The 71621-nt window shown below is 44.9% G+C and overlaps 2 protein-coding genes across 2 annotated transcripts; one reads left to right on the top strand and one right to left on the bottom strand.

The window, feature by feature from the left end:
• Nucleotides 1–23335: 23335 nt before the first annotated feature.
• On the bottom strand, nucleotides 23336–56377 carry RCL1 (RNA terminal phosphate cyclase like 1). The gene is made up of 9 exons (XM_059833731.1): nucleotides 56242–56377; nucleotides 53494–53565; nucleotides 52494–52669; nucleotides 42714–42788; nucleotides 41313–41437; nucleotides 39011–39136; nucleotides 36136–36292; nucleotides 29700–29803; nucleotides 23336–24826 (listed from the first exon to the last, which is right to left on the bottom strand). The coding sequence occupies exons 1-9, from the start codon at nucleotides 56375–56377 to the stop codon at nucleotides 24676–24678; spliced, it is 1122 nt and encodes a 373-aa protein (XP_059689714.1). The 3' UTR covers nucleotides 23336–24675.
• Nucleotides 56378–61644: 5267 nt separating this feature from the next.
• On the top strand, nucleotides 61645–66397 carry LOC132320708 (sperm-associated antigen 4 protein-like). The gene is made up of 11 exons (XM_059833562.1): nucleotides 61645–61762; nucleotides 62164–62245; nucleotides 62450–62520; nucleotides 62895–62956; nucleotides 63133–63173; nucleotides 63449–63545; nucleotides 63750–63819; nucleotides 64371–64471; nucleotides 65049–65216; nucleotides 65580–65669; nucleotides 66229–66397. Exons 1-11 carry the CDS (start codon nucleotides 61645–61647, stop codon nucleotides 66382–66384), a joined length of 1056 nt encoding a protein of 351 aa, XP_059689545.1. The 3' UTR covers nucleotides 66385–66397.
• The last annotated feature ends 5224 nt before the right edge of the window (nucleotides 66398–71621 follow it).

Raw genomic sequence — 71621 nt, 5'->3', positions numbered from 1 at the left:
TTTTTACACCCACCTTGCACAGTGCCTGTAACTCCTAACAGTTTTGCATTCTCATTATCACAAATTTAAGTCTAACACACTTCTGCCCAACTTCTGCAAGCGTGTTTCCAAAATACTCACTGGAATTCAGTGGAACTCCATCATCCTTTCAATGCCCAAACCACCATTTTAGTGTGCTAGGATCCAATTTTAGGCATCAAAAGACTCATAGGAATAGCATGTCCTAATGTTAGCCAGCTACCTTGAAATCACCTTTAACTGAAGCCAGGTTAAGACAAAAGCAACCAGAAGTATTTATTCACAAAACGCCTGATAGACAGCATAGTTACAAAGGTTTATGAAGACCCAGGTATACAGCAATTAAAAGATAACCATGCACCTATTTACACAGTTGTTAGAGTAGTTCCAAAGTCTCAACCTCTTGGGAGCCAGCTGTTGGATTGACACATGCTTTATTGCCCACAGCTGAGGATCTGGGTCTTGTGCAATCCCATGTCCTCAGATTCCACCGGGACCCAAAATTTCTTTTGTAGCTGAGTCCGTCTTTGGGGTTATCCAGGATGTGGTTACACAACATTTTCTCTGGGACTGCAAGCCAGCTTAAGAAGTTATCCTATCCGTTCCCCTTCCCTCATGCCACTTGTTCCAAAAAAGAAAAAAAAAAATTATTTTAACTTAGGTCGCAGTTGTGATACAGTTTACAGCACAGCCCTACAAAGAGCTGTTGTGTTTACAAAACCGAGGGAGCAGCAAATTCCAGTGTTTGCGAGAGGCTGAAGAAAGAAACATATTGTGCGCCAGAGATGGTTTAAGAGGACACTTGACACACATCATGAAACTACAACCTCTACCTTACTCTTAGATCTCTGGGACTTCATGGTTTATAATTCCTGACAGAAAGGCCAAAACTCTTTCTCTGCTTGGATTTCCACCCGTTTTCCCCAGCCTTAGGAATTCTTCTGCTCCTTGGCCATCAGTTGCTAAGTAGGTAGAGTCTGCTTTCTACTGCTCTAAAGAGCAAAACCTCAAGGTATCGAAACTGTTTTACTCAGTGCAGAAATCTGAAAACTATGCATAGCAGACAATTTGTCAATATAATAAAAATAAATCTGTTGTTTGAAAACTGCATATTAACACTGATCTTAATACACAGAAGTGGGCATTCGAATCTCACACAACTAATCTGAAACTCTAAAGAGCACAATCTTGTAGAACTGACTTAAATCTGGTTTTAGAAGACAATAAAAACTGAAGATATTTCTACGTACATATTATTATATGACTATAGTATATTCCATATTAAAACAAAACTTCTAGTGGTTCAAAAAAGAATCCAAAGAGAGAACCTGTACTGCCAGTGCTGCTAAGTACGGCAAAACAGTGTCAGGAATAAGATCAGAAATGCCAGTTATAATCTCCAAAATCAGTTTGTATGAGAAGCAGTTCTCTCCATGTAATGTGGTACATTTCATAGCCTTTAGCAGTTTCATGATAAAGTTGAAAAACATGCAAGCTTTCAGGTTCATCAGTCCTCTTGGCAGTCTTCATGCAACCTATAAAATGGAAATAGTTTTGCTTTGTGTGCAATTTTGATTCCTGCAACTATAAGGAAAGGGTTTTAAAGGTTTCACTTAATTTGACTCCTTTTGCTCCCTCCATTTTCTGAGGATAACATTTTGCCTTCTTCACCTTTATAGACCATAGGACTGGAATAAGAATGTTTTTGATTCTCCTTGTCCCTGAGGGGATGCCCCCTCATATAGACCAGTTGCTGTTTGGCCCCAACTCCTGATTTCCGAGCACACAGGAGTACTCCTTCATATAGATGGGATGCAACAAACACGTAAGTGGTTTTACTGCCCCTCTGCATTTTGGCAACCTTTTGCTCCTTTGCTTCAGAGAGAAGCATAGAGACACCTAGGGATTGCTGTCCCTTGCAATTGTATTACAGTTAACTTACGAACAAATATAATACAGTATTGCTACATTTTGCAGAACCAGCACCAAACATTAAAGAGTGTCAGAATTCCCCACATCTGGGAAATGCTGCAAAAGAAAAGATTTTTGCTGGCTTATACTGCCTACTCTAGTATGCAGTACACCAACTATACCACACATAACAGACTTTTTTTTTTCCTGAATGTCATCCTCCAACATGAACCCTCACTTGAAAGCTGTATTTTTAAGAGGCTTTTGTCTCTATAACCTCAGAACTTCCTATGTTATTTGACTATCTTAACAGGTTTCCAAAGCACCTTTTTAACTCATAAAACTCCCTTTTTTATTAGGAATTAATTGTTGTTTTCCAGTAGCCTTTGTCCTTAAACGCTCTTATATTAGTCTCGCAGTCTAAGTTTTACCTAATATATTCTGTAAAACTCAGACACCACCTGCAGCCCCATCTCTAGAACTGAATCCATGCAAGCAACCCCATAATTTCACGCTGAAGTTAACAGGGCTCCTAATCTAAATGCACTTGAACAATTGAGGCCTCTAAAAATTTTTTGAGAAATAGGGGTACCGAATTTACTGTGTATTTATTTATACATAGCAAGATAAAAGTCAAAGTTTTTCTTACTTTAAAAATATCTCACAGTGCTGGAAACCGAGGCTACAACACAACACACTGAAGAATGATGAACATTTTGCTTGTAACTATGAAATCCTAGTAGTCAACCAAGACTAATGGAGAACAAAGACGGAAAATATTCATTTAAAGCATACTAGACATGTTCTTAAAGATCCGTTTTATATACGCAAAGTGTCAATGCTAGACTAAGAAATGTTAACACTATTCCTCTAAAATATTAAAAACCAAAAAATCTCAGTCAAAGTTCTTGTCCCCATACTCTGTTCTTTGGAAACAGGATGACTTAATTTGTGAAAAAAAAAAGTCTCAAACTGATTTCAACTGATTTGATAACCATTCTTATTACAGGCTACAAAAAAAAGAAATCACTAAGACCAATAAAGTCACATCAAGAAACATTTTTTAATTCTTAATTATACATGCAAATAACTTTAATCACATTATTTTGAACATATATAATATATGCATTTATTTAAAACACTTGTAAAAGACTTTCTTAAACCCTGAAATCTACTGCAACTGCTCAAGCACGTAAGGAAAATGATAACGGGAATATCAGCTAAGATGCTCCACTAGATCGTCAATAAAAAATTTTACATCACAAACAACACATAGTTCAAGAACCGAGGTAAATATCAGAGAAGTTTCTACATGGGGATGTACACAGAGCAAGAAATACCACACTATACATATTTATGCAAGCATATAGGCTGGCACTTTGAAAGTGCTTAAGTAATCAACCTTCAGTTTAGTAAGTCCATAAAATGATCCAGCTCTATTTCCTAGGCCTGGCATTGAATATATTTTTTATCTTTCTAGTAAGTATTGAACAGCAACCTATAACCAACTTTGGTGATAACCAGTTAACATGAGACTTGAGCATGATCAAAACTGAGAGCTAGTCAAGTAAGAAAACAGAAGACAGATAACATCTGATGTCAATGAACACAAAATAATAAACTCCTGAAAGAATAACTTGCAGCTATGCCTACATGGCATTGAATTTTAAGCCAAATGTAAGCAGATAAACAAAATAACCGTGCACAGGATGCGCAGCTCAATACAATCTCTGCTTAATACAGGTATATGTGAGACAAGAAACAAAGTGTTCCAACGAACAAAGAATCAAAAACATTCTCATTTCACCTGGAATATTGTCTTTTGTGACATCACAGAAAACCAGAATCAATTCATAGATTTATCTGAGCTATGGACAAATACTGAAGATACTAGGAAAAAAAAACCCAACAGAATAAAGCCCAGAACAAGGGACAGAGGTACAGAAAATCAAAACATCAAGACCTAATGCCTCCCTTCCTAATACAAGGAAATGTGTTCAACCATGATTAAAAAGCAATCTACTAACAACAAAAGGAACTGTGTAATAATACTGTGGAAGTCACTGTCAAAGACATAGATGCAGACACAACTCACATCATAAAAGGACAATGTTTGCTTTGATTTTAAATCAATATTTCACTGCACCACATTGGATATTTTTTTCCTACAAGTCAGATTTAAATATTCATGTTTGACTGTGTGATACAATGCCTGCACAACCAAAATTAGATGAACAACTATCTTCCAGGCAAGCCATTCTACTTCTCTACTCAAGAACTACTTAGATTTTCTTCCACAGAAAATTGCTTTCTAGTACAGGTCAACAGGACAGAAAGCAAGCTAGGAATTACTTTTAAAGATCAAATCAGCTGTACCTCAATACCCACAATAATACAAGGGGACTATCTCATTGTCCATGTGAATCAGATCTCTCTGCATTCAGTACTGCATAACCCAGAGAGCTTAACATTGGAGTGAGGCATCACTTTTTTTCATCCAGCATCTCACTGGTTGCAACTGATGACAAGATACCTTACACTTGTACCTTGTAGCTCTCGCTATATTGCGAGGCGTATAATCCATTTAAGTGAGAGATATAATGTACTCTCTAGATCAACACAGCAAGCAGCAAAAGTCACCTATTTGTACGTGGCGAATAAAACTGATTACAGTTCTTCCAGCAGAACTACTATAAAGAAGCTTCATTGTACATACATATTTTTGTTTTGTTTTTCAAGTCTCCATAAACAGAGATCTACCTTATGGAATGATCTGCAAAATCTCATATCCAGAAATTCAAGAAAGCTCCTCATTTACCTTCTGATAAAAAAAATCACAACTGAAACAAGTTAGAGAAATACAAATGCAAGCATGAGCTCAAATGTTGACTCAGATCTTGCTAGTCTTACTCATATTAGTCATCTTACCGGGCTCATGCTGAGAACCCTGTGGGTGGACATATGAATTCATATGGAACCCACTGAAATCAGTGCACAGCAAGGATCAGAGGCTTTGGAACAGCAGCTCTGTTAAAGTTAAATGGAAAAAATATAACTGTGTATTGCCTAATAACAGCGTTAATATTTGCACTCAAGCCTAGGGAAAAAGAAGAGGGGTGTTGTAACAGAAATCTTAGCCTATAATACCATGTAGCACTAGGATAGGATAATTTGGGTTGAAAGGCACCTCAGGAGGTCAGCTAGTTCAAACTCCTATTCAAAGCTCTGGTTATTTTTATAAAAAAGCCATGAGGTTTTGGTTGCCTTCTTCCACATCAGTTCTTTTTTCAAATCAACATTAAAACAAATATTTTTTTAATTATTGCATTTTTAATTATGTTAATCTGCTTTTTAATGACGGTTTTGTCACTTTGTATAGTAGTTCCCTTTTATCCATAACTAACACTATTTAATTCATGTATCAGTTTAATATTACTGTATTTCTGAATCTTGTTTCTTTCTCTCTCGAGGTTATTTCAGCCAAGATGCTAGATTATTTCCTGCAACTGCAAACATCATCACTTAGCTTTTTGTTTACATAAGGTCATACTGTAAAAATGCCCCACAGCAGAGATAGAGAGACCAATGGCAAAAATGACAAGCCCATGCAGTAGCTCCTTTTCTTACAACTTCAGCAAAAAGATGCCATCGCTAGTACAAGATGGCAGTGACGTTCACTTTAGTAGTATTCTGTGCTCACGCATAACATTAACTTCACATACTTTGGAAATGGTCATTCTACAGAAATTTAAACTTTGTTTTTTATTAGCCCAATCACCACTCTTAACAGCTACACGTGAGAAGGGGCAGCAGTCTCCTTTCATTTTCCATTCTGCAGTTCCAGTCAATCTGATCTGATCAACAAGAACGTTGAAGCATTTTCTGCATTCTGTAAACTACTTGCTCATTAAAACTTCCCCTCGTAGCAGCAAACACTATTTCCCTATGTTGATGTCGTTGGCACTTACGAAAATGAAAACTCTGTAAATAGTTCAGACTGAAGGCTTCTCTGGAAAGTGCACCACTGCCTAAAATCCCTATCATTTCACACTATAATACTGAAGTTGCTTACTACAAAATTGTCTATTTCCACCACTGAAGTCACTTGGGACTCATTCTCATCAAGCAGAAGACAGCGATGACTACTGCGTTCCTACTGAATCCTCAAATTACTGTCACCAACCCTAAGCAGGGAAGATAAACGGGTATGCCCAAGGAACATCACTACAATATTACTCCCATATCAATTACTAGGAGGACTGGGTGGGGGGATGTTAATCCATATAACTGATCGAAACTACCCTTTTTAACAGAGCACATTATCTCCCTACAATCTCCTGTCACTATTGATCTTCCATAAAACACAAACTTTAGAAATATTTCTCTCTCACCTAAACTACATATTTATTAAATTTGACTAACAATAGAGAAGTAGATGATAAATTGGAAAGCTGTACAGGGCTAAGATGTCAGAAACACAGACCATTAAGCAACTAATCTCAAGTACAAAATCACATTTGAAACTACAAGCAGGCATCACAATTTTCCCAATTATGTTTCCCTCTGCCCAACAACCAAGAAGAATATAGTCTAGGTCTCTCCGGCAACAAATAATTTACAAATAACCAAAGCAAGGTGTTATTTTCTCACCTGTCACAGACTGCAGAGGTGAGATGGGAAAATTTGAAGAGCCAATCAGGTTCTAATTAGGCTTCAGTTGCACAAAAAAAAACCCTCTGAAGAAGTTTTATCTGCAATTCTAAAAAAAAAAAAAATCTTTTGTGAAAATAAGTGAAATTCATTAATTCATAACCGACATGTACGGGAACACTTCCCCATACAGAAGCAAATTCAACACAGACATGCAGAGAAAAACAGCAGATGCTTCTGCGACTGTCTGCCCTCCTTCTGCAACCAGACGATTTTTTTTTATTTCTTTTAAAGGCACAAGTAAGCGTTCTCGAGGAAGTTCTCCAGCAAAATACACCACCTTCACCGAGGCGCAGCAGCCATAAGAGGGACGGCGGACTTCCAGGTCCTCTACCGACCAGGTCAGACCTGCGCCCCGCCAGCCTCCTGGGAGCACTGTTTACGCGGGGGGAGCACACCAGCGACCTGTGCACACACCGCCAGACACAAAGGGCCTTCCGTGCCGGCCCAGAGCCCGTCTGCTCCTCTCCCTCCCCAGGTAGGGCCTACGGAGGGGCGGCTGTCCCGCCGAGCGCTGCCCGCCGCCCCTCGCAGGGCCCCACCGCCGCGTTGCCTAGCGCCAGCCCCGCCGCGCACCCCCGTCCTCTCGGTCCCCCGCACTCACACGCCGCGGGGTCCGGGCAGGGGCAGCCGCCACACACGGCTCTCGGGCCGGCCGGCGGAGCTCCCCATTAGCGGGACAGGACGCGAGACACGCCGAGGTGTACCCGCTACCCCGGCCACCCGTCTCCCCCGCCTGCCCACCCCCCCCGGCCCTTGCGGCCAGCGGGCAACGGCCACCGGGCGGCGCTGGCCCCACTCACCCCGGCGGCGGCTGAGGAGACCGGCGCGCGCAAGCAGCTTCCCCCTCAGCGCCCGCTCTCTCCATGTACGGCGCCTGGGAATGCGGCGGGGCGGCGTGCCGTGCCGTGCCGTGCCGTGCCCTGCCGTGCCGCGCCGCGCCCCACTCTGCCCGCTGCCTCCGCCCCGCCCTCCCGCGCAGGGGAGCAAAGGGAGAGGGGCGGGCAGCCGCCCTCTCGCTGGGCGGGACGCGAGCCGCGGAGCTCCCGCCGTCTGCGTCATCACGCAGGCGGCGTGCGGGGCGTAGCTCGGGCCGGGGCCTTGGCTCTGTGGAGGGCAGTGCTCCCCGTCCCCGCTCCGTGCCGGAAGGGCGCCGCCGCCCTGACGAGGGAGGCCCCTCCCTCCCTCCCTCTCTCCCCCGACCCAGCCGCCCCTCGGTGGGCCTCCGTGGCGGCCGCCGCTGCAACGGCATGTTACTCACCTCAGGAAAACCGTCCGGAGGGCCGGTTGTTAGCCCCGTCGGCTGCCGGCAGCACAGCGACCGCAGGGCAAGAGCGGAGCAGCTGGCCCATGGCGACGGCAGCCTCCCTCGTGGGCACTAGAGAGGGCACCGGGAGTGTGTAAATACGGGAAGGGGAACCTCTCCTGTGCGGGCGGTTGCTGCTTTCTGCTCCCCGCCCCGCCCCCCGGCCCCTGTGGGGAGCAAGGGCTGCTTGTTTCTCACAAGTTTCCGTCTGCCGTCAACCAGTGGGAGCCGCTGTGAGGTAAAAACTGAACCAAAGTTGAGGCAAAGGGCCTTGGACCAGCAAGCCCAAGTTCGAGGGACAGACCTTGACATGTTCAGCCACAGTAGACAAAAACAGTACATCTTTGCTGTGGTCTCACTTCACAGTAGTGCATGTGTTAGTTGGCCCAATGGAAAAATGCACGGATTCTTTTAAGCAGTGATGTGTGTGCTAGTTCTGTGCCAGCTCCCAGGATTTATTGTGCAGTTCTAACCTTGCAAATGCACACTTTTCTGTAACACCTTATGTGATGAGTTTGTTCCTTATTTTCTTGTCCATGCCAAGTAAACGTGCTTCATCTGAAAGCACTGGATCTAGGTTGTCTGTTACAGATGAGCAAAAAGAAAAAGAGCTTGACTACTGACCTGAAGAGATGGTGAGTTAAGGAAAGGACACCAGAACCAGAGGACTTGGTCTACAAATATGTATTGTGAAGTCTTCATCCAGGAGACGACAGAAGAACTGAAGTTGGGACAGGGAAGAACTAAAAAGCCATGTAAAAGTTTGATAGATGATGAGTCTCAAAACTACCAAGAGGCTCACGCTCATAACTTTCAGTGATTTCAAAGCAAGCTGTTAACTGTCAGCTAACAATTTGGTACTGTCAAGTAAAAGAACAAGCTGATCACTGTCATTTCTACAGTGTTACCTGTGGTATTTTACTCTTTGCGCAGAAGAAAAAGAGTATGCCCATGTCATATAGCATCATCTTGCAGAAAATAAAATCTAGGCCAATTCAGAACTGGAATTTAACTCAATGTGTATGTTGCTTTGCATATTTGGTTTCCTTGAACATGCAGTTTAAAGGATACCTGGTGATTTTGAAATAAAGTCAATTACAGCATGTTTTCTTCTAGTATATCTAGTCCCTGATTTCACTGAGAGTTTCTGTGGTATTACATCCTCTAATAATTTGCTTTTCGTTTTTAATGTTTCTCTCTTTCCAGGTTGCAGTGTGGAAATCTCACACAAGCATGTACTGCAGTGACGCTGAAGACTTCTCGCAAACAGGGAAAGGAAACAAACTGCAAAATAAAAATTTTCTGATGCCTCCCAAATATAATTGCCTAATATATCACCAGTATCCAGATCACTTAAAAGACTAGGAGAGTAGTGTACTATGTTGGTTGTGCTTAGTGCGTATCTAAGACTCTGGTCATCAAGATCTCTGTGGACAGAACACTGCAAATGCAAAGAATTATACTGAAATAGATGGGAAATCCTTATATTATTAAGTTTCAACATTTTGTCAGGGTCAGGTTTAGTTCGACCTGCAAAACTTGCCAGACTCTTGACTGATACGGCACACCATCAGTTGATGAGACTGTGAAAGTCCAATCTACGTTAGGACTCCAAACATTACAGCTTATCTAATGATACCAGGCGTTTTTACTTTTGCCTTTTATTATAACTATATTAAACACATTCTAGCATAGTATAGTGAGAAACACTATTGTCCTATGAAATACCCTTTTTCACTAGTCTGCTCAGGGTTGTTCATTACTTTTAACAGTGTTCCTGCTACTCTGTTAATTTTTAGCAAGTCCTTTCAAAGGCATCTGCACCCAGAAACTGTCAACATCTCAGATTTGCAACGTACTACCATTTAAGCATCCCCCTTTCCTTTTTCTTTGTTAAATGACCATACACAGTCTCCATTCATTTGCATGTTAATACACTTGGGGACAAGTGTCAGCCTGTGACATGTGGGAACTTGAAAGGATTGGAGTATCATTTATCTACATCCTGTTTACATATTTCATTTCACATTCACACCATGTCAAACACAAATATGTGTAGGGTGTATTAACACGGGCATAACCACAGAATCCTAAATTAAACAGGGATGTAAAACACTGAACTTAGTAAGCATACCCCCAAATAATGGGCAAAAATATCACTAATTATACACTAAACGTGATTTTGACAACTGTGGTAACACCTTCCCTTCAGGGTTAGTTTGCTTTTCAAAGCAAGTTACAAAACTTGCCATCTGTGCAAAAGGCTTAGTTTTACTTTCTTGATTACTTTTGTGTTCCAAATTCTGAGATTAGCATACAGACCAGGAAATAGATTTTGTTTCATTTTCATATTCAAACCTCTAAAAATTATAGAAGCAGTTTTGTTGTATTCACTTCAAAAATTCTCATAGTTGGACTTAGATTTACCATGTTCAGCTGAAATTAAAATCAAAGCACACTCTGTATTGAGGATGGGGGCATTATTTGGAAAACCTTCATGAATTAGAACAAGGCTAAGGAAGTTACTCATTTAAGTCAAACCTATGAAGTCAGAATGTCTGCTTGTATTTCACTTTTCCTTCTAATTTTGGAGTAGGATGTAAAATTCTTAATGTTTAAAGATAAGTACATATGTTGTAGTAGTTTTTCTCCTTCTCTTTGTGTAGGCCCAGCCTTAGAGAAAAACATGCTTGGGTTAAAAAAACATGCTTTTTCTTCAAATATATGGCACAAAGAACACTCTTGAAGGAAACTTTTTCATTTTTTATAGTCATTCTCTGAAACCTATTTCTTGAGTGATATGAGTGAATACCTCCTTCATGGAGGAGAAAAGAGGAACAAGCACCTGTAAATACAAGTTTGCATGTGATTCAGCTCCCAAAAAGACACACTTCTAATACATCCACTTCGGAAAATAAAACTAGGAAAAAAAGCCATCTCTTGGCTTTGAGGGCTCCAATGGTAAGTGTTCAGTATGTCCCCTGCTAGACATTCACTTGATAACTGTTCCTCTGAGAGACAGCAGAGAACACCTAAAAAAACGCCGTAATGCATTTCTGCAAAGACTGCTTTTGGAGCATATACCCAAGAATGCAAAATGTACTTCCCCCGACACTGAATTCTACCCTGAACACTGCTCCTGGTGGAGTATCACTTCTTTGACACTGCCTTCTCTAACAGCCCCCTGTGTTCTTGATCAGGTACAAAATGCTGCATCATACCACAATCCCAGAGGAAAAACTTAAAAAAACCCAACAAAACAAAACACAGGAAAAACCCTGCAAGAACAGGCATCAGTTCAATTGCTGAGCAACTGGAAAGCACTCAGACACTACAGTGACTAACACAGTACAAGGACTTCTATAAAACAGAGAGGAGTAAAATTAGATAATGCTCCCCCCTCCTCTGTAGCCGTAACTGCCTTATTTCCCTTCCATGGCATTCTCTAGGGGCTGTGTAAGCTGCCGCTTTCCAACAGCTCTCTGGGATTCCCTCCAAGCAGTACAAGGAGAAGACAGTGAAGAAGTCCGCTTTATAACCTACAGTGATCAGGAATAGTGCTCTACCTGACAGATTCTTGGTTTGTATGATGGGGGGGGTGTGTGCCAGATGTGCAGTGGCAATAAAACTCGGGTTAAAAAAAGGTGACATAGTGGTATTGCTGTATTGCTTGCCTATATTGGTAGTATATACACAACTCAACCAAATGTAGTGCACAAGATTTTCATCTATATCTCTCATATTGAGTTATTCTGGTCTTGTTGGTTACAGTGGTTTCTGATAGGTTTTCTGCAAATAGAGAAAGATTAAGTAATTTTTTAATTTACTCTTTAATGAAGCTGATTGCCTTATGTGAACAGCAATGCCTGCACCAATCTCCACACTCTCCGTGGCTCTATTAAATGTTCCAAGCCTTTGAACCCTCCAATCCCTGTGGCTCAGCACAGGTTGGTGTGGATCTCATCTGGAGATGGAGTAAATTCATTTCTTGCCAAGTTACTTGAGTCACGGCTGAGCAGCAGCGTGAGATTTCCTTTTAAGGAACATGTGCCTTTCTCCTATTACAGGATAAAACCTAGCACGCAGCCAACAGTTCTGTAGCTGGAAAAAGCAGGCAGGCAAGTAAGTGCAAGCAATTGTCTTAACTGTAGAACTTCTTGAAAATAAATTTTGAAATACAGTCCACTGATGGGAAATGGCTTGGTATAAATGGCATTACAGGGAACCACAAATTTACTGTCACTCTGTGACTTCCAGAGCGTCTTGCTTAGTGTTGGGGTAAACAGATATGTATGCTAGTACCATCCAGTGAGGAGAAGAATAAGTAAGACTAGTTTGAGGTTCTCCTTCCTTAACAAAATCGGCTAACAGAATGAAACAAAACTAAATTATCAAAACTGCCACCTGAGTTGAAGGAGAACCTTGAAGTGTGGATGCTGCAAACTTCAGCTTGTGGTGTTTGCCAGTGGCTCTGCAGTCAAAACTCCTAGTGATTGCAATACAGATGCTTCTGGAGTCCATTGGTATAGGTCTCCATTGAGTTACACTTTATTTCCTAATCAAATTTTGCTTGCACAGGTTTTGTTTTGTTGTGTTTCCCCCCAAGACTATTTCATCTTTAGAGCAGGGTATCCTCTGTGTTTAACTGGTGCGTAACTACAGTGATACGTGATTTCATATGGGTTTTGTTTATACTGTTACACAAATTGAATGTATTTACAGTCATAATAAGGAGTAGCTAAAGTTGTGCCTTTCTGGGTGTACTTGTCACTGGAAAAATAGATTACAACTCCCAAAAAATGTGTTTGAAAATCCCTTGCAAGTAGGGAAGTCTACTAACTTGAAATCCTCTTGTAACAGATTTTGGAGGGACCGGGGTTCATTTTTTTCTTTTGAAAAATCTGAGCAAGATCACCTCAGCCTTTCTTACGTTTCTCAAACATGGGAAACAGCCCACTTCCCTCATATACACAAACTAGTATTTCTGCTTTCAGCCTTGGAGTTTCCAAACATTCAGAGGGACTCAGAAATTGAGCAGAAGTATCTAATGCAAAATTACAAGTTTCCAGCCCAGGTTCATGTAAATACCTTCTTCAAGACTTCCTCCTGTGCAGTGTTCAGGACTGCGTAATGACTTGGGTGGACCTGCCATCAGTTTGTGGAAAGTGAGTTTGATATTTGAAATAGATATTTTCACATGTCTACATATATTAGAATTTTTTCTTATGTTTCAAGGTATCTGTGGACATTTAGATGGAAACCTCTGTTAAGGATTTTTCAAATTAAGGTGTATAGAACTTAAATATGTACTGACTGACAATATCTGATTTTAAATGCAGTGCACCGCAGCTCTGTCATGGTGATTTTGCTTTGCATCATTATGGAAAGTTAACCTTCCTGAACTTGTTTGGCAGCACTTATCTATCTGTGAAAGTCAGGAAGCTTCAAAAGTTAATGTTTATATAAATTTAAGTCAGTCATTTCTTATCCTGTTGGTTTTTTTAATCATTATTTAATCAGTTTGTGTAATTTAATCTGCCTTGGCTAGTGTGACAGGATGTGAGTATGATACAGCTAGAAACTGAAAGGACAAAAAACAACAGAACAGGGTAACTATATCCCTTTAAGGTCAACTGTTGAAATTTTGGAATTTCCTCACTGGAGAGCTCAACCTTAATGATTTTTTTTTTTTTTTTTTCATTTTTATGTATGATAAAGATACAATTACTAGGCTATTTGAATGCAATCTGGAAGTTAATGCCATAAAACTGAACCAAGTTTGTCTTGTACATTTTCCAAACTGCCTACTGTATTCACATCAATCACCAGAGACCTTGAAGAACAAGAAACTTTAATACACACAGAAATATATGAACAAGAACCTTTTATGAACTGTTTCTAAAACTCTTTAAATTGCTTACAGTAAATTAAAAGTGAAACATTTCATTTGTTTGTAGTTAATTTTTCCAGTTGATACTCTCATCTTAGTATTAGACAATGAAGCAAAGACACTGAGTTTCACTTTTGTTTCTACTCAGTTTTACTTCTGGCTGATAGTACAAAGTAATAGCAAGTTCTGTTTTGATTCACAGTCCTGTAAAAGCATGAGCGACTTTAATTTAAAACCAGAAACATATTTCAGTTTGAAATAAAATTATAAAAATATGCATTGTGCTGATTTTTCGAAATTGCTAAGTAATTATTGCTCAAATGAGAATCAGTATAAGACATTTTGCTTTATCAATATTTCTGAAAAAGTAAGTTACTTCAGGAAGCATCTAGATATCAATGTTGGTATCAAATGTGCACACTGGCAAAACTGTAACATCAAAACATTTTAGGTTAAAAATAAAATATTAAGTATCTTTAGCATAGCTGTTTTCACAGAATCACAGAGGTGCGGCCTCACCAGCGCAGAGTACAGAGGCACGATCACTTCCCTACTCCTGTTGGCCACACTATTTCTGATACAGGCCAGGATGCCATTGGCCTTCTTGGCCACCTGGGCACACTGCTGGCTCATATTCAGCCGGTATATTTGGCTCATATTTGGCTCATATCTGGCTCATATTTGCTTTTGATTCTTTTGGCCAATTTCAGTTAAAACTAGCAGAAGCACAGGGGTTTCACAAAGAAGTAGTTATTCCCCTGTCTGGATTCAAAAAGGGACCCTGCTAGGTAGCTGTGCAAACCAGTTAAGAAGCAGTTCTTATAAAGAGATAGGTCTGTCCCACAGGCCACCACTTGTGTAACACTGCTTTAATTAATTGTGGGGTCAGACTATACATAATTTTAATTAACTAGTAACTTTCACTTTTGCTCTGGAATTACATTACTACAAAGAATATCAAACCTGTGTCAGTCACTCTTCTTTTTCTTCTTTGTTTTTGAACTCCAGTCACATCGGTTAGGTCTTTTTTTTCTAATGAAAACAATAAATCAAATTCAGCTGTTTTCATTTCCTATTTCCAAAAAAAATGGCACCCAGCAACTATTACATTTAAAAACATTAGTTCCTCATTCCACTTTTTGTAGTGTAATGGAAATAAACCCCATATTTGAGCTCTCAGGGAGAGCATTTCAGGGTCTAGAAATAGCTTTTACAAACTCCTGTTCTCAGAGGAGGAAGATTTTTAGATAAGCAGTTCCAGCAAGTGTTCCCTCACACTGAGTAAACATGCAAAATAAAGCGTGAAAGTTCTCCCTTAGGCAAAGGGATATGTATCACTAGCTATCGCGCTTCCTAACCTGCCTTTTGTGGGATTATAAAAGATACCACTGAAGTAGTTGTGTCTGAGGCAGAAACAGTAGTTGTCTCAGTTTGATCCTCACAGGGAGTAGCTTCAAAATATGTCATTCCCAAGGTAAATTTCATGTGAAGGACCAAAGCAATTAGAAGTACTTACCTAATTGCTTGAAAGAGTGCAACTAGTTCTCATCCACCGAAATTAATCATAGAATCACAGAATGGTTTAGGTGCGAAGGGTCCTTAAAGATCATCTAGTTCCAACCCCCCTGACATGGGCAGGGACACCTTCCACTAGACCAGGTTGCTCAAAGCCCCATCCAACCTGGTCTTGAACACTGCCAGGGTTGGGGCACCCACAGCTTCTCTGGGCAGCCTGTTCCAGTGCCTCACCACCACCATGGTGAAGAATTTCATCCTAATAGCTAATCCAAATCTACCCTTATTCAGCTTAAAGCCATTACCTCTTGTCCTGTCACTACATGCCCTTGTAAAAAGTCCTTCTCCAGCTTTCCTGTAGGCCCCTTCAGGTACTGAAAGGTCGCAATAAGGTCTCCCTGGAGCCTTCTCTTCTCCAGGCTGAACAACCCCAACTCTCTCAGCCTGTCTTCCATAGGAGAGGTGCTCCCAGCCCTCTGATCATCTTCATGGCCTTCCTCTGGACTCGCTCCAACAGGTCCATGTCCTTCTTATGTTGGGGGCCCCAGAGCTGAATGCAGTACTCAAGGAAAGCTATTTTTCATTGTTTTTGCTAAATGCCCTATCCAGTGCTGAGCACTGTTGAATCTGACATTCCCGGGGCCAGAGAAGCCACAAGAATGCTCTGCAGCCCTGGTGCTGCCTTTGAAACAGCTAGACCTGGGGGGCAGACCCCGTCCTCTGAGATGAGCCATGTGACTCCATCCTTCCCAGTTTTGAATGTCTTTTCTTCTGCTTCCTCTGCCGCTATGCAACTGAGTCAGCCGTAGGTGGAAAGCCTAGAGCTACCAGCAAACCCAACTGGAGATACTTTTGTTCAGCAGAAATTGTGAAAATGGGAGCTGGTTTGTGTAGAAGAGATGCTGCAGCAGGCATTGTGTGACATGGTTTAGTGGGCATGGTGGTGTTGGTTGATGGTTGGACTTGATGATCTTACAGGTCTTTTCCAACCTTAATGATTCTGTGATTCTGTGGTAAATAAATATTCTACTGATCTACGGATGGGCTACCGTTCAGTAAATGCCAGAGGAAGCAAGCTGAAAAGATTGCAAAGGAGGCTGCTTTTACTTGGAACCACGACTTTTTCACTTCCTCCTAAAAGTGAAACTAACATACTATGCCACACACACAGCTTGCAGAGTTTAATATTTGGCTAGCAGCTGCAGTAAAACCAGCAGGAGTGGATTGTCATGAGAATGGTGGGGGAGATACAGCTACTGAAATCCTTAGCATCTGCATTTCTTGGTTTGTTATATGAAGTAGTGCTGCAAAAATATTTTGGCAAGGGTTGTGAATATTTTTTATTCCCTATACAATGTTAGTGGGATAAAGAACAATATTTTAAAATAGTTTTAAATATTTTAAATATAAGGAGATAATTGAAACACTAGCACAGTTACATTTGTTTCTTCCATTGTGTGCTTTTTTATTGCTGAGACTTTTTTCCCACTTTTTTCCTAATTTGTATTCCCCAGCCTGCTTCTTTGAAAAGCAGGGAGCTAAAAAGTAGTATCTCCTCCCCAGAACTCCTACTCTTAAGCCAACACTGTCTTTGTGTTGGAAATCATCTTTGTAGCAGCAATGGTAGACACCTTACATAATGAAACACAGTTAGGGATTTCACCAGTGGAAGGTTAATGAGAGAAAAAGCCGCAATATTTCTAAGTAAACACAACACTTGGTCTATTTCCTTAACAGAGGATCCTAGAAGAATACAGTCTTTCAGCTTCATAAGATTGGAGCTGTATGTCAAGATTTTGTCTTGTGCAACCCGTAGTCCCAGGACTTTACAAGAACATGCCCATTGTTTGTTTAGTAGCATGATGTGCTGCCAGTTATAAAGCAGCCTGTATGTTTTAATGCCTATCAGTAAGAAAATGTGACTTTGAGTGTTAGTAAATAGTTTGTGTTCTCACTCCACTTTAAAACTCGGAGGATTTAGCTGTAAGACCATTACTTTTCCTCCGTGTGTCAGATGAAGCTTTCTGATCCCAGGGCAGAAATGTTTTTCCTTTGAGGTCTTTCATGTGTTACTCACGGGGTTGAAACATATTGGATGCCACAGGGCTCTCTAGCACTGTAAGAACCAGGAGCTGAAAGCTGACCAAGGAAAATAAGTACTTGTTTTTAAAAAGCAACTGATTAAATGCTAGAACAAATTCACAAAACTGTGTAATGGAAATACCATGTCTCAGTTTTCCTGGTGAAGACTGGAAACCCTTCTGAAAATTGTCATTTCCCTTGAAGAAGGAAGAACTTATTAATATACAGGAGGTCAGACTTTGTGTAGTTAGCAACACCTTTTGGTCCTAAAATCTCAGATTTCAAGATGGCAAGCCTTCAAGGAGACCTCTGAGATGAAAGAGATGAGGACACTGCTTTGTTTCCACAGCAGGGACTACTAGGGCACATTTCATTAGAACTCCAATGCATCTGTTCACTTTTCCATTTTATAAACCCTGGATGAATGTCCCTGCAGTGAGGCAGATCAGGGACCACTGGACAAAAGAGGGAAGTTGTCTGGGTGAGTGGCCAGGGAGACAGCCTGCAAAGAAATCTGTGTACATGCCAGGGAACAGAGAAGGAAAATGATCCAGCAACTCAGAACCCCAGAGCAGCATGGTGCGGGCTGTTCTTCCAGCTTGTATGATGGAGGAAAGGCCATGGAGCTAACAGGACGAGGGAGAACAAATCAGCAGAGAAAGGGATGTACCACAAAGGAAATGTTTCTCAAGTAAAAATGGCGGGGTGTAGTCTTTACAAGAATCTAACGTAGACAAAATAACCCAAACAAATCATATTAACAAAATAAACAAAAAACCCCAGAAAAAAGTACAGAAATAAGCCAGGGAGATTTGGGCTTGTAGAGCCACAACATGCTTATAGCCCTCATAAGGTGAGGCAAAAGTTTGCACAGACCTGAGAATCTGTGGATCTTGATATTTTCTAGTCCAGCTCCCTGTGGGATACAAATGAATCACTTCATTCTTCTGTACCACAGGCATAGAGACAGTTCTCCAAAACACAGACACTGGAACAGAGGATAAAAAGCCATAAAGGCAAGGATTTCATTGCATGAATGCAAACAATGCACCTTTTTATATTTATATGCCTGTGACTTGGCAAAAACAATTCAAATAGTTCATTAATTAATAGCATTGTTCTTGCCTGGGGAAAATACAAGGCAGAGGAAATCAATGAAGGATTTTACTGAAATCTGAAAAGGTGTGAAAACAGATGTTTCAGTCAAGTTCTTTCATAGCAGCTCTTTCTTCGAAAGCTGGATCAGTGAAGAAAATGCCATGAACATAAGTATGGTTAAGTTTTTACTTCGTGTTTCAGTCAGGCAAGTGAGGATTTTGATAATTTCCTGTATTTTCCTTACAATGTCTCAACAGCTATTCAGCAATTTCTCACCAAACTGCTCTTTACTCTGTAAACCTGTGGGTCTGGGGAGGGAAAAGAAGGGTAATAGGATTCTGTAATACCCATCTCCTTGGCTATTAGTTACACCCTCTTTTCACAAACACTTCTTACCATAAATTTCAAGTCTTAAAAACCATCTGCTTACAATGCTTATTCAACTCTGCAAGCTGAAACAGATGTTCATTCTTTATTCGTACTTCGAAACAGAAAATTAAGAAGAAAAACTATTTAGGCAGCTGCCACGTTCTTCCTGTGACAAGGCCAGCCCCAGATGGTGTAGCTTTAGATTAGCTCCCCCCAATCCCCATCACTCTCTTGTTGAGTAAGAAGCTGTTAAGGAGCCTGTGAGTTGTGTAATACCCTGTTCTTCAAAGATGTTCTACATACTGTAGAAAAAGTAAGATCTTTTCAAATCAGTTCTTCCTCACTTTGAATCCATACATCATTACGTCGAAAAGACTAGAACAAGATCTTAACACCGTTTCAAGGGAAAACTCGCTACTGATATTAATAGTGAAGGATGAGGAAACAGTATTTTTATTAACAACCTGACAAACACAATTTGAAAAGAAACGGGAATAACATTTTCTAGGCTGTCTTATTTAGCCCTGACTTATGGTGGATGTTTTATTTGAAAGTACATTACATACATTATTTAAGTCACAAAGAACAAGGTGAAAATAGCGGATAATACACTTGTGGTGTGAATTATGAAGTAGATTTTTACATTCAGTGCTCAGAAACATTCTGCAGTAGAAACCCTTTCCCGCAGACACATTCTGAATCTGTAGATGCATTTCTAAATACACACACTTAAACAAATGACTCAGGAAGCCTTACTGAATCAGGCACCTTCTGAATGCTGACACACAAACAAGCCATAAGGTTGGGGTTTTTATTTTTTTCACTTTGTTGATGTTAAAAAGAATAAATAATCAAAACTTGTGCATATTTTAATCTAGACCCAGCTTGGAGATGCACAGTATTTTATACCTAATCAAAACTATATTTCCAGACACGTGGAAGAGAATTGTCTGCCCTGATGGTGCTGAGGGATGACCATTCAGAACCACAGTCTTATCTTACAGAATATATCTACATTCATCACCGGCTAAAGCAACTTTTTTTTCTTATCCATGGAGACAGTTTAGAATTGGAAAAGGTGTAAATAACTTTCAGGGAGCAGAGTGGTCACAGGTTAGAAGCAAGGTAAGAAGGAGTAAGACATTTGTTCTCAAATGGTGTGACTTTCGATGCAACTTGCAAACACGGGCGCCCTACTGAGCCTGTCACATTTTGTATAATGGGATGTCACTGACATGTAGTGGTGATCGCTGGAATCAAGCCCTTAATCCTACTAGCTCATCCATAGTTAAGCACCAGGTACCTCACATGGATCAATCCCCTCAAGGACCTTACAGATTTTCACCATGGTCTGACCGTTAAAGGACTATTGATGTTTGTTGTGTGAACAGCAGAGCAGAGGCTACCAGGGTGGCCAAACCGATACAGAGAAGAGTGGTGTGAGTGTGGACAATCAGGCAGACAGGCAGCATGACGGCAAATACACAAAGACACCAGTCCACCCCTGGTCTGCACAAAGGGGTCCCCCTCAACAGCTACACAGCTGTGCAGAGGGGGTGTCAGCAGTGGCAGGCTCCTGGCCACTTCACTTCCTTGGGCTCCCAGCCACAGTTCACCCTGAAGTAAAGAGTTGCTTTTGGCCATTGTATTCTTGTGGTTATATCCTTGATCAATACGAGTTTTATTATAAAACATTTTCTCCATGGCTGTCCTTATTGCTACCTCCACACAGTTGTTTCTATACTCTGTAGTATGCAGGGAATATAGGTCTGGGCACTCTTCTTGGCGTGTATATGTAATAATCTTACTGTTCCAGGAGAGAGATTATCACTCATACCTAACATCCATTGCTACATATATACTACAAATCATGCGAACAAATCTGTCTTGTAACAATATCACAACTTACCTAGCAGAAGTGCTATTTGAACATTGTGATGCTCTGATGCAGTGCCTGACTTACACATGCAATGCTGTCACCACAGAGTTCAGCTCACACACTCTCTTCCCTGCAGGACTTTGTCTTTTTACCCTTCCCACTGGCAACAGGTAATAGGTGTTTTTCAGAGCTTGTCAACAGTGCTTCTACATCAGACACAAGGAAAACTGTACATATCCCACCAAGAATGATCTTTTAAGATAGAGCTTACCAAGACCTAAGCAGTAATTGTAAAAGATGCCCCTTTCACCTTTTTCTTTTATTAGTTGCCCTGACACAGTTGCATGTCTCACTTAGTATCCCCTAGGATCTAGACTAAATAGAAATGCTTTCATCAGACATACAAAATCAAAGTGTGGCGATGGCCATACAATATAAAAAAATGAGAAAGAAACTCATAGCAAAATTATGCCTCCTGAAAGCTGGTACTTTTCATTGTCTTTTTCTCCTCCTGTTGCTGTCTCAGGAGCATGATTGAAAAACAGGGAAGTGAATGTCAGAGCTTGCAAGCACCAGAATTACGCCTCAGTGGCTTGAAAGAAAATCCATTTGACTCATAATGTCACCTGTGGGGAAGGGGAAGAAGAGAGAATATATATGCTCTGGCAGTAACATAATCACCACTTTGAAAACATTACCTAAGACAGCCATGTACTTACTGTTTTGGCCTAGCTAATGTATCTACTGTGTGCTTCCCCAGACAGTTATTGCACTGGCTTCTAGCCATATGCCTTCAGTAAAATGCACCAGCTTGGACTGAAGCAATTTCACCTTCAGCATAATCTCTACTACTCCAAAACCTGTCCTACAGCAAGTTAACATGAATTTTCAGACATAACCACAGAAGGTGCAGTCAAGTTACCATCATAGCTTAGAAGTGGAAGAGAGTTTGACAATAGATATTACAAAAGTGGAAGTGGGTGCAAGATAAAGGCTCATTTTGCAAATACGTTTCACATCCCCACTGTAGCAGCCTTTCCTGTTAGGCAAGTTTAAAGGAAAAGATTCTCCATTTAATGAGGTATTCTGATTAGTTCTCCCCCAAACTATTTTTGTGTTCTTCACCCTCTCTCCTTATGTTAAAATTACTGCAATTAAAATGCACATTGCAAAATACTTCTGTTCATTAGTCCCCTCCCACACCTGTGCCTCCTTACAGTCCAGTCTTAAACCTTTCTGTAAGCAGAAAAGTTTCCAATCACAGCAGAAAGGTATTATCAGAGTTGTTCACCCAAAGGGATTAACTAAATTGCTGATGGATAGCTCAAAGAGTACAGGATTATTCAGATACAGCTGATCAGTTAAAATTCAAGTCATCCAAGTATTCTATCCGCCATGATGGACGGAGATGAAAGATGCATCTCCTAGTAACTAGCATCCTTACCATAAAGTCTGTGGCTACAAAGATTATGAATTGTCTTCATCAAAAATTAATTTCCTCTGTCCAGCTCTAAAATTGAACCATCTTTCTGCAGGATCAGTCCACCAAAACAGGTGTTAATTGCTGTTCCAACGATAAACAAACAGCTTTTATCTGCAGGATTTCCTAGTAAGTACTTTTCACAGAATGTGAAAGTCAAACGATTTTAAGAAAGCTCTTACCTAAAACCTCCTCTGGAATTTTTCCTGTTTCTCCAAAGATTGGCTGTTCTGGAAAAACAAATTGCTTTCATATACATATCTTTTCCTCGGTAAAGCAACAAGCAATTCTGAGTCACAGCAAGCATTGCTCTGTAGAGCTATGTAATTTGCAGCACGACTAAGGGTTAGCAGTCTAACTTTAACACTGAGGTTTAGTTAAGCATGGGTAATTTAATGACATAATTACTCTATTGCTAAAGAATCTGCTACCTGGGCAACACATTGCCCTTTTTATGTTTGGTGCAACTGCAACATTTGGAAAAGCTGTCATGGCTTCAAAGTTAAGAGCTTTAAAAATTTGAAGATAATAAAGCTTTTGATTTTTGAAGCTGTGACAATACTTCCAAATTTTTACTTAGGCCAATTTTGGAAATACAAACTTGTATCTTTAATTAATGTAAGCTTTATATTTTATTCTAGTGGCTATTAATCTCAGCTTGTACATTTCACCTTTTGGATCAGTGGCTCCCTCTATTTAGGGTAGTTTTAATTTGGAAAGTTTCTAGCTTTTTCATTGCTTATGTGACAGAGGGGAGCAAGGTAAATTCTTCCTTGCCCACAGTTTTTCCCTAATGTAACTTGAAATTTAAAAAATATAGTCAAATAATTTTATTTCACATTCTGTTGTTTTATTTAGGGTTTCCTTAGCTGGAAATCAAATTTTGGAAAGCCAGTAAACTATAAGGGCCTCACCCTCTCCCTTCCTCACACCCTGGCAACTCCCAAAGTTGATGTATCAGTTCAAAATACCATTTATCTTTTGAAGTGCCACCTTATAGGGCTGGCGAAAAGGTTGTTTGTTGGTTGTTGTTGATTGATTTGTTTTAAAGGGAAATAAAACCTTATTTAGGAAAAAATACTTTATTTTTCCAAAACACGTTTAGATAGATTGCAACAAGAACCAAGTACAGTACAAAAATGACTCACACCGCCTGCAAGTTACTAAGACATTAATCAAACACCTAGCTGTTTGTCAAAGTCCTTTTGGGTCCAATATACATTTTTCATATTACAGAGGTAATGCTTACTTTACAGCAGCATCAGATAGTTTGTAAGACCATTATAACACAGTCACTAGTATTTGCTCTCTATATATACAACAGCTCTTGACATGGTTTTATTTTACTCCAGACACATTGAGTGTAGTCCGAAGTCAAGTATAAATTTCCTTCCTTGTGTCAGGAGTTCAGCATTAACTTCAGCAGGTTTGCCTGGAATCTACCAAAAGCCGTTCTTGAGGAAGTATTTATATCCCAGTAGAAACTTTTTGCATCTGTCAATCCAAGCAGTGCCCATACACCACTATCCCCTCTTTCAAAGGGAGCAGCTGGACAAAATGGGATGGCATAACTGTATATATTCTTCTCCCTCAAAGCCTACAGCTTTTTTTGCTACCTTTCACAACTAATTGTGAACTGCAGTATGTGGCATACCAAACAAACCTAAAAAGAATATATGCGATAAGTCAAAATCTGTCAACAAGGTTTCTCCTCCCATGACCATCTTTGTAGAGGAGGCTGAAACAAGTCAGTATAGGCTGTGATCTCTTCTGCAGTAATCTAACATCAAGGAAAATTAAAAGAAGAGTTTTTTTTTCTTCCTGTGAAACTGTAAATTAGTCAACATAAGCAGGAGTGAAGCATTTGACAAATTCCATACACACACAATGTAGAAACAAAAAATTATTGTCAAACTTTTACTTTTATTTCCATGCCAATATTGTCTCTGCAATTACCTCAAGAATCTAATGTTTCTGTTGGGATCATTTGTTTTGCACTGCAAAGCTCATTTTGGTCAATCTTGTTCTCCCTCTCTATCTAAATCTTTCAGAAAAAGCTAAGAGTGGAGTCTGTAGATACATGAAACTAGAACATCCACTGTTTTAAGGCTTGTAGGCAGGGACATAAGAGGGACTTGTGTCCCATGCAGTGGAATACAGTGCAAAGAGTCCCAAACCAGCTGAGACTCCAGCCAGCCATTCAATGCAGCACAGAATACTGGCATTGCATTTAGAAACAACACAGGTCTAAATAGCCTAAAGTCAGCTCTATTGTTTACATGCAGCAAGCTTGGGTACCCCTGCACTGGAATCGTCGCTGGTTTCCCTGTGCCAGAATAAGCACAGGGAAAGGCATGTTTTATCAGATCTTTGCAGCATTTTCTGTCACCGCCTTTCATGAAGTCTGAAAATGTTTCTTATCTTATAGTTTTGCTAAGGTTGGAAAATCCAATGCCAACACATGTCATTAAGACTTTCTCCCCGCCCATGTGGTCTTCCTCAGGGATCTTTGTTTCAATTTTAAACATGATCTGGAAGAAGCTTCTCAGGTGTCGCAGAAACTCAATTCTGAGGGAGAGAAAACAACAGAGATTAAGAAACAAAACAGAAAGCCCATTAGCAGTATATACTAATGCAGATTCCAGCAATGACAACAGTGAATATAGCATGAAAATACTGCTTAGTACAGAGAAACAAGCCTGCAGGCTCCAAACATTGTTCTCACTTGTGTTGTAGAAGTGGCTAGTGACCCCTACTGAAACTAATGCACTCTGTATGAACAGAGAGAGGAGGAATGCCTGGTAGCATAGCAAGATAAAATGGTGAGGGAAGAAGAAAGGAGAAAGAACAGATGTAGCCAGGCAAGGTCACTTACTCATGATGCTGGCTCTCCATCAGGGCCATATGAACCCCATACCAACCTGTAGTGGTACTCCTCCCTCCCTCAATGTTTAAAACGGAAATAAAAGATAAACAGGGATAGCCAAAAGGTTGGCCTTGGGTGCATACTTTAAGAGAGACATCAGATCCTAAAGCACGTGTTTGATTTACATTGCTAACTTGTCCACTACTTAGTTAAATGTTTTGTTAGAATCGCATTCAGACCCAGAATTCTTCCTGTTTTCTTTCCTCATTTTCACAAAAAAAAAAAAGAGTCATTTTCCTTTCATCATTTTAGGATAAGAAGCACGAAGAGACTAAACAGACACAGGGCTCCTAAACACAAACTGACTGGAGGGTGAGTGACCTGAAAAACTACTTAAAAGTATAAAAAAAAAGAACAAAACCAAAACCAGCCAAGAAAACATTCCTGCTCACTTCCCCAAAATAAGGAACAAGTAATTACACCAAAAGGCTACACATATAAAATCGGTAATGGCTCCTGACAGAAGTCCGGTCTGTTACTATCATGGCTACAAGCAAGTTTGCAGTCTTGAACTAAGGTTTAATCTCCTGCAGCAATTGGTATGCGCCCTTCTTAGGTTAAGTTTAACCTTTAAAGAAAGGGAATATGCACATCCAGTCCACACATTTGTTTGGCTGGCAATCTGGAAAAAGCCTTTGCTCTGCATGCTGAGAGCATAATCGTAAGCTAATCACACATCGCTACACCAAATCAAGAGAAAGTACCGACAAAATGGGAAGCAGGAGACCAAGAGGATAAGACCGTCCCCACTGCAACATCATGAGGCCTCTGAAAACCTCCTGGCAGCTCCTATTCACAGAAATTGTGAATAAACACAACAAAAGTTGCAGGAGCAAGAATTGTCTTATCCGCTTCAGACCACTCCTGCACTCAGGTATGTCCACAGGGAGAGGAGAGAAACAGCAGGAGCCAGACAGAGAGGCTGCTGTTACCTACACCGGTCTGTGCTTAGCAAGATCTGAGAATTATCTCTGGGGCAGCCAGCTGAATATCTCTGCAGGGTGAATGTGGGCACATGGCTCCCCATGCTATGTGTACCTTTCTACCTCACCTTCCTGGGCTGGTAGCTGGCCTCAGCACAGACACCAGCTCTCTCATCTCTCAAATGGATTAACGGTTGAAAGAAAGAACGGAAAAGCACCTTTTCTTCCATGTCTTCCCAACTGCAAAGTTTCTGATTGCTGCTATAATAGGCAAATGGGCATATGCTGGCACAAATGCTTCAGTAAAGCTGACAGGCAACAAGCTCTGTTACCAGCCTCCTCCTTAGCTGGGTCCTTTCCCAGAGCTCTGGCAGTGTAACAAGAAAGCAGCCAAGCCCAAAAACAGCAGGAGTGGCGTGCTGAACTGCCAGGAAGGCACAGAATAAACTGTACAAATGCCAGAGGCAGCATGGAGCCAGAGGCTCAGGGAAAAATCCTAAAAGCTGATGAGCAAACTCTGCAACATTGTGGTGGGATCAGTTCAGTCTGTACCTCTCTTTCCACATCTGTGGACTACCGTGCTTCTCTACCTCATCTCCCTTTTGAATAAGGGCAGAGTGACAAAAAGCAAGAGGGCTTTGCCACAGCCCCCAGGTATGCAGGAAAGGTTCAGGGGAGCAGGAGCGAAGGGGAGGCTGCCTGGGGACGTCAGGGGAGAATTTGGGAGCAGCAAGAGGCCAGCTCTGTCTTGCAGTAGCAGGAGCACAGGTGGTAAGAGCCCTGGAAACAGGAGAAAAAGAGGGACGAAAGGCAGGGGGATGCGACAGAAGCGCAGCAGAAGGCAGGTTTGTACTAGCTTGAGCTTATGGGTCGCGTGTAGGAAGCTTTGCACCTCAAATAATAGTGGAGGCTGCACCAAACATACACATACAGACTGGAGGACTGAGGGCAGGGGTGAAAGGTACAGAAGTTTTATTTTGCTGGAAATTTAGACTGTGTGTTCAGGCAAGAATAAGGCAGAGCTGAATACTTTCCCTTAGGCCCAGCACAGCCACATGAGCCACACTGGAGGTTTTCCTCAGGGCCAGCCACTTTCAAATAAAAAAGCCGTTGTACTACCAAGAACAACAACAACAAAAAAAACCCAGTAAAAAGTCTGTTTATTTAAGCGCCATCTTTTCGCAGAAGCCTGCTAAGCAACATCAAAAGGTACACAACCACTTCACATGTCTTAGCTCGCTGTCAGGGCAAAGCAACCAACTCGCAGATGAGTGCAAGAGAAGACCTGTGCACCAGCCACACCTTCTTGGTTGGACTACCCTGAAAACAGCGCAGGGCCCAGCCTGGCAGCGCCGGCGGCCCCTGTACTGCTCCCCAGCGTCCCGCCGGGGACCCTCCCCGGCCGCTGCCCGCGGGGGAACCGGGGGGAGCCAGGCCTGACCTGCAGCTGCTGGGCGCGGCCTGCGGCCAGACGCGGGGGCCGCCAGGGGGCGCCGCGCTGCGGGGAGGCCTCGGGCCTGGTTCGACCGGCAGCGGGCGCGCTGCGGGAGGAGGGAGAGAGGCCTCGGGGCTGCGTGCGGGCGGGGACGGACCCCGGGCAGGGCTCGAGGAGCAACCCAGAGCGGCGGCCGCCGCCCCGCCCCTCCGCGTGAAGCCCCTACACCCTTGCAAAACCAAGGTCCGGGGCACTCAAGCTTTCCCCTTCCTCTCCTGCAGCACCCCTAGCTCATGCCAGTTCATCTGCATGCAGACTGACCTGTCCTGCAAGACGGCAACAGCCAGCACCCTGTATTTGATTTTAATCTCAGCTTGACAGAGAGGTGCTTACTTCCGTGAAATCTGGAGCGCAAGAAGAGAGGCAGTGATCCAGATGGCTGCAGGCCAAGCAGTCTTTTTTGGTCTGGTGGCCCCAGTACCATTCAGGACAACCCTTCCCATGGGGTTGCCCACCCTGCCATTAGCAGGGGCAAAGGATGTCTGCCGTGGAAATACACAAATGTGGGAGGTGTTTCCTCATTCTGATGGATGTATTCCAAAGCTCTCATCTGCCAGCTGAACTGTCACATTCATGCTACATTGTGCTAGACGGGGAAGCCAATCTAATGTAACACAGCTTATAAATAGCTGTGGATTCCGCAGGGTGAAAGTGTTAAGTGCAGAGATGTCACAGTCCCAAGAGAGAAAAGAAAGGACAATGAAGTGGTACATGACAGTACTGCAATTTACTTCAAAAGCCTGTGCATCTGATGAGTTGCTTGGGAGCCAAATTTCTCAGTCCTTTATGAGCTGTCTTACTGAGGGCATGGGGGTGCTGCAGTTAGAGCTCCGTCATCTCTGAACAGATCCTCACAGGACTGATGAGTCACAGATTCTCACAGAATCACAGATTTTATGATCTCGTGTGATAAATGCTGCTTCAGGATGCCTGCTCCAACCTTCATCCCTGCCATGCACTCCTAGCTTGGAAGAAGTGTCAGCCCACCCATTTGAAATCAGCCTGCTTACAAAATAAACTACTGGGCTTGCATGATTTTCACAGCATCAAAAAAAAAAAGACAAAAGACTGGACAATGACAAGTGATTGGTTTGTTTCACATGCTTAACTGTGCACTTCAAACACTGATATCTACTCTTTGTAAGCCTTTCACAGGGATACTTACTTTACAGGGGATTAGTTCACCCCCATGCAATGAGAGGCTTCCCTGTCTTCCCTTCAAAAGCTGTTGAATGTTGTTTCCAAGATACCAGGGGTTGTGAATAGCAGTTAGGCAATTTCTAGCTCTCATGGGATGGCACCACCATTCTTCAGTTATCACAGTACTGTACCTTTCACGTATACAGCACCGGTACCATGATAACCGAAAAAGGACAGTTCATAGTCTTATTATTTGATGCCATTGTCAGATAAACAACCCTCCCTCCATTTGATTAAAGGAAAACTGCTCAGTCTCTAGGAATAACTATGATCTAGTCAATCACTTGTCAGCCTGGTAAACAAAATTTTTGATACTGGATGCCCTTCCCCCTAACTTGTGTTGCAACTAGCAAGGTAAGAAATTTAGTCTTTTCTATCCTCTGAACCACTACTAGCTGCAGACAAAGCTTTATAAAAATTGAGACTGAAGGACTAGATAGAAGTCCGCTGCTCAACAGGGCTAAAGCTCTGGGGTTGCACATAGCTCCATGAATTGAACTCTTATGCTGTTTCCTATGGACAATCACAGCTTTAGCATTTGGCTAGCCATTTGAAACATGCCATTTAATGCCACAGCTACAGAGAGATCACTAGGAAAACACAGTAGTGTACACTAGGCAACAAAAAGCAAAACACATACAGTCCGAGACCAAGAACCAACAATAAACTCCATATGCAATTCTCAGAACCAGCAATAATATAGAACAGTACAGGAATCATCTTCTAATGTGAAGAAATAAACACTAGGTAACTTACACCACCTGTCTCACTTGAAGACAGGTACAAGTTGTTCTATTCATAGCCACAGGCAAAGTCTTCCATATACAAAAAATAGCTGTGCAATAAAACTAGTGAATTAAACAAGACTGGATAATCAAACTGAACAAAACAACTTACGTGTACGGAGACAGAGGTCCTAACAGGACTTTGGAAACATCCCGTTGTCCAAGGGTCATGAGGAGCAGAGCAAGGCTCTGATTTGTTGAATCTACACAGCCTCCCTGCAAAGCAAAATGTTTTAATAATTAATCTCTGTACAAACCAGAAATTGGGATGGGAGGAGAGTAATTAAGGAGAAAAATACACTTAAAAGGCTGAACTCCTAATTTCCAAGGGCCAAAAAGATAAAAATCTAGATTTTGTAACAATGACAAATTAATTTCACATGGCAGGCTGGGAAAGGAACAGAACTAAAACAAACCCCAGTAACAAGGTCACATTAAAGATCCCTCCCATCTCTCCCAATCTCTTCTCTTCTAACACCACAAAATTTAAGCACTGAAGAATTTCTTTGCAGTAAATTGTAAATAGCTATTAATTACAGTTCATGCGCATTTGAAGAGAGCAGCACTTTATAAAGTTAGATTCGGACAAATAGTTCAGTGTTAGCAGGTGCAAATCAGCAAGTTAAAAGTTGTTTTACACACATTCACCTAAACCCTTGCTGCTAACTTTTGTGGTTTTACATTTGTAAAACATTTCCCCCCCATATTTAAAATGAGAAGTTTTTTTTTTTTTTTTAATTGCTATGTGAAAAAGTCATGCATAAAATTATGTAGAACTACACATGCTCTTGTGCATATTTGACTGTAGTAAGTCATACATGTGTGGTAAATTGTTTTGTATGTGGAAGGTGTTAACTATGATGTGTATGTAAATGAGAATTGGAAGGCTTTCTTTGCTTACAAAGCTTGAACATAAATTAAAAGGGATGGTTTCAGTCAAGACTGCTGTAAAGAGAATTTACCAGCTATTACTATGCGTACACATTGAAAATAGAAAAAATATCTGGCATAACATTATTTCGGACTGTACTCATATTCATCCTGATCTACAGCCACATGAAATTTGTGAACAGTTTCCTTCTGGATCAGGCCTAATGCTAAGCCCTCTGAATAGGCTCTCTGGAGAGAGCAAAACTAAAAATTCATCCTTTTAAAACCAAATTCTCTAATGAGCTAAACTGACACTTACCTTTGTGCGCAAGGAGCAATCTGTCATTATTTTAAGAGATAACACCATCCAAAAAGGCAACAGAGGGGCAAAATAAATTTTGGACTACATAGATTAAGAAAACATAATGATGTGACAATATCGGCACATTTAGTCAGTGAGAGGGCAAAAAGGAGGACCTTTCCAAGGAGAGTTACTGAAGGTTTAATTTTCAAGATGGCCTTGCTTCACAGTGTGACAAGTCTCAGCTCCGTTCTTCTGAAAAAAACCTTTGCACTTCATGCAACAAATGATACACCACAACAAAGGAAACATCTGCATTACGTTCACTACCATGACCTAACTCCTAGCAACATGCTCTTATAGCAGCCCTTGCCTTTTTAACTGTGTGAACCTGTCATACCAAAGTGAAGTTCACGCACTCAACCTAATGTTCTCTATGGGACTGATAAAAATTGTGCTTCATCTTGAGTGAACAGGGTACCTGCAGGATTTTCTGGTGCAATCTAGAGCCACAGCTCTCACCAGCTGTATTTGCCAACCTGAAACATGTATTAGAAGCAGACGAGAGTTTGGTAAGGAGTATTCCTAACAAAGGACTTTCTGTATTTGTAGTTTGCTTAATAATTCAAAATGCTCTTTATCACTTGGATGAAAACGTCACATTTTCTGCGCTTGCTTTTTTTTCCTAAAGCTGAAAACATCTATTTTTATGACCAAATTTATACAAAAGCTTCAATCAGCATGGAAACAACGACGTTCTAAACAATATAGCAAAACATTATGCACCCATCACGTCCTAGCTGCTTACGTAAGCTCTCTTGCTGCAATGAGTCAGTCATCCCCACTATTGTTGTGCCTTAGCAATGCGCTGTTATGCCCATTCCCACATAGGCAGTTGCCAGACAAGGAAATTAAGTGTTTTGCTTGTAATCTAATGGTGACAGAACAGTAACTTGTGCCAAATGAAGGACATGCCACTCCCAAGTAGGCCAATTTTTTTCACTCAACCCACCTGCCACTTACTCGAGAGTCCAAAATCAAAAACAACCCTCCCAAGAGAAATGGCATAGGCAAAGTCAGAGCCAAAGCACTGACATTTGTTTCAAAATAGCTGGCACTCATTACCAACCTAGGATGCAGCTTCTAGTCCATATTAATTAGATTTATGGCAGTTTCTCTGTTATTGTTTCCATTGACAACAGAGCCAGATCCAGCTGGATATGACAATTAGAGACACAGATCACTTAAAACCCTGTCCATTTTGAAATGTTGTTATGCAAATACCACAGCTGACATGCACATACAAGTATCACAACTCTGGGTATCGGACAACAGTGTTTCAAAGCGGATTATTCTTCTAAGCTTGACCCCAGCTTTGGTTTAGTCTTGGTTATATTTTGGCATACAGACATTTCTTCCCTTAGCTGTCTGTGTGGTATGTACTTGCATGCCTCAATAATTTGTTACATGAAGTGCAGAGAGTTTGGTTTTTGTCTGTTTGGGGTTTTTTTTTTTTCTTTTTCCTCCCCAAAAGAATGGAGCAGAGCCTTGTCACACTGAAGCAAGGTCATCTTGAAAATCAAGCCTTCAGTGAAATGCTTCACTCATTTTAGCTCTAGTTAAATAAAACAAACAGCCTTACCCCTCCTGCCCCTCCAAGACCCTGTAACAACTTGACCATTCTTCATTAAAGAACTCAAATAGGTTATTGCATCCTCCCCTATTTTTCGTGATCACAAGAAATAGAATCATAGAATCGTTATGGTTGGAAAAGACCTTTAAGATCAAGTCCAACCGTTAATCTAACACTACAAGTCCACCACTAAACAATGTCCATAAGCACCTCATCCACACCTTTTTTAAATACCTCCAGGGATGGTGACTCAACCACCTCCCTGGGCAGCCTGTTCCAATGCTTGACAGCCCTTTCAGTGAAGAAACTTTTCCTAATATCCAGCCTAAACCTCCCCTGGCGCAACTTGAGGCCATTTCTTCTTGTCCTATTACTTGCCACTTGGGAGATGAGACCAACAGCCACCTCTCTGCAACCTCCTTTCAGGTAATTGTAGAGAGCGATAAGGTCTCCTCTCCTCAGCCTTCTCTTCTCCAGACAGAACAACCCCAGTTCCCTCAGCCGCTCCTCATAAGACTTGTGCTCCAGACCCCTCACCAGCTTTGTCGCTTTTCTCTGGACACGCTCCTGCACCTCAATGTCTGTCTTGTAGTGAGGGGCCCAAAACTGAACACACTATCTGAGGTGTGGCCTCACCAGTGCCGAGCACAAGGGTACAATCACATTCAATCCTTTTCCAGTTCTTCCAGGTCTTTCCATTCTGCCAATCACTTGCTATATAAAGCTCCCGTAACCAACACCTTTCAAAGACAAGAGGAAAATCCTTACTGGCCTTCTACAATTAAGCTTAGGTAAGAACTGCATATAGATTGGTAAAGACAATGCTAGCCAGTCACTCCATGCCCCCTCTTTCAGAGCCACTGTAATTAGCACTGTGCCACTTATTATTAGTCAATTAGCTCTGACATCTTTCCATCAACAAATACACATAAAAAATGCTCCATACGACCTCTTTTGTTTCTTTTTAAAGGTTTAGTAAAAGGGACCATTTAGCACTTAACATAGCAAGACTCAAATCCTTACATTTCCTAGGTGGTAAAGTTCACATAATAGCAAGCATTAAGCAAGCACTTTTAAGAGATGTCCCCGAGCCCCTTTAAACAGTAATGAACTCCAGCAGATTTGTGGGTGACCCTGACAGTTAAAAACCCTTCTACAGAGAATTATCTCCAATGCTCCCGAGACGTCCTTTTCTGGTCAACCCTCCCTGGCTCCTGCAGCACAGTACTTACCTGTAAAGACACAGATGGAGAAACAATCTCGTAAAGAGAGGATCTAAAGGCAGGGAGAGAAATTCTCACTTGAGCTCTGTATTCAGCAAGTAGCTGGTGTAATGAGAGTGGGACTTAAAGAGTGCCTGTTTAGAGCAACCTATTCTTTCTCTGTGCACAGCTTTCCCAAATTTTTACTGTTTCACTAGACATCTAGACAAAGAAACTTTTAAAAAAAAGAAGTATCTTCAAACTAAACAAACACTGAATGGTTTGCAACATGTTTTTAGATTCTCTCTGGGGTCACACTAGATCAAACTGACCTAAGCTCAAAAAAAAAAAAAAAAAAAATCAATGAGAAAGCCCATCTATCCAGATTCCTGGCTAGCGCTGTGTGAGCATCTATGTCATACATAAATTCAAGTGTGCATTCTGAACACTACAGAACAAAACCCACCATATTGCCTCTGACAGAGGGAGTGGGGAATTAATGAACACTGAATACGGACTGAGCACTGCAGCGGATAAGCAGCACAATAGCCAAAAATGCTAACAAACAAGAACTTTTCCACCATAAGCTGTTGCAGTGCAGGACCACAAGCAGTCTGTACACTGCTCAGCATTTGTCAGTCACTCTTGGACTGAAGTGGCCCACATATAAAACAGCCTTCCAGGAGCACCAGCGGTACTATAGCAGGCCACAGCTAAGACCCTCACTCATTCAGAATCTGATCTTCAAAGACATTGAAACCTCATGGCCTATCACTTTATCATTCAAAGACTTGCCTGACCCTGTTTTCTCCTTAAACACTTTTTTTCTGTTGTCCTGAGATCCTCACTGTCCTGGTGCTTTGCAGAACTTGACTCATGACATTCAAATGGCTGCAGTATACTAAAGCAGAAAATGACCTGGTTCATGCCTTTCCAGCCCTCTTCATTTCAGCAGTTCTCTGACACCTGACTCTGAAGAGTATAATATCTGGACAAATTCCCTCACTAGTTTCAATCTGTCAAGTGCTGGATGGTTTTCAAAGGAAAAAAATACCTACTGCTGATGATAAAAGTATGTCGAAACTGGATTTCGGATGCCTCCAATCATCTGACTACCTGAAGCTGTTTTCTAAGAGGTTTACACAAAGCAACAAATGTACCAAATTTTACATGTGGTTTTGTTGCTTGGTTGTTTTTTTTTTTTTTTTTTGGGGGGGGGGGGGGGGCGGGAGGGAGAAAGCTGAAAGATTTTACAATTCACCCCTCAAATAAAAGTACCTGTCACTACATAATTGTAGAAACAAACAGATGTTTCAGTCACTAGTTGTGACTGCATTCTCCATGCTTGCTGGACTTTCAAATGCAAGGGGTCTGGACTGTAGCCAGGAGGAACATTTGTTTGTGGTGTTTCTATGAGATAAGACCCCTGGGCTAGAAAGCGAAAGTCCTCTAGCAACATCATGCGTATACTGAATAAATGAAGACAAAATATTAATGGAAGACTGGAACAAGTGGGCAAGTTGGTAATTCAGACAGATGAAGAGTTTGCAGCAGGGAAAGGAAAAGATAACACGGGCATGGACGAACAATCTACTACAGGCATGGATGTGATTTATGAGGTTAAGGGGTATTTTTATATTTGACTACATTACCCAATACAGAATCTCGTTAAGGGCATTTTTAATACTTTGAAAAAAGTCCTATCAGGTTATTCCAGTTCAGAGCAATTACTTTTTTTAAAACAGTGAGTACAATTTGTAGATGACTGCCTCCTAGAGGCCAAATGTGTTTTGTTAGCATTGACAGCTACTTATTTTAACATTTGTGAAGATATACAACAGAAGGAGGTAGGTTCTTCATTAAATCAGAAACTCACTACGATGCTAATTGCCAATTAATTTCTAAGACTGAAAGCTGGTCATCCACTGAAAGTCTCACCACAAATGAAAAACATTTTAATAATTAAAAAAAATTATGCTGCAGAAGACTGTGATGCACTTAAGATTCCTATGCAACATTGACTTAGCTCGTTCCAGCAAACCACTCAGGCAGTTCCTCATACAACCAACAGATCTCAGCACATTTGACTTTGTCATCATCACCATAAAGCAGCCGCAGCTGAGGCTAGCTGCTTTTTCCCCCCTTCCTCCTATGTTCTCCCACTTGTAATGCCCCATTCCAACCACTAGTTTAAGAGCATTGACACTATTATCCCTCCAACTTACTATGAAAAAAGTACCAGCCCATGTGAAGCCAGCTGAATTCTGTTGCAGACAGAAAACAAAGGGAAAATGTGCCACTACTATGATTCATAGTAACATCTTCTGGACATGAGAAATACCATGGCCCAGTAAGTCATTACGCTGTTAATGGAACCATTCAAAACCACTCCTTACCTGAAGACAACACTGGCAGCATCAGATCATTTCTCTATTCAGATCTGAGCCTGTCTGACGGTGCCCCTAAACCACCTCTTCCTTTAGCAACATGTCATTACCTTCTTCACTTACAGCTACACGCACAAAATGTATCGGCCACTTACCCTGTAGACCTCCTCAAGCAACAGCTTAGCACAGCTCTGGCCAAGTTCCTCGGGAAGCACAGCTGTTCCCTGGCCCTGAGGGTTTGAGGCTAGCTCAGCACTGAGAACAGTGCCATTGATGGTTTCTGCAGTAAGGCACATGCCAAAACCTGGTGATCTGAAAGAAAGGGAAAAAGTGCATTTGATTTAAGGACAAAAATTGAGTAATGAGCCAAGAACTACTCCCAGGCAACCTCTTCCTCAAGTCACAAACAGCTCCTCTCATAGGACAATGCTCGGAATCTGGACTTGCCAGCAGATGTCCTGTTCTATACATTTGACTGACCCTGGAAAAAACATTAACAACAGTATTTAGAAGCTAAACCTAGTACCACTTGCCCCAAATGCACTGTGCGGGCTATTCCTGGCACAAACTCTTTAAAAAGGAAAGAAAAAAAAAACAATAAAACATCCAAACCTCAGAAATATCCTCCTCTATTAAAAAAAAGTGTCTTTCACATATATTTAATTCATATTTGATGAACATTTCAAAGGTATCTGGCGTTTCTTCTCTGTGACATTCAAAACCAAAACTTTCTTCAGGGATCGAGCTCTTTCCCCGGAAGCTTCAATATTTAGCAAGATTAGACGATAGCCATGGCATCAAGCAGAAGAATAAAAAAAGTTTGATCCGTATTACTTGTATTTCCAATCGCTTCTTTTCACTTTCAGTTCAATACCATCCACATCATTACAACTGTGTAAGATTTCTGAACGTATGATTTTAAGAAAGAAACAAAAAACCCACTGTTTTCCTCAGAGCTTAAGATCCTGAAAAATGCTATTGTGAGATTTAAGAAACATTTTCTACAAGAAAGTCACAGATGGCCGAGTACAGCTTGCTGAGAAAACAGAAAGTTGTAAGAAACAAAGTCACAAGATCCTCTTTATAGGCATTGGAAGAGCACCAATAGCTAGCTATTCAAAATAAAGTTAACTTCACTTCCCACAGTTCTGGACTCCTGCTGCTTCCACCACCCAAACTTTTTAATTAAAATAGTCCCACTGACCCAAAACTGTAAGGAGTGTCACCAACATCAAGAAACAACAAAATCAAACCCCAAACACCAATACACACAAACTCTCCCAGTGCCAGAAAAACAAAAGTTCCTCTGAGGCATTTGAGTAGGGCAGGAATGAAAAGATATCAGTGGTTCCCACCCATATTTAACTGCCTGCACTTGCTGAGCAACATGGAAGGTATGCTAAAGATGTTTCTCTTCTCCTTTCCGTCTTCTGAAAGAGAGATAGAGATCCAGACAGCAAGACAAGAGCAGTGTCAAGTATCCTTCAATAACTATACCAGCTGGCAGAATTTGTTAGCGTTCAGTAGCATGTGGCAATCTGCCTAAATGAAAGTTAAAATCATCCAGTGCTTCATATATGTGCAGACAGTATTAGGAAGCATCTTCTCAAACTTCTTGCTGCAAATGCTCAAAACAGAACCAGGAAGTTTCTGTTTAGAGAGACATGATAGGTGGCAGAAGATGGTCAAATAACGTATTCCCTGAAGCTTTTGGCACTGTGGAAGGGACATAGTTCAATGCTTTATATTCTGAAATCAGGACTCGGTTTGGGCTGGGCACAGATGTGTTGAACTAAGCCTTGCCAGTCTTACTCATCACCAGAGGCAGCACTGGAAACAGTGGGACATATTGCTTTCCTTCCTTGTTCTGCCAAGACACATACACAAAAAAGTACTGGGAACCAGGTAATAAAAAAAGCTTTGCCGAAGTGGCACAATGTTAGTATCGGGTATACTGCAATTGTTCTGGCGCCGTACTTAAGCTGAATGTGACAGCACAGCAGCATCAGAAAGCCACAAGCACCAGCAAGATCGAGAGGAATTCAGTTCCTCTTCCCATGCTACTATTTATCCCTCTGCATGGGCTACCCATGCAAGCAGTAAATGTAATGCTGCTGCCCCAATTCATTTGACTTTTCCACTTTATAAACAGATAAACAAAGTAAGACCCCAAAAACTCACAGCTCCCAGAAAGTTTTCACAATTCTGATCACTGTTAACAGTCTAGAGCCACAAGAATTACTAACCTGGGATATTAAATACGATGAAGGATTGGAAAGAGGAAAAATACTTAAAAGTGAGTTGACTTGTAAACTTGCAAACCTAACAGGTTTTCTTTAAGGTAGTATTTCAAAAAGCAGAAACAGTGAAAGAAAATGTGCATGCTTGGATTTGAGCATACAGACAGAAGACAAACAAATTAGTTACCCAGAACTCCTTCAACCTCAACGAAAAGTGACAAGAGGACAACAAAGCTGACAGATTTCAGTAAAATTGTTTGAATCACATTCATCACTTCTGTGTTCTGCTGTACTGTCTCGATTTTCCAGTCCTTGCTAGTGAATGGACACTCTTTCAGCTTTTTATGTAATAGTAAAGTAGAAGACAACCCAACAGCTCAAACACTTTCTAGAACAGTTTGGTCCCATCCTTAATACTAGAACTTCCATCAGAAGGTGTATAGTCAAGTTTGAATGTTAGTTTTCACAACATACCATGGCACCTCTGATCTTAATCTCACTTCAAAGCAACAGGTTTAAAACTGAAGAGGGCTCAAGTTGCCTTTAGTAGCAGTAACGATGTATTACAGTCCTTGTTTAAAAAAACCACTCAACTTCTATCCCTGTACCACGAGTAAAACAAATCTATCTAGTGAATCATGCAATTTTTTCCCTGTGAGGAATATTTATTTCAAGTCAGCAAAATAGAAGATCAAGGCCTAAAACTCGATAAAATTACAGATCAGAATACCCTAGCAGATGAACAAATGCAGAATTACATTTCTGTTCCCTGTGAATACTGGATACTCACTTTCCAGAGCTGACCCCCTTCATATGATCTGTGTAGATATAAACGTCTGGGAGGAATTTGTTCAGGATGCTCCTTGCAGATTCCACCATTCTGTTTGCCATCTGTGGTGACACTCTGACAGAGTATCTACATTTCCAAGCTAAGGCATTCATTGTGGTCACAAAAGAAATTTAAACCAGAGACTGACAAAAGGGGCCAAGAGGTCCCAGGGCATTATTTTGGAAAATATGGATTTGTCCTATACATACATTCATGAGCGCTGGTCCATTTTCCTGTACTTAGAGAAGCACATGTGCTTAAGCGTTTTCTAGTCTTTTCACCGATATACCTTGAAATGAGGTTCACAGAACACATGCAGAAGAACAGCTTATTATGACTAGGTAAGCATCTATCTTAAAAATGCCCTTCAATAATTTTAAATTGCTGTCCTGTCATCCTGTGCTTTCTTATGATGGAGGAAGCCCTGCATGCTCTGCTCCTCATATACTATTAAAAGATGGTGACGAGTGAAGTTTCTCTGAATTAGCAGCAGGAAGTCCTGTCTTTCTACTTCTGTCAGGGAGAAACTGGGTAGATGAAATTAAAGACAAATGTTTTAACAAAAGAAAAACCTAATTTTAGAAAGCTAAAAAAATAATCTTTGCTCTCTCCAACTATTTTGCAGCGCTGTAAGGCTATCAAGTTCACTGGTTCTTCAGTCACTCAGCATCTGAAGATAACGGTTCCAGGAAAGAAGAAATTACCACCTTCCTGCTCACCGCAACCCACCTCCTCACAGTACACAAGAGATGAACTGCCTTTGTGCTTTTTTACTCGGGTGCTGCTCCAGTGATATTCCCGACAGATCTTCAAATATACAAAGTGCATTGTGCTCCGAATTCCATCCCAACTATAATGTAGACCCATGCTCTGCACATTTAACCACCCATCTGCACCTACATGCACATAGCAATGCAGAGAAACACACTTTCAAACCTCTCAGCTGGCAGAAGGGAATTTCCTTTTCTACAAATTTCTATTGCATGTCCTTGTGGAGTAGGTAAACCAAAAGCTTTAATATCTTTATGGCAAAAACAGTACATAATGATCAGAAAACTGATCGTTCTGCACGGTTGATGCCCTCAATATTTTGCATGAGTATAAAAGGTTGCTGCAACACAAGCTGTGAGGAAGCAGCATTGCTCAGCTGAATCTTGAAGGGACAAAAATGCACATATAAAAGATCTAAGCACTTATCCTTCCAGATGTTTTGTTTTTTACTGGCTTGAAGGACACTTAATGGCCAAACTCAGATGAGACTGCCTCTCACCGGGCTTACTAAAAGCAAACCTTTATCCCTGAGAAAAAGCCCAGGAAAACCTGGAGGAAAGTGGAAGTTCAAAAACCTGTAGTTCACACACATTGACCAAATCCAGTCAAAGCAGCGCAGAACAGTGCTATGTATTAACGTCAGTTTAGAAAGATGGCACTAAAGCCATGATCATTGCTTCTTCCTTCACACAGAAACAGAGGATTGAACTACTTACTACAGAGGTGGATGGGGGCATAAGGAATTACTTTCTTCATGGAACGACCATGACGAACACCACCAAAAGCACACTGAGCTGCCTCCTTTGTTAATCTACAGCACATGTACCCAGTAAAATTGCTCTCACTTGGCAATGCTGCACTCATCCAAATGCTGCAGTTGGAAACAGAGGTCAAGGTGTGCTGTTCTCACACACAATTACGATGGTATGCCATAAAGTAAAAGGAGGAACAGGCTGCAAGTCTGTACCTCTCCAATGATACTACTGAAGGTGAAGAGCTAACAAACTTTTTCTCATAAACACAACAAAAAACTCAGTTCACATGGGTGCAGTGAGGGGCAAACTGAACTAAAATTTAAGCTCCCATCCAATATTATGCTAGAATCATTAACAGCCAAGATACCACCTATTAAATGCGTAACAAAACTACATTTGTTACTACTGGATTTACACACAAGGTAAGATTCCTTTTAGTGCTGCTACACTATGTGATAGAAGGTATTTTAACTTTTTCTTGCTATTGAAAAGATTTTAAATAGTGCTGTTCAGTTTTCAATTTATTTAGTTGTCTACCGATGCTTTTTGAACAGCAATGTCCTGAACACAGCAGTTTTGAGACATGGTCCTGAATTGAGTTGTGTGATCCCTCTGTATAATGTCACCCTGTGCTATCTGGATACATGCTCAGCAACATGGGTGCACTTCTGCGACTTCAAGTTGGGAGACTTAGTTTTTTAAGGCAAACTCATTTAAAAGAAAAAAAAGAAGGATACGCAGTTCCTCTGACGCGCTTGATTTTGCCAGGGTCTGTGAACTGAATAGGCTGCAAGACCTTTCTCACTGGGCAAGCAAACAGTATCTCTCCACCCCCTTTGGGAGGCATTCCTCTCCGGTTGATCTAGAAACAATAATGGAGGAAAAAAACAGGCTAGTAAAGAGTACAAAGAATGTACTTACACACTCAAAAATTATAGCTTTTATTTCACATATAATAAAATGTTATCAGTAGGGGTATTATGTGAACACAGGCAAGAAGACATCCTAAAGGCAGAAATGGATTTTGCACCAAACCTGTAAGCAAAAATTGATTTATTTTTCCCTCTTGTCTCTCAAGTACAGTAGGGTGTGGCTTCTCAATGGAAAACAAAACAAAACCAACCAAACACAAACCCAACACCTTCAATGGGAAGGCAACCTTAACTTAAGACTAGTCTCCAATACGAAATCTGTACCTCACTGCTGAATAAAGTCTAGAAGTGTTTGATGCTTAGTATGTATACAGGGAACCAGAATGAACTCATTCCCACAAACAGACCTGCCCAGCCTGAGCCTGTCCCACCACCCCAGCCAACATCCACAAGGATGGGGATGGGATATGGGCCCATCGGTGGGTCTGGCTCAGGGGCTCCATGGCCACGCAGGGCAGGGCTGTGAGGAGCTGGAGACGGGCTCCGCTGTGGGGTGACTGGAGCAGGGTCTGATGGTCCTAGGGGGATGCAATAGGGTCCTGGGCCATGGGCAGGATCAGGGGAGGCAGCTGGGGGGGCACTCGGCAGAGCAAGCAAAGACGAGTAATGCAGCTAGGGCCTTCACATATTTTAAATTAGTGTTCTTAACTTTAAAAGGCTATAGTTTCTTTCTCCAACCTAAAATACCTGTTCTACATCCAGATTTACTGGTCATGTGAGAAGTGTAGTCTTTAAAGAAACTTTCTTTACTTTATGTTCCAAACTGGAAGCAAACCTCAATCACCCAAACACAGATCCAGCTCCTCCACCGGTGAAGGAGACAAAAGATTTTACTATTACTCCCTAGCCCTAAGCACAGGGCAGGAAGAGCAAGTGGAAGGAAAAAGAAATTAAATGAACCAAAGAGGAACAAGAAAGCAAAAAGGCTTCTTAGCTTGCAAAGATCTCCAAGACTAAGAAAAGCCACTACCTTCTCCTTACACTCTCTATCCACAGCCTTTGCATCTTTCTCCACATCTTCAATCACTGTGTGGCTGGTATGCCATTTAAAACATGCCAAGAACAAGAGGCAATTTTAAAAATGTGTGTGGCTACAACTAGGTATCTGCTAGAGAGAAATACCAGCAGCAAGTATATGGCCCTGTGAAGCAGTGCAAAGGTATCGTTTCAACATGAGCTAGAAAAGAAAGGAACAAATTGTCTCACCTTGATTTCCAGACTTTCACCATCAATTCCAAACCTTTTCAGTAGGGGTAAAGCTGTTGCCTTAAGGACATCAACCTATAGAACACAGAATTAAAAAAGCAGACTCTTTACAGGAAGTTACAAAAGTCAGTAATTTAAAAATCATTGCATTATGAGGTGCCTAACAAAGACAAGGCTTCTCCATACTAGGTATTCTATGGAAAGACATGGGAACGCATCATAGAGAGCTTTGGCTACTCTTACACTACCAACATTATCTCATTACTCAAAAAATTTGCTAGTATAAATCACTGGGAGATGGAATTTCCTATGCTGCATTTCTTCCTCAGCCTGATTTTTATTTCTGTTATGGTTCAGCTAAAACAGCTCACTTGTTTCTCTGAACACAGATATTGAAAAAATTATATTCTATTGTCATTGCTAAAAAATTCCTGCAGCTAAATAAACGATGATTGCAAGAATCTTTGCATTTTGGAGCCAGCCCTTGGTTTGGTAAGAACCACCTCATCCTTTTGTCAAGAACTTATTTTCTTCTGTTTCTGAGAAACAGAAGCTTCTATGTAACTTCTGTTGAAATACTTCGAAAAATTTGAAGTAGGTGACACATCATCCACGTACTCCCTTTGAGCTAGTTGCCTGCCAGATCCTGGTGTAAGCAGGATTCTCCTTACCATTGCTCCTCCTAATTGTTGACCAAAGACACCAGTGACTGTCATTTTCTTTCTTCTGCCAAAACTTCAGTGGCATTGCCAAAGGTGACAAAAATGATTTAGTGGTGCAACAGCACAGGGAGTTAGCCAAGACAAGCAGCTTGGGAGAGACAGCACTAGGACAACATGACCAAAGAGGAACTAAATTCAGGTGAAGGAAACAGGCATGCGATAGACAGCAGATGAGGAGTCAGAAAAAATCCACCCTCCTTCCCATGCCTTCAGCCAGAATCCACATTTCTTGAGTTTCATTCTCTCTTGCTTTGCAGAGTGCAAGCCACTGATGGAGTAGTAGCACATACCTCACCGACAAAGCTGGGAACAACCTGTTAGAGCTACCTGAGTAGCTACAAGTATATGCAGCGGTTCTCATTCTTCAAATCCTGGTGGCCAACATACCTCCTTTCTTACAGAATCATAGAATCGTTAAGGTTGGAAAAGACCCTTAAGATCATCAAGTCCAACCATTAATCTAACACTGCCAAGTCCACCACTAAACCAATGTCCCTAAGTACCACATCTACACCTCTTTTAAATACCTCCAGGGATGGTGACTCAACCACCTCCCTGGGCAGCCTGTTCCAATGCTTGACAGCCCTTTTGGTAAAGAAATTTTTCCCAATATCCAATCTAAACCTCCCCTGGTGCAACTTGAGGCCATTTCTTCTTGTCCTGTCACTTGGGAGAAGAGACCAACACCCACCTCGCTACAACCTCCTTTCAGGTAGTTGTAGAGAGCGATAAGGTCTCCTCTCCTCAGCCTTCTCTTCTCCAGACAGAACAACCCCAGCTCCCTCAGCCGCTCCTCATAAGACTTGTGCTCCAGACCCCTCACCAGCTTCGTCGCCCTTCTCTGGACACGCTCCAGCACCTCAATGTCCTTCTTGTAGTGAGGGGCCCAAAACTGAACACAGGATTCGAGGTGTGGCCTCACCAGTACCAAGTCCAGGGGCACAATCACTTCCCTGGTCCTGCTGGCCACACTGTTTCTGATGTAAAACAGGATGCCATTTGCCTTCTTGGCCACCTGGGCACACTGCTGGCTCATATTCAGCCGGCTGTCAACCAACACCCCCAGGTCCTTTTCTGTAGGGCATCTCTCCAGCCACTCATCCCCAAACCTGCAGCATTGCATGGGGTTGTTGTGACCAAAGTGCAGAACCCGGCACTTGGCCTTGTTGAACCTCAGCCCATCGATCCAGCCTGTCCAGATCCCTCTGAGGAGCCTTCTTACCCTCAAGCAGATCAACACTCCTGCCCAACTTGATGTTTTCTGCAAACTTACTGAGGGTGCACTTGATCCCCTCATCCAGATCATTGGTAAAGATATTAAACAAGACCGGCCCCAAAACTGAGCCCTGGGGAACACCGCTTGTGACAGTGCCAACTGGATTTAACTCCATTCACCACAACCCTTTGGGCCCAGCCATCCAGCCAGTTTTTTACCCAGCAAAGAGTATACCCATCAAAGCCATGAGCAGCCAGTTTTTCCAGGAGAATGCTACGGGAAACAGTGTCAAAGGCTTTACTGAAGTCCAGGTAGGCAATATCCACAGCCTTTCCCTCATCCACTAAGCGGGTCACCTTGTCATAGAAGGAGATCAGGTTAGTCAGGCAGGATCTGCCTTTCATAAACCCATGCTGACTGGGCCTTATCACCTGGTCGTCCTGTATGTGCCATGTGATGGCACTCAAAACGATCTGCTCCATAATCTTGCCCAGCACTGAGGTCAGACTGACAGGCCTGTATTCCCCAGATCGTCCTTCTGGCCTTTCTTGTAGATGGGTGTCACATTTGCTAACCTCCAGTCCACTGGGACCTCCCCAGTTAGCCAGGACTGCTCATAAATGATGGAAAGTGGCTTGGTGAGCACTTCTGCCAGCTCCCTTGGTACCCTTGAGTGGATCTCATCCAGCTCTATAGACTTCTGTGTGTTCAATCGGTGTAGCACGTTGCTAACCATTTCCCCTTGGATTATGGGGGCTTCATTCTGCTCCTCATCTCTGCCTTCCAGCTCAGGGGGCTGGGTACCCAGAGAACAACTGGTTTTACTATTAAAGACTGAGGCAAAGAAGGCATTAAGTACATCAGCCTTTTCCTTAGCCTTTGTCACTATCTTTCCTCCCGTGTCCAGAAAAGGAGGAAGATTGTCCTTAGCCCTCCTTTTGTTGCTAAATGTTTTTATAGAAACATTTTTTATCGTCTTCTACGGCTGTCGCCAGGTTAAGTTCTAGTTCAGCTTTGGCCCTTCTAATTTTCCCCCTATAAAACCTCACAACATCCTTGCAGTCCTCCTGAGTTGCCTGCCCCTTCTTCCAAAAGTCATAAACTTCTTCTTCCTGAGTTCCACCCAAAGCTCTCTCTTCAGCCAGGCCAGTCTTCTTCCCCGCTGGCTCATCTACTGGCACATGGGGACGGCCTGCTCCCGTGCCTTTAAGACTTCCTTCTTGAAGAGTGTCCAGTCAAGCCTTCCTGGACTCCTTTGCCCTTCAGGACTGCCTCCCAAGGGACTCTGTCCACCAGGCTCCTAAACAGGCCAAAGTCTGCCCTCCAGAAGTCCAAGGTAGCAGTTCTGCTGATGCCCCTCCTTACTTCTCTGACAATCAAAAACTATCATTTCATGATCACTGTGCCCAAGATGGCCTCCCACCATTGCATCCCCCACCAGTCTTCCTCTGTTCGCAAACAGCAGGTCCAGCGGGGCACCTTCCCTAGTTGGCTCACTCACCAGCTGTGTCAGGAAGTCATCTTCCACACACTCCAGGAACCTCCTAGGCTGTTTCCTCTCTGCTGTATTGTATTTCCAGCAGACATCTGGTAAGTTGAAGTCCCCCATGAGAACAAGGGCTAGCGATCACAAGATTTCTCCCAGCTGCTTACAGAATATTTCATCTGTCTCTTCATCCTGGTTGGGTGGTCTATAACAGACTCCCACCATGATATCTGCTTTGCTGGCCTTCCCCCTGATTCTTATCCATAAACACTCAACCCTGTCGTCACCATTGTTAACATCTAGACTCCTTGACATACAGGGCTACCTCACCGCCTCTCCTTCCTTGCCTGTCCCTTCTGAAGAGTTTGTAGCCATCCAGTGGAGCACTCCGGTTGTGCAACTCATCCCACCATGTTTCCATGATGGCCACTACATCATAGTTTTCCTGCTGGGCAATGGCTTCCAGCTCCTCCTGTTTGTTGCCCATGCTGCATGCGTTGGTATAGATGCACTTTAGTTGGGCTATTGATCCTGCCACGTTTTTGGGAGGAGAAGCCCCAATTACTATGCGACTGATCTCAGGCGCTTCCCTAGTTTCTAGCATGTCAACAACCCCTACGCCTTTGCTGCTGCGTGGGTCCCCATCCCCTACCTCTGCTGAGACAGCAATCCAAAGAGCCTTGCCAGCACACCTCCACTCAAACACTGGCTTGACAACTTGAGGCTTATCATCAGCGAGCCTGATTTTACCCCTTTCTCCCTTCAAATCTAGTTTAAAGCTCTTTCAATGAGCCCTGCTAACTCCTGTGCTAGGATCCCTCTCCCCTCCGAGACAGGCATTCCCCGCTTGTCGCCAGCAGGCCTGGTGCCATATAGAGCGACCCATGATCAAAGAACCCAAAATTCTGTCAGTGACACCAGTCTCGGAGCCAGGTATTGATCTGCTGGCTCTTCCTGTTTCTTCCCTCACTGTTCTCTGCCAATGGAAGGATGGAGGAGAACACTACTTGTGCCCCCGATCCCCTGATGAGTTGTCCCAAGGCCCTGAATTCTCTCTTGATGGCCCTCGGGCTTCTTGTTGCAACTTCATTGCTGCCTACCTGAAGAATCAAAAACAGGTAATAATCTGAGGGCTGTACCAGGGTAGGAAGTTTTCTTGTCACGTCTTTTAACATGGGCGCCAGGGAGGCAGCAGACTACCCTAAGTGGGTCCGGTCTGCATACTGGGCCTTCTGTTCCCCTCAGGAGAGTCCCCAATGACAATGACTCGTCTCTTTTTCTTTAGGGAAGCTGTTTTTATGCAGGGTGTAGGCTGGCTTAGCCTTGGTGACACTGCCAGACTAGGTGAACCTGGTCCTTGTCATTGTTTTGTTCCACTTGCAGAGCCTCATACCTATTATGCAAGAGGACCTGGGAAGGTGGGGTAGTAACAGAGGAGGCTTGCCTGCTGCACTGGGCAGGAACTTGTTGCCATTGCCCCCTATCCCTTGATTCACCTTGTTCCGCTGGGTGGACAGAGGAAAGGGAGTCTTCCATATCCCATGTCCTGCATTGTTTTTAATGGTAGTATCAATATTTTAGTGTCTTCATTAAAAAAACCTGTAAGTCAATGGCTAATTTTTTATATTTATATATTTTTTACGGCCAGGCTACCTTGATTTGGCCCCTCAGTAGTATTCATGAATCACGCAAATTTGACTTTTAGAGCAAAAACCTTTACTAACATGCATGTGTGCACACAGACAGACACACACGAATACCACTGGTAGAAGTTCCAACAAGCTGATCCAGTGCACATTAAAGTTACATATTCTTTCTCCCTCTTTCTTAGGAAACTTAATATGCCAGTAAAAAAAGAAAAGCTTCACTGTGTAGGTTAGGAACTCCCTTTCCCTCCTCCATTTCCACTTTTACAATTCTGGACTGAAGTCTGTATCTCTGGAGAAAGCATGTTAAGCCAGCATTAGGAAGCTGGATCAATTTTGGGTCTGGTTTGTCTGTTTCCAAAAATTTCAAGACTTGCCATAGTTTTTAGTCCTCAGACAAATTCCGGGCATGATACTTATCAGGTACTAGACAGACACAGAATAAGAGACTGTCTCGGTTCCAAATTTGCAGCCTAAATAGAGAAGGTCATCAGTTCTGCTTAGCAGATGAGTGGGAGTTCAGGCAGGAGAGGTTAAGTACTTTGCTGGAAATCACAAGATGGTAGCAGAACTGAGACGTAAAGCCATATTTCTAGTCTCTTGCCTATACTCAGCCATAAAACCATCCCTCAGCTCCCCTTGAAGAGCAGTTATACCATCTCCAGAGCACACAACACAACACTAAGTCGTACCAAAGCAAATGCATCATACAACCAAGGGCATACCTCACCACAAATGCCAACAACTTGCTAAGACCCACAGACATTGCTTGTTCACAAACTAGTGTAAATACAAACCTTTTTCCTTTGAAGAAATCTACAAAGATTTAAAAAAAAAACAAAACAAAACTAACTTTTAGTGGTTTGCAGAGTCCCTTAGCTAGTGCAAAGCTGCAAAAAAACAGACACAGCCCCTACAGCGCATGACTACTTAGCAAAGGGGCAAGCATTAGCTGGCCTGTGTAGTCATTAACACAGCACAGAAAAGCATTTATCCCTGCCACGCATACAGCATTACATTTTGGGGACAAGGACCTAAATTCAGGGCAGGTAGGGGAGGAAGAGTGAAACCAGAGCTCAGCAAGTTAAAAAAAAAAAAGACAGAAAAGTCAGTAGGAAAAACTTCTTGTTTTCCTGGGATTACAGACAACTGCTGAATTTTGATTAACATTGAAGATTATTGCTCCCAAGCCAAAACTTCATGTGCTAGTCTCATGCCAGTATGGAAGTCATTTCAGTTGAAAGTCCCACGGCATAGCTGTAAAAAAAACTTCTAACACTTGCAAACCCAAACATTAAGAATGATTATTCCAAAACCAGGTTACTGCAGCACTATGTATGTCAGAGTAACAACACATAGGGAAGGAAAGGCAAGTAAGAGCTATCATTTGTGTGCCACCTCCATTCCCTTCAAAAAGGCACTTTAGAAGGACACCCCGCGCACACATACTCTCTATACAGAGAAACTTGAAACTACCTCAACTCTATACGCCAGTCCTACATGGCTGGTCCCACAACCTATCCATGGTCAGGTCTCACCAGTGGTCACACAGAAAACATAACACATATGTAGGCTGCCAGTGAACGTTTCAGGCTGGTATTCCAAAGCCATGCCTCCTCCCGACAAGTGCGGGCAGAGTAGTATCCCTCTCACTCATTGAGGATTTATCACCCAGACACTATTATCACCACAGTCCAAACTGGAGCAAGTGCACACTACCCTGTATTTCAGTGGCCACACTGCTCTTTCAGAATGGCACCAGCTGTCAAACAGCTTTCCATTGGACCCCACTGGCGGGCTATTGATGTATATAAACAAATGCTAACATACACTATTTATACTCCAGGAACTCAACCTGACCTGTGCCTTGCTGAACGCAGATGAAATCTTTCATTCCACAAGCCATTCTTTAGAAATGCTCTTCCTCTTGCCTTGACCACTTCCATTCTCCCCACAGCAGGAGATCTGCCACGTTCCCTTTTGTCCTCCTGACAAGGAGGTCTCTGGCAAAGAGCAACCTCAAACCCACAATGCAGCAATCACACCCAACAGATATTTTTGAGGTTGTGTAAAAGCTGAGATCTCAGCACTGAGAGCGGATTTCAGAAAGCCCAGTGGGTCAGCCTACCTGCTCACTGCTACCGTGAGGGAAAGGTCCCACTTCTCTGGCTGCACGCACATTCCTGCTCCTTACCCAGTGGATGCCTCCATGAGAAAATGCAGGGATATAGCTCTCTGCCATTTTGCAGTTAGTTGAACTGGCTTAGGGAAGTCTCTGAAAAGTGTGCAGGGTATTGGAGTACGCAGGATTGTGTGGCTGAAAGCAGGAGATATGGTGGGAGGATGGGCAGGACTTCAAGCACAAAGGGGGTGCTATATGATCATGTGTGTATATATGTGTGTGTACGTACATATGTATTTTCACTCACACATGTGAATTTGTACATTTATCTGCAGGTGACAGATGTTGAACACACTCATGCAAGGATAGATCCCACAGAGTTAATCTAGATCCAAAATAAAGACACATGTTTACAATACATGATATTCCTTTTACAAATAAAAGCAATAAAAATTCTCTAAAGACAATGATTGTGTGCCTTGCCTATTGTACCTACTACACTGAGATCGGGAGGTTCTTACATGAAGAGCAGCAGGGAAAACTTCTTGCTGATTTTAAACTACCCGCAAGGTATTTACATCACTTTGCCTTTTCCCCTTCCCCTTGGAAAGCTCGGAAGTGTACAGACGGATAGACAAATTTAAGCATCCCTTTTTGGGCAAGCATAGGTTAGAAACTGGGTGAACATTTTATTAATACCTTCTGCCTACTGAAAAATAAAAGCCCAAATCAATTTAAAATCAAGTTTCCATTTACTTAAGCACATAAATCACTTAGGGTAGCACTTAAACTTGTGCTTTTAGTCTCAGCAACCTGCAGAGCCATGTGCTATATACAAAACATCTTGTAGAACTCCTTAAGGTAGTTTATTGGTGTGGATGAGGTTTAATGTTTACTCAGCAAGTTAAATGGACATAAGCCAGGTTTAACCCAGTTTTATGAATTGGTATTCAGTTACCACCACTTAAAAAGTTACTACACATGAGCTGAGTCACAGTTAACTACAGCTATACTTCAAGATATAAGTCCTTAGCATGCACACCTGCATTTTATTTACACTTAGTGTCAGGTACTGTGATTCAGCTGATGTATGCCAACACCCTTCTGTGTTTGAGCCTCAGCCAGTGCAAACCCTCTTCAAGCACAAACTAACTGGCTCAAATTCTCGCACCCATTTCAACTAAAATTGTTTAATCTTTGTTGGCCCATGTGACTGATACCTGAAAACGGATAATTTCCAGAATCAAGACTCAATTGCTTAGATGAGTGTCCAAACTTACTTGAAAGCAACTTTAGGACTGGAGTGCTTTTCACCTCCGAATTCTTCAAGAATTTCTCCATTTTGATTAAAAACATGCAGTCAACCAAAAGAGACTTCTTTGATTCTTTCTACTTACCATTTCTATTAAGTACTTTTAATCACGGTGACTGAAAGGTTAGCAAAACATGCTTCCCATTTTACTCTGCCCCCCCCCCCCCTTTTTTTTTGACAGTGCTGTGTATAACCTCCTTCAATCATCCTTTGACTCACATGGGTGTCTCACAGAGCCACAGGTGAGCAAAGATGTTTTTTCAATGACAACAGAAGCACAGCTGAAAAGCCATAAATACTAGCAGAACTCAGAGGTTTGTCTAATATCTGCAATTATACTTAATAATATTCATATTCATTTAAACTGGTTAAGTTTTCAGATGACAATGTTTCCTTAATCTACTCAGAGGAAAATAGGCAATCTCCAATCACCTTTCTAAAGGTAAACAGCAGTGCTGTTCTCCAAAAGCCATTATGTTTGGGTTTTTTGGGTTTGTGGGTTTTGGGGTGTGTTGTTGTGGGTTTTTGGGTTTTTTTTGTTTTTGTTTTTTTTTTTTTTTTTTTTTTTGGGAGGGGAGCATAACCACTAACCATTACTTCAGTGATTTAATCCCACGTTACCCAAAGCTCATTTTTGTAACAACGCTGTTAAAATCAGCAATAATAGAAATCAAGGCAAGCATTTCATAGTCGTTTGATCTACCATGCCTTCTAGTGTCTTTCTGAAGAATTAAGAGACTTATTACATATTTTTGCTACTGTAATTTCGTAATTGTCATGTGACTTCTGTTTCTAACAGAAACAAGGCTTCACAACAGCACTGGTATTACTATGTCCAGTACCTAACAGAAAAGAAAGATTCCTTTCTTGTCCCACTCAAATTTCAGAGACTATTTCCTCTTTTTACAGTAAATACATGTGTGGAGTGGGAGAAACAACGCATCTAATGTCTAGGAGAACAGGAGAAGCAAACCAGTGGCAGGGCCTCACATCGTATTTAAAGGGAATTTCCAGGGGAGAAGACAGAAGCAGTACAGAACTGAAAGTCAAAAGGCGGATTACAAACTGCAGTTTGGAGTGTGATGCAGAAAGGCAACAGTTTAGCAAACACGTGTTAGATTTGGAGATCTTGCTGGCAGATGCAGTAACACTGGATACTTCTGGATGTGAGGGATGATAAAGATGCAACACGTTTTAGATACTTCTTCCTAATACTTTTTTTTTTAAGGGTAAAAAAAAAAAATTCCTCCTCTGGTACTTAAATTTTACTACTTACCGAAGGATCTACTTGACCATTTGTTACACCCCTCAGGACAATCTTCAGCGGATGTTTCATGAAAGGTGCCAAGCAGAGCAGACTTTCCAAATAGTAGCCAATACTACGACTGGGGCTGCAGTCATGTTCCAACGAGCCTCCGTACAGAAGACCAGGCTGATAATACAAGGTAGTACCTGGGGAAGATGCCAGGGGAGCAAACCAAACCAGAGCGCTGTCAGGACACTGGCCATTACTACAGTATAAAGACACTTTGCAACTATGTATACAGGCAAAGTGGAGACAGAAGAGTTCATGAAAGACGGTAGCACTTCCAGCATGCTATTTCTACGTTTGCTGTTAACAAATGGGCCAATACACATGAGTGTCTGTCTGTCTTGCACATAATTTCTCCTCCTTTCCCCTCCTCTCCAAAAATCAAGGATCTCTTAGCAATCCCCTGATCAATTATTATCCTCCACAGCAGAAGAGGATAATAAAATTAAATCAAATTTTCACCAGACCATCAGGTCATCACTGTCTTGGCATTATCTGGTGGTAGTTCATCTGCTTTACTGACCAACCATAATCCTAAAAAAGAGGACAAGAACCAGATGACATTTTTATGTGGGCTGCTTCTCTCTCAAACCAACCCCTCTTCTGAGCATGACTAGGCAAGCAGTCTTGCTCGGAAGTCTGCCTTTGTAGAAGGCAAACCTTACCTTCTACAATAATCAGTTCTGGTTTAGAGGGACCCTCCCCCACTATGAAATCCTTCAGACCAAACAAAATACTAATTTTAATTCTTGAGCAATACAGTTTCATTAATTCTGCATCATGGTGGAGCGCTGATCTTCTTGAATGCGATCAATTACTACAAAACTTCTCAGCTTGCTTATTTCTGATCTTAGTCAATGCTATCTGAACACCTACCTCTGTCAAGCCAAAACTTTGATTTCACTGGAGCAGCTGATAGAGCCCGGAAGACCAGAACAGAGGAAGAAGAGAAAATAAATCTCACCTGTTTGGTTTATTTCAATCCGAGAGCCATTGGTCACTTTGTCGATCAGGCGAATAAAACTTGCTTCAAAATCTGAGGAGTAGAACAAAGACAGAATTTTGAAGTTCCTTAAATTTATTCCTGGAAAAAATAAGAAACTTCAACACCATACTTGCAGATTTTCTCTTTCCTACCTTTCACAACAGTAAGGCTACCCTCACTCTTCAACTTGTGGTCTAATTCTACCACACAAGAAAAGGCAATTCACTATAAAAACAGAGATGTTAATTTGAGTCTCCATGCTTATAGGCATCTCACATCAATTGAGATGCCCCCAAATGTGACTGCTGGACCAGCCACACTCCTCTCCCTAGCACCTGTATCCCCAGCGAGCGATAGAAGTTGACACTTCTGACCATAGTGGCCTGAGGGATCACTCAAGACCAGGATAAAACCTTTGGCAATTTACATTTTGCTCAGTACAAAGCAAAACATACAAATCCTAGAAAACAGGACCCCATATATTTAAGCACAACAAGCTACTAACAGCTTCCTGTTATCCTCTGTGGAAGTCTTAGTTTAAAAGAAGGGGACATTCAGATGTGAAGTGCTGCTGCTGCACAGTTGTTCCACATACACAATTATCTACCTGCAGATTTTCAAACCTTCCCATTTCGAAAACCGTCACTGACATAATAAAGACTAGAGAAACACAAGTCTCCCCATTGCCTCTTTTCTTGCTTCCTGTGTACACTATAGCAGTTCGTGTCGAACTAATTCCTCAGTTTCTCTTGTTTGTGTGGACTCTCGCTCAGAGACACAGGAAAGGACAAGCATATTTAACCAAAAAAAAAAAAAAGGGAAAAAAAAAAAGAGGAATGTGCTAGTATTCTAGTATTTAGGCATCCCAAGCTGGTAGATTCAACATCAAGGGATCTGCATGAGTTCAAAACCCAGGGAGTTTTAAGGACCAACAACACCTGCATAATGGTTGGTAAGTTGCAGAACTTCCTTAGCAATAACCCTGTGTTACTTCTTAAACAGTAATCACATTTTTCTTTCTATACAAGCTTCTAGGATGCAATAAGCATATAAACCAAAAAGCTACCTGCAGAAATTACAGATCATTAGTATTTGCATAAAAAGGTTGATGCCCCAGTCACACAATGATGGTTCTGCTCTCTGTTATGATAATTTCTAAACTTGCAAGTTTACATGGCAGCACTGGGACCTCCTCCAGTGCAAGAGCGCATCCTTGCAAATACATAGTTACCTCCTGGAGAACAAACCTGTAGAAGAGTTCTCATTGCAAATGTTCCAGTCGTGAAAAGCAGAGAGAACTACATGTTGAATCATAACACAAATCAGGGTTTGTTTTTATTATTTTTCCGTTACAGTCACAGTTCACATTTTAACCCATGCTTGAAAAAGGCAGTTCAAACACCTCGTACAAAGACATGGCAAAAACTACAAACTTCACCGGCACCAAACGTTCCATGGTAATAGTAAATACTTTGGGTCAGGGTAAATGTTAGGGCAAGCACACAAGAGTGTTTTGACAGTTTTGGAGGAGAATTTCTAGCTATAAACTGAAGCCCCTTCAGGAGGCAGAGTAGCATCTATGCTGATGCTACCCTGTTTTGAACTTCACACATTGCCCAAAAAATACCTGACCACCACAGTAATGTTTCTTCCTCAATCTCTATCCTGCTGTCTTCTCACTTCAGTTAAATGAGTAAGTTTACTTCGGCGTACCAAAGGTCCTGTACAGGAAGGAAGAGGGCACTCCCCTAAGCAAGGTTCCCCTCAAAGGAGTCTGCAGTATCGGAAGTTTTCAGAAATGAGAAGTAAATGGATTTCACGCCTTTCACCTTTACTACTACGTGAGCAAAACCCATATAAAAATCAAAGCACACAACACGACTCATTAAAAGTGTGGGAACTTGGGCTCCCACAGAGAGACAGAGAACAACGCTGGGCACGCAGCAGAAAGCGACAGCCAGAGAGCCAGCGACTTCTGCAACTTTTGACTGAAGAGCCCGCTTTTGCAGAGACACGAACCAGCTCCGGGGCCGTCGGAGCAGCTCGCTCCCAGCCCAGCGAGCGGGTCAGATCCACGCTTGGCATCTCCTGCCGCTGCCCCACGCCAGGAGCGGAGCGAGCCGCGCCGTCCTGCGGGGGCCGGGGCCGGGGCCGCCCCCCCGCCCCGGGGCGGCTCAGGCGGGGCAGCACAAGCCCCAGCCGCCCACTGCGCTCCGCTTCTGACCGACCCACCAGGGCCCCCCCGGAGGAAGAGCGCGGCCCCGTGGCACAGCACAGCTGTGGAGCCAGGGGGAAAGCCGCAGCGCCGCCGGCACAAGGTCTCCCCGCGGCACGTTGGCTTCCACCAAAACACGGCGGGCGGGTGACACCCTCCTCGCTTTGGCCTCTTTCACCGCCCCATGTCGCTCCCACGCCTCCCCCTCCCAAAACCCCGCCACACTTGTGGCGGCCCCGCCCGAGACGGCGCCGGCGACTCGCCGCCCGCACCGCGCCTGCGGGGCGCCCAGGGGAGAGCTCTCCGACGGGGAGACACCGGCACGCAGCCGGGACGCCCCGCACTCCCGCCGCCTTGGTGGGAGCCGCCGGGAAGGGGCCGGGGCTGCCCTAGCTCCCGGCGCGCGGCTGCCCCTGCCCGGCAGCAAGCCCCCGGCACAGCCGGCGCCGGGGCTCCGCCGCCCCGCTATCCCCCGACCTCCTCCCCCAGCGGCCGCCGGCGCCCCCGCTCACCGCGGAGGCCGGGGTCCTCCTCCTTGGCGCGGATCTTGCGGATTTTCAGCGGCCGCCCGCTGAGCGTGGACAGCACCAGCCGCTGCCGCAGGAAGTTGCACCCCGCGTAGCTGAGGCACTGCGCCTCGCCCGCCATGCCGCTGCCCCGCCGCGCCCACGTGGTTGGAAACAGGAAGCGGTGGGACGGCGGCGGGGTCAAAGGGCAAGGGGCGGGGCGGCGGGCGCCGTTGGCGGCAGGGCCGCTCCCGTCCCTGTGCTTCGCCTCCGCCGGGTCCGCGGAGCTGCTGTGAGCGTGGTGCGGCGGGCGGGTCCCTGCCAGTGCCAGCAGGCCGAATTTGTCGCGGCAGCAAGCGGGCAGCGGGCCGACAGCTGAGCGGTAGTCGTTGCCTCTGCCTTTTCTTGTGCTCTCCCTGCCTGCATGTTTTTCACTGAATTTTAAGAAGTTTAAAAGTACGGATACGTTTTTTTTTAACGGTGCCCGTCCGGCTGCTGCCTGGCTGCGCGTTCCGGCAGCGGCGCGGCGCTCCTGGGCAGCCCGGCTCCTCCGGCGGGCGCGAGTTCTCCCGTCGTTGCCGAGTGAGTAATTTCGTCCCAGAAGGAGAGGCGGTGCCTGCACCAGGGTCCTGTCCCCACACCGGAACGGGTTAGTTTCTGGGAGCAGGTTCCTGCAGACTCCTTTTCAGTAATTTATCCCTGGCTGTCTTGAGGAAAACGAAGCAGAGGAATGGCGGTGATTTCCAGTCTTCAGGCCAGGCTGTTTGCTTAATGATAGTGGCAGAGCCCAGCTGTCCTTAAAGGAGAGCCTGAGTGAAGCTTTCAGTCTGTATTTTAAGAGAAATGTGGATTACAGTAGAGGTGAGACAGTCTCAATTGCTAGGCTACATTTATGTGTACAGGGAAAGAAATTTCTTAGAATAGCATAGTTCCGGTTGGAAGGGACCTACCTTCCCCCTACCGGGGATCATCTGGCCCAACTGCCTGACCACTTCAGGGCTGACCAAAAGTTAAAGAATGTTGTTAAGGGCATTGTCCAAATGCCTCTTCAACACTGACAGGCTTGGAGCATCAACCACCTCTCTAGGAAGCCTGTTCCAGGGTTTGACTGCCCTCTTGGTGAAGAAATGCTTCCTAATGTCCAGTCTAAACCTCCCCTGATGCAGCTTTGAACCATTCCCACATGTTCTGTCACTGGATAGCAAGGAGAAGAGCTCAGCACCTCCCTCACCACTTCCCCTCCTCAGGAAGCTGTAGAGAGCAAGGAGGTCATCCCTCAGCCTCCTTTTCTCCAAACTAGACGAACCTGGAGTCCCTATTCACTCTTCATAGGACATTCCTTCCAGCCCTTTCACCAGCTTTGTTGCCCTCCTCTGGACGCATTCAAGGACCTTCCCATCCTTCTTAAATTGTGGGGCCCAGAACTGCACACAGTTCTCCAGGTGAGGCCGCACCAATGCTGAATACAGTGGGATAATGACCTCTGTTGACCAGCTGGTTATGCTGTGTTTGATGCACCCCAGGATGCAGTTTGCCCTCTTGGCTACCAGGGCGCACTGCTGACTCATATTGAAGCTGCTGTCAACCAGCACCCCCAGATCCCTTTCTGCAGGGTTGCTCTCCAGCCACTTCTCTCCCAATTTAGACTTCTGTGCAGCGTTACTCCATCCTAGGTGCAGAATCTGGCATTTGGACTTGTCAAATTTCATCCCGTTAATCATTGTCCAGTGCTCCAATCTATCTAGATCCCTCTGCAAGGCCTCTTGTCCCTCAAGACAGTCAACAGCACCTCCCAGTTTGGTGTCATCAGCCATGAACAGAAAAGGTCAGATAATTTTCCTTACAAATAATAATACTTTTTTTTTCTTAATAAATTGTTTTCCAGAGACTAGAACCCTTTTTTTTTTTTTAACCATGATAAGGATGCTTTACAGGAATTTTACAGGAATTATGCAGGAACTAGACCTCCTTTTGTTAGCTGCTTGCTGCCTCAGCTTTTCTGATCAGTGTGCATAAGCATTGTTTGTTGTTTTGATAAACCAATCTGCAAGCTGTGTTTCATAGAATAATAGAATGGTTTGGTTTGGAAGGGACCTTTAAAGATCATCTAGTCCAACTCCCCTGCCATGTGCAGGGACATCTTCCACTAGATCAGGTTGCTTAAGGCCACATCCAATCTGATTTTGAACGTTTCCAGGGATGGGGCATCCACAACTTCTCTGGGCAACCTGTTCCAGTGTCTCACCCACCCTCACTGAAAAAAAGTTGTTCCTTATATCCAATCTAAACTTACCTGCTTTCAGTTTAAAACTGTTGTCCCTCATCCTGTCGCTACAGCCCCTGGTAAGAAGTCTCCCTCCATCTTTCTTATAAGCCCCCTTTATATATAGAAAGGCCACAATAAGGTCTCCCCACAGCCTTCTCTTCTCCAGGCTAAACAACCCCAGCTCAGCCTTTCTTCACAGGAGAAGTGTTCCATCCCTCTGATCATTTTTGTGGCCCTCCTCTGGATTGGCTCTGTCGGGTCCTTGTCTTTCTTGAGCTGGAGACCCCTGAGCTGGATGCATTACTCCAGGTGGAGTCTCACAAGAGCAGAGGGGGACAATCACGTCCCTTGACCTGCTGGCCATGCTACTTTTTGTGTAGCCCAGGATACGGTAGGCTTTCTGAGCTGCAAGTACACACTGCTGGCTTATGTCCAGTTTTTCATCCACTAGTATCCTCAAGTCCTCCTCTTCAGGGCTGCACTCAATTCAGTCATCCCCCAGTCTGTACTGATACTGGGGATTTCACCGACTCAGGTGCAGGATCTTGCATTTGGCCTTGTTGAACTTCATGAGGTTCACATGGGCCCACTTCTCAAGGCTGTTAAGGTCCCTCTGAATGGCATTGTGGTGGTGCATTTCTTCTCCCCCCTTCCTGGGCTGTACTGAGATCTCAGGAATTCCAGCTAGGCCTTTGCCTTTGTGCAATGAGTTGGGCAGTTAAGCGTCCCTTGACCATACCAGGAACTCTTGCATGGCTAAGGTGGGGAACAGCACTGACCCTCCAACTCGAGGTGGGTAACAAGAGCGGGAATAATCAGTCATCCCCTGACAGCCTTGGAACATACCTTACCTGGACTGTAGCTTGAGTGGAATGGTACCAGTGTTACTGGAATTCCAGTAACTTTCCAGTAACTTGCTGATGACTAAAGCCAATCATCTTACGAACCTATAAACAGCGGTCCCAAGTGAAACCCTTTGAGCTGTTCTGCACCACAGCGGGCTGTGACCAGCATCTCCCTCTGAGTGGGACGCCTCTCAGAGTTTCACGAACTCTCCAGTTTGTGAAATTTGGAGGACGACCGCCAAAAGCTGGCGACGGGACCTGGGCTGAAACCCTCTCATCCTCAAGGCTCAACCCTGGCCCGCTGAGAAATGCTGAGGCATTTGAAGTGAGTATTTCCACGGAACTCGAGGGGAATTTTTAACAGGTACTTTTTATACATATATCTATATCTTTCTGTCTGTGTGCGTGCATGTCTGAATCAATTTGAATACTCAATAGCAAGTATAGTACTATCATTCCAAATCTGTAATTAAGTCACTGTTATGATTGTAGTAAATTCTATTAACTCACTTTGATGCATGCTGGGAGCACCACCATTGGCTCAAAGTGAGGGCAACATGTAGGCAGGACACAGTGGCCCAACAGCGTTAAAGGTCATTATGCAGCCACTATCACCTGCAACTTGCTGGCTCCTGCAGCCATAATCCTTTCGTATTGGTTGCCTGGCAGTTTCTTCAGGATCTGCTAACTCATGGAAATATTATAGATCAAAATTCTAAGCTGGAAGGTCTAATAAATATGTCATCTAACCCAAGAAGTTTTTTTTAAGTGGATCGAACAGCAGCTGGACTGCTGAGGTTCTCATGCTTCCTGTTTTGATACAGGGGATGCCTGCACCATGATGGAGTAGGAAGGATGAGCACTCTCACCATTGGCTAGGTAACTATTTTGCTCATAGGTGCATGAATTACAAGTTAAGAGTAGCGAGTTATGAATTACAGAATTTAGGAGTTAGTAATCTCATGATTCAAGTGATGAATTAGTGAATACACATGCTAGACTAGTCTGTGCCCCCATGCAGGGACCTTCCTGGTCCCCCGGGAGACTACAAAACACACAGCAAGCACCCTCCTTTCTCTAAACAGGCTGTGGTGGGTTCACCCCAGCACAGCGATGCCCAGCCAGTCCCCAAGCAACAGCCACTTTGGAAAGACCAAAGGCCAGGGCTTTATTGCGGAGCACGATGTTACATGGCATGGAAGAGCCCTGTGGTCAATTTGGGTCGGCTCTCCCTGCTGTGTCCCCTCCCAACCCCTTGCCCACCCGCACAGCCTACTCGCTCGGGGACACACAGAGAGAAACAGAGGAAGCCTCGGTGCTCTGCAAGCACTGTTCAGCGCCAGCTAAAACGCTGGTGTGTTTTCAACACTGTCTACTCACAAACGCAAAACACAGTGCCAAGTGTGCGGCGGCGTCTCTCCCCGCCCCCTGCCCCCCGGCAGCTCTGTCTGTGATGTCACAGCCATGACCTCACACCGTGCGGGGCCAGGCCTCTGTGAAGTCAAGACTGGCCGCCCCGCACCACGCCACTGTGGGCCACAACCTCCCGCCTGGAAGGAGCTTGCCTTGTCCTGGTGGCCGTGCGCCCGTGGCAGGCGTTCTCCTCCCAGCAATCGGTTTGGGGCTCTCGCCCGAGTGGCCTCCCCTGGGCAGGCGACACTCCAGCAGCGGAAGGAGGACACACAAGCTTGCAGGGAAGCTTCGTTTCTCCCCAGGATGAGGAGGAGAAAGGCTCCTGCAAGAGCACAGGGCGCCGCCCTGTCAAGAAGGAGAGCTGGCAGCAGCGGATGTGCAGCTGGGGCTACTCAGGTCATCGAGAACAGGTACAAGGGTTTGTTCCTCCTGGGGACATCAGCTGGCGGGTGGGACCCACAGAGCCTAAAGCGAGGCTGGGGGGACGCGATGGAGAAGCCGGCGAGCGCTGTGGGCAGTGCAACAGTCCCAGGGCTCGGGAAACCCGCCACGAGTGGCAGTCCTGATGGGTCTCTCCTGAGGGAGAGAAGCCTTGGGGGTGTTTCGGAGAGGGCTCTGGCCCTTGTGCTGCAGGGGCCCTGGGAAGAGGTGGGGGCTTTGGAGGAGGGCAGCTGCTCCCCACTCCCCAAAGAGCGCCAGGCCTCTGAGATGCCTGCCCAGAGGCAGGTTGGTGCTATGGGGGCCGGGGGGCAGTCGCGGTAAGGAGCATCTGCGCCACCCCGCTCTGCCGTGTCTTCTGCCCTGTCTCACCACGGCAGGGACGTCTCCTGGGAGGCTTCCCAAAACCTGTCTCCTGGCCAGGGCCTTGGCTCGCATGGCACGGAGATGGCGCAAAGCAGTGCTCCGTCTTTCTCCTCCCGTAGGTGCACCCTGTCTCAGGAGGACCAGGGCACGAGCTGGAAAGGGCCAGCACACTGCAGCTGTAGCACTGGAGAAAACGAGCGTAAGTTCAGCGCTGCCTTTCACGCCACGTTTGCACCAAGCCTGCCTGACTCAGCCGGGACCTACGGCCCTGCAGAACCAACGTCATCCTGCCCCAAGGGAGGCCTGGGGCCACCTCGCCAATATGACCATGACGGAGCGGGCTACCGTGTCTGTGTCTTTGTGGGACACTGTAGTAACCACGGGGTACCCCAGTACAATAGAGGCCAAGGGGCCAAAGCCTCGTACCACCCTGCCTCCCCAGGCACGCTGTCAGTGTCCTGCCTGCGAGGGGGTCCTGCCCGGCCCTCTGTCCCCCACTCCCAGGGGGTCTGCACCCACCTCCCCGCAGGCATCTGGCACACGCCCTGACGGGCATCCTCAGGAAGGCCCCTCAGGCTTTTCTCCGGTTTCTTTGCCCAGGCTTGGTCTTCAGCCCTGCTTACCGCCTGGCAATGGCCGTGCTCTCCCTCCAGAGAAGCCTCAGCACAGGCATCTCCACCCTGTGAGTACAACACATGTCCCGTGTGGCCATGGAGACGGGGGGGTGCCAGTGGGTCAGGGCGAGCAGGGGGAGGCTGGAGGTGCTCCCCACCAGGAGACCCCCTGGCTCCCCTATAAATTGCTGCTCCTCAATTGCAAGAGAAAATCCCCCTGTGCAGGGCTTTGTCCTTGGGCACTGCTAACACCAGGACTTACTCTTTTTCAGGAAAGACATCATCACCCTGAAAAAGGGGAGGCTCTTCACGATCCTCTTCTGGATGAGCCTAGCTGCTCTCGGTGAGTATTCGCCCGCTGTCAGTGGAGGCACAGAGGTGCGGGTGTGAGCTTCAGCGTGAGGGAGAGGTGCTGGAGTGCCCGTGGGGCCCTTCCAACCTCCCACCTTTGTGGGTCCGGGAGGTCACAAGATGCTCGCTGCATGCAGGGGAAATGGGGTGTAGCTGTGGGGTGAAAGCATGCCTGGGAACCAGGGCTGTGCAGAGCCCCAAGGAGCAAGGGAAGAGTCCCTGCTTGGAGCTGCAGCCTCTCTCTGCACCCCTTCCCCATGTCCACAGCCAACCTCTTGCCACCCTGGTGTGGGAGGAGACTGTGTGGCTACGGGGTCTGTTAGAAACCCTAGTCAAGTAACTCAGGCTTGGTGATGTGAATTACAGCTGGTGCCTACTGCGGGATCTCGCTGCTCATGTGGATGCTGCAGGCAAAGAATGTGCCACAGGTCAGTGGGACAGTAAAGTCCTGCAAAGGAGCACTGCTGGCGGTCAGTGGGTGGGTGGGTGAATCTCCCCGTCCTCCGGTTCCAGGCAGTGACCCACAGAAGTGGCAGCAGCTTCTGCCTTGCCTTCCTGGAGCCACCGGCTCCAGGGACTCAAACGGAGAGCCTTTCTCTTTCAGGTGCTGCTGGGGCAGCCTGCAGCCAACCTGAGGTCCCTGCGGTAAGAGCCCTCTCCTTTCTCTAGACCTGCAGCACGTTTGGTGGGGTAGCGGCAGGCGTGCCCATGCTATTTGCACTCACCTGCACAGCGCCCAGGGCTTGTGCCTTTCGCTCCTGCCTGGATCTTTTGCTAAACCTGGAGGGGGAGGGAAGCACTTGCAAACCAGGGAAAGAAAAGGGGGCTCGAGCACCTCTGTCTCTGCTCCTCCCGAGCTTGGAGGCTCCGGGAGGGGCTGGGCAGCTCTCTGACAAGATCTGCTTTCCCGGTGTCTGCAGGAACACGCTCGCTCTGTGGGGGGAACAATCGCAACAGATGCAACAGCTGAGGGATGAGGTGGCGCGCCTGGCTGCAGAGATCGGCACTATGAAGAAGGTGATCCTGCACTTTGGGAAAGGGGGCTGGGACGAGGAGGGCCCAGCACAAAGGGCTTCCTGGGCCAGTTGGTGGGCTTTTCCTGCTCAGCCCGCACACCCGTCCCTTGTCAGGGGCTGCTGGTTGAGCTTCTCTGCTGTAAAGCCCCTTCTCCTGGCCAGGTCTGATGTGGTCATTTCCGTTGTTCCTTTGTGCCTTTCCCAGGAAGTTCAGCAAATGAGAGAGGCAGTGTCTGCAACCACACAGATGTCTGACTGGGCTCTGAAAAGTGCAGGTATGGGCAGACCTCGGACCCAGGCAGTCAGCTCTTGTGCTGGGCTCGTGCTTGGCGTTCCCGAAAGCAGGCTGTGCTGCAGACTCTGCTCTCCGAGGCAGAGGCAGCTGGGACCAAATCACGGGGCCCAAGAGCATGACTCTGGCAGAGCAGCTCCCTTGGGCTCACGCCAGTCCTGCCTTCGGGATCCTGGCTGGTGCCCCTGGCATGCCCCTGGCAGCATTTTTGCCCTCTCCCACACCGTGGAGCTTTCCTGGGGAATGAAAGTGTATGGCTGGGTCATCCTCTGCTGTCCACGCAGTGGGGCCTTTCCTTGGGTCTGCTGCCCTTCCTGTGGGGCCTTGCTGTCTCCCAGTAGCCGCACACCTTCTCTTGGTGCGACTGGGAGAGAGACACTCTTACTGGGCACGGGATCCCCTCCTCTTCCTGGGGCACCTCTGAGCGTGCAGTGCAGTGTGCAGGGCTGGCAGGCAGCCTTACAAGTCACCTGCAGCCACAAGGTCCACTTAGACTGGGGCCTCTTGCAGTCAGCTGCTCTCTTCTCCCTGCAGGGGCTGCCATCGACCTGCACAGATCATCCAGCAGCTCTGCATGGCTCTGCAGGGTGTTTTGGTTCCTGTGTGCTCCACCCCATCTGGATACCTTTGTGCAGGTACAGCAGCAGAAGCCGTCAGTGCTGCTTCTCTTGCCTCTTACAAGGTTGGGGCAAGCCCTGGGGCTTCTCCCCTCAGGCCAGAGGTGTTGCTCAAGGCCATGGCACTGCTCACTGACACCTGAGGTCGCACACAGGGCTTGGCTCCCTAGAAAAGAGCAGTTGCCCTCAGAAGGGGGCTGAGCTGAGCTGAGCTTCTTGCCCACCATCCCCGGTCACTGCTGGGTGAAGGAGCTTCTCCTTGGCGACCCCATTTCCCTGCCACACCTCTGATTGTCCCTTTCCCCAGGGGGTGGTGGAGGGTGGGGGGAGGCTGCAGAGCTGCTGGCCAGAAACAGAGCTTTCTTGGAAGCCCTGACTCCGGTGCAGGGTATCAGATGTTTCCCACTGGCTGGCTGTTTCCCTCTTTTCCCATCTGGGAAGACGGCGGGGTACTTCTCTCTGCTTCCCAACACGCCGCTCATTTTGAGCACAAGCACAGCCCACAGGTGCAGTGCCGCCTGTACTTCTGCCTGCATGGGAGCACAGTGGGCCCCATCATGCCCTCACGTTCGTTGCTCTTGTCCTCTGCTTTCAGCCGGATGCTTCCCCGGGATATTGCTGGCCTTTCCAAGGGTCTCGGAGTGAGGTGCTAATCCGGTTGCCCGCACAAGTACGACCAACGGCCGTCACCGTACAGCACACCTCCAAGATAGCCTCTCCGCTGGGGACTGTCAGTAGCGCCCCCCGAGATTTCACGGTCTCAGTAAGTCTCTGCCGGGCACTGGGGGTTGGGACCTGGCCACGGGGAAAAGCTGTAACGGGGACTTGCTGCTCTCTGCGCATCTGCCAAGACTCCTGTGCTCCCAAGCACAGCCGTTCCCGGAGGGGACGTTTCAAGGGACATGCGGGGTGTTGTCAGCCCTCCTAAGACTTGCTCAGTGCATTTTGGCCCAGCACCTCCGGGCCCCTGAGCAACACACAAGGAAGAGACTCAGCCCAACCTCATCCTGGGCCAGACCATGTTGGAGCCGCAGGAGTGGGGTGCAGATCAGGGGCAGGATCTGGCATGGGCAATTCCTCGTGGTCGGGTTGAGCCTGACCTGCTTCCCTGTGCTTTATCTCCAAGGGACTGGATGAGGAAGGCGAGGATGAAACTCTGCTGGGGACATTCACCTACGCCGTGCACAAAGAGCCCACCCAGACCTTCCCTCTGCAGGTACAGAGAGTGCGTGCGGGCAAGAGGCCAGGGCAGAAACACCGCTTGGCCAGCAAGTCGCTTGCAGATGGAGCACGGATGTCCGCTGCTGGGGCAGGGGCCCAATCCTGGCTGAGAGAAACATTGTCGGGATCGGGAGGGAACAGTGGCATCTGGCAGGGTGGCAAAAGCAGAACAAAGGCTGCGTTGGCCCCACAGCCGACTGGGTCCCTGGAGCTGCCTGGCTGCACCCGCTGGGCAGGCGGTGGCAGGGAGGATGCCCAGCACCTTGCCCCAGCAGCAGGAATTTCCCCAGGGCCCCGCTTCCTCGGCACCAGCGAGCCTCAGGTTTCCACAGCTGCCCGCCACGCTCTCTAAGGCCAGGCGTTTTCTCTGCAGGGGCACAGGGGTCCATTGCTGCCTGGGTGGGAGAAGGGAAGGAGGGAGAAGCTGCCTCTATGGCCGGGGTGGGACCTGGTCCCGGAGCAGGGGCCGGGCTGGCAGAGGAAGACGCACGGAGCCTGCTCTCACTCTTTACACCCCAGCAGTGACGCTGCTTTTTGATGTGGTTTCTTTGCAGAATGGGAACCCCAGAGCCTTTCGATTTTTGAAACTTGGCATACAGAGCAACTGGGGAAAACCAGGATACACCTGCATTTATCGCGTGCAGGTGCATGGGAAGATGGTGGGAACGAGTGCCATCGGCCAGACATGTGTGGAGACCCTCCCTCAGTAAGAATTAAAGAGGAAAATGGAGAAACAGACCAGAGGGATGTGGCTGTTAGTCTGGTGCAGAGCAATGGTGTTTCAGAGGCCCTCTCAAAGCAGCCAACTTGTGCCTTTCGCAGGCTGAGGCCTTCCTCAGGCTTTCCGCTTTCTCTCCGCCAAGGGGATGCGTCCTAACGGAGCGAAAGGAGGCAACACTCCCGTAGCCTTTCCTTGCCTAAGGTCCTTGACGAAATCCTTTGGCACGAGGGCCGCCCCCCCATCTTGGCCCAGGAAGGAGTCATCGGAGCCTGGCAGCGTTTGGGGGTCCTGATCCCCAAAGCACGGGCCCATGCCATTCAGGGGGCACCTTGGCTCTGGGGACAGGGTCTAGTGGGGGCCCACATGGGGTGCAGCCATGTCGGGGACCCTTGAGGGCTGTCTGAGGTGGGTGAGGAGGCCTGAGCAGCCCGACCACCAGGGCGGCGGGAGATCCTGGCTCAGCTCCCCGTGCCCATGTGCGCCCCCAGGCACAACTCTCCGCTTCTGCCTTCTGCCTTCCGCTTCTCTTTAAGAGAGCCACCGTTCCCCCAGCCTGAAACGCAGAAAAACAGCCAGCTCCTGGCTGAATGCTGTACACACAAACATCTGCCTTTGTCCGGGGGGATTTACCCAGTTCAGCTCTACAACTTCAACAGCCGGTACGCAAGGGTGTGGACCTACACCCATTCCTCGCACACTGGTGTCAACTCTGAAGCCTCAAGCTGACGGCTCCACCGTCACCCCTGTTACTCTGCTGACTATAGCAGTAGGAGGCCTGAAGACCAGCGTAATGTCCCTCTCACTCCATCGGGTGCAGCTCTGCGGGAAAGCTGGGGCACCCCTGCTCTCCTTCCACCTTGCTTTCCTCATTTGCCTTTGAATGTAATGTGGGAACAGGCAAGTTCAGGTGCACAATTACATAGTCATCGAGCTGATTCACAGGACAGGGTGGGGGAGGTTAGTGGGCTGCTGCGTTACAGTTCCACTTCCACTGTCCTCTGTTGGCAGGGAAATGGGATGGCGTTGGTGCAAGCATCATTTCCCATGGAAGTCTCTGTCAGAAATGCTTGGAAGAAAAGCATCTGCTCAGCTGTCTGCAAAAGGGCGCCTGTAGGCTTAGAATCAAACAGTGACTGGGGTAGGAAGGGACCTGTGCACAGCAGCCCCTGGCCCATGCCCGGGGCCACTTTGGTGGCCGGAGCTCCCCATGACGATGTGGAGGCAGAGGGGCTGAGCAAGCCAAAGCCCCATGCAGCCCCAGCCCCAGCCTGGTGTCACCCAGAGCCAGCGCCCCCTCCTTGCCCCATGGGGACCCCCTGGCTGGCAGGGTTGGCCCTGCCCAGGCAGGGGGAAGGCAGGGGGCCCTGCTCAGGATCCTCCCTAACGCTGTGCTGCTATCCCAGATGCCCAGTGCCCTCAGGGCACCCTGTGCCCCCATGCAGGGACCCTCCTGGTCCCCCGGGAGACAGCAAGCACCCTCCTTTCTCTAAACAGGCTGTGGTGGGTTCACCCCAGCACAGCGATGCCCAGCCAGTGCCCAAGCAACAGCTACTTTGGAAAGACCAAAGGCCAGGGCTTTATTGCGGAGCACGATGTTACATGGCATGGAAGAGCCCTGTGGTCAATTTGGGTCGGCTCTCCCTGCTGTGTCCCCTCCCAACCCCTTGCCCACCCGCACAGCCTACTCGCTCGGGGACACACAGAGAGAAACAGAGGAAGCCTCGGTGCTCTGCAAGCACTGTTCAGCGCCAGCTAAAACGCTGGTGTGTTTTCAACACTGTCTACTCACAAACGCAAAACACAGTGCCAAGTGTGCGGCGGCGTCTCTCCCCGCCCCCTGTCCCCCGGCAGCTCTGTCTGTGATGTCACAGCCATGACCTCACACCGTGCGGGGCCAGGCCTCTGAGAAGTCAAGACTGGCCGCCCTGCACCACGGCACTGTGGGCCACAACCTCCCGCCTGGAAGGAGCTTGCCTTGTCCTGGTGGCCCTGCGCCCGTGGCAGGCGTTCTCCTCCCAGCAATCGGTTTGGGGCTCTCGCGGCCTCCCCTGGGCAGGCGACACTCCAGCAGCGGAAGGAGGACACACAAGCTTGCAGGGAAGCTTCGTTTCTCCCCAGGATGAGGAGGAGAAAGGCTCCTGCAAGAGCACAGGGCGCTGCCCTCTCAAGGAGGAGAGCTGGCAGCAAGGGATGTGCAGCTGGGGCTACTCAGGTCATCGAGAACAGGTACAAGGGTTTGTTCCTCCTGGGGACATCAGCTGGCGGGTGGGACCCACAGAGCCTAAAGCGAGGCTGGGGGGACGCGATGGAGAAGCCGGCGAGCGCTGTGGGCAGTGCAACAGTCCCAGGGCTTGGGAAACCCGCCGTGAGTGGGAATGAAGCTGCATCAGGGCAAGTTCACAGTGGACATTACGAAAAACTTATTTACTGAGAGGGCGGTGGTGAGTCATTGGAAGAGGGTCCCCAGGGAAGTGGTCATGGCACCAAGCCTGTCAGAGTTAAAGGAGCATCTGGACGATGCTCTTAGTCCCATGATTTAGTTTTAGGTAGTCCTTTGAGGGGCAAGGATTTGGACTTGATGATCCTTATGGGTCCCTTCCAACTTGAGATATTCTATGATTCCATGACAGATTTCAAGATCTGAAAATAAAACAGAAAAACAGCAACCAAGGCTTGGCACTATAACAAAGGTTATGTTCAGCTTTTGGAAGAGGAAGGTTTGGATTTATATTCAAATCTGATTTGAAATTACTTTTTGGTCATAACATAAACTCTTAAATTTGGTGTCCTGCTTTTTTGAAAATTCTGGAAAGTTTTGCACTGTTGTTTCTTGAATTCATGAAGACCAGCTCCCTGCTTAGTTTCTTTGATTATGGTTCTTTTCTTAACACGGCTGGAAGTAGATTCTTCACTTCCATCACCTCATCGAAAATTGAATTTTTCTTCTTTCTGTAAACTCAGAGCAATCTCCTTTCATTTTATTGTCAGGCCCTCCTTTTCCAAAGGATCTATGTGCTAATGGCTGGTAATCTACCGCATGTATCTCTTGAATTGTTGAATTCACAACAACCAGGCATGGCAGGAGCCATTCTAAGAGGGCATGCAATTCTCAAAACTGCTGTTATGTAGACGAGAGAAGGATTTTAACACTTGTCATCCTCAGAGCTTCATAGAGGCCACACAGGAAGAGCTTTGGTCAGGGTTAGCTGTCATGAGTCCAGGATGATCCAATTTCTTCTGCCCTAAAAGGGTTGATTAAAAAGTGAATGAGAACGTGTATTGTTAGTGTTTAGATTGGGGTGGATTAAAATAAATAATCCTAATAAGATTATTTTTTTTCTGAAACATGACCGGATAGCATTGATCCTCTTATTTACATGCAGTGCATTTGAAGGAAGAGGAGAGAAATTAAAATATGATCTGCAAGATAAGTCATTGTGGAGTTGGATGTTTCCTCATTTTACCAAATATTGGACAATGTTAGATATTTTAAGTGGGTTGGATGGCACGCATCACATCTGCAGCTCAAATACAAAAGTACAGCCTAGGAAACAAGCCTCTACTAAATAAATACCACAGTGTGAGAGTGTCTGAAAGTACTGAGTGTCTGTACAGAGCAACAGTGCCTTCAGATGTGGGTGCAGGGACATGATCTAGTGACCAAAAGTGTTACTGCAGGTCTTAAACTGCCACTTTGACCGTGTTAAGGGTGGCTGTGTTTCTTACCAGTAGATATCAAGTAAGTAGTGTGTGACATCTATGGAGATGTTCTGCGGTTTTGGCTGAATCCATTAAGGATTTGTATTAAAAAAGAACACAGTTAAGAGTCACTGCTTTTTGAGTAATATTTCACCTGTGATAGCTTTAGTGAATTTTCATTTTATGCGTGCAGCCTATGTTCAAGTGTTGAAAGACCCATAGTTAACTTTAGCTCTGACTGTTCTTGCTTATCCAGGTTAGGGTGACATGCAGGATTTGCCATGTAGCATTACTCCTTTTCAACACCTTTCATACTAAATGTAATGTTAGGTGAATTATACTGTTATATTATATATGCTTTCATGAACATGGATACTTTGCAGAGATTGGACAGGTGCCAGAAGAAGCAGCATAAATTTGGAATTCCAACACCAGTATTCTGTGGTTTTTTTCCACTATTGGTGGTCCATTGGGAATGTGGAAACATATGTCATGTCATGTGATGCAAAGCATACTTCTACATACATGCACCCCTGAAGTTAAGTATCTTACTACTCAATAAAGTTGTCTACTGCTAGCAGACCTGACCACTGTATGTTTTTTGGAAAGCATGTTGAATCTAAGTGTAACAGCTTCTCATTTTCCTGAATTTCAATGTAGAATCATTGAATCATAGAATGGTTTGGGTTGGAAGAGACCTTTAAAGATCATCTGGTCCAAACCCCTGCCATGGGCAGGAACATCTCCCACTAGATCAGATTGATCAAAGTCCTGTTCAACCTGACTTTGAACACTTCCAGGGATGGGGCATCCACAACTTCTCTGGGCAACCTGTTCCAGTGTCTCACCACCCTCATCATAAAAAAGTTCTTCCTTATGTCCAATCTAAACCTACCCTCTTTTAGTTTGCCCCTTCTCCTGTCACTACAGGCCCTGGTAAGAAGTCTCCCTCCATCTTTCTTATAAGCCCCCTTTATATACTGAAAGACCACAATAAAGTCTTCCTGCAGCCTTCTCTTCTCCAGGCTGAAAAACCCCAACTCTCTCAGCCCTTCCTCATAGGAGAGGTGTTCCATCCCTCTGATGATTTTTGTGGCCCTCCTCTGGACTGGCTCTGTCAGGTCCATGTCTTTATTGTGCTGGGGACCCCAGAGCTGGATGCAGTACTCCAGGTGGGGTCTCACCAGAGCAGAGTAGAGGGGTACAATCACCTCCCCTGACCTGCTGGCCATGCTGTTTTATGCAGCCCAGGATACAGTTGGCTTTCTGGGTTGTGAGTGTGAATTGCTGGCTCATGTCCAATTTTTCATATAGCACTGTGCCCAAGTTCTTCTCCACTCAATCCATTCACCACCCAGTCCGTAGTGATACTGGGGATTTCCCCGACCCTGGTGCAAAGACAAAAAATCAAAACCAGCAAAATTATACATCCAAATCCAGAGACCACATCTGTGCTGAAACAAAGCATGAGAAATTTTCTTAAAGGAAGCAGGCTGAGAAATTGTCAAAAAATGAGGGTCAAAAAAT

Source organism: Gavia stellata, chromosome Z (assembly GCF_030936135.1).
Source record: "Gavia stellata isolate bGavSte3 chromosome Z, bGavSte3.hap2, whole genome shotgun sequence".
In the NCBI taxonomy this organism is placed as follows: domain Eukaryota; kingdom Metazoa; phylum Chordata; class Aves; order Gaviiformes; family Gaviidae; genus Gavia; species Gavia stellata.
Note: the sequence above shows the minus strand (reverse complement) of the source record. Positions and strands in the feature narration are given on the sequence as shown.

Bases quoted from the DNA above. Each gene is read 5' to 3' on its own strand.
- RCL1 (XM_059833731.1), bottom strand. From the start codon at position 56,377: ATGGCGGGCGAGGCGCAGTGCCTCAGCTACGCGGGGTGCAACTTCCTG. The intron at 53,566-56,241 runs GTGAGCGGGGGC...TCTACTCCTCAG, and splicing joins GGAGGACCCCGGCCTCCGCG to ATTTTGAAGCAAGTTTTATT. The intron at 52,670-53,493 runs GTGAGATTTATT...CATCTTCCCCAG, and splicing joins GATTGAAATAAACCAAACAG to GTACTACCTTGTATTATCAG.
- LOC132320708 (XM_059833562.1), top strand. From the start codon at position 61,645: ATGGCGCAAAGCAGTGCTCCGTCTTTCTCCTCCCGTAGGTGCACCCTG. The intron at 64,472-65,048 runs GTACAGCAGCAG...CTCTGCTTTCAG, and splicing joins ATCTGGATACCTTTGTGCAG to CCGGATGCTTCCCCGGGATA. The intron at 65,670-66,228 runs GTACAGAGAGTG...GTTTCTTTGCAG, and splicing joins CCCAGACCTTCCCTCTGCAG to AATGGGAACCCCAGAGCCTT.